The following is a 62,621-nucleotide window of genomic DNA, read 5'->3' as shown; positions in this document are numbered from 1 at the left end:
CAAATGGTGATGGAGGACTTGCCTTCCAGATATTACAACATACCGAATTATGGCCATGTAACTATGATACTGGTGAGAAATGACAAAAAAAACCCCAATGTACCAGACTTGGGAATCCAAAAATAGATTCTGGTTTATATGAGATTTTAGTAAGTGACAAATATGGTAGGTTAATAAATGAAGCTTATAGAATTTTAGTATTTAGCAAACCAAAAGAAAACAAAACTAGATCTCTATCTTAACCCTTATTAAGAAATAATGCCAGGGGCGCCTGGGTGGCTTAGTGGTTTAAGCCGCTGCCTTCGGCTCAGGTCATGATCTCAGGGTCCTGGGATCGGGTCCCGCATCAGGCTCTCTGCTCCCTCTCTCTCTCTCTGCCTGCCTCTCCGTCTACTTGTGATTTCTCTCTGCCAAATAAATAAATAAAATCTTAAAAAAAAAAAAGAAAGAATGCCAGTTGCATTAAACCCTTACATGTAAAAACAGAACAAAAATCTTACAAGAAAAAAAAATCTTGCAAGAAAATCCAAGAAAGTACATATATAATTTAACAGTGAGAGAAATGCTTTTAACCAAGTCTGGGAAACTAACTAACGTGCTTGACTGTATACAAATTAAAAATCTTTGTAAGCAAAAGATGTCTGAAACAGTCAATATGACATGAAATACATGTGTAATCCAGATGACGGACAAAACAGGTATTTGATTGACTCTAAAATACCATTTATGGTAAAATACACCATTATGTATGTAGCACTAATGCAAAAAATCCTGCAATTAAATTAATGCACAATGCTTTCCTTTGCTTAGAATTTTATGTTACACTTAATGATAGAGCTCTTTAGATTTTTTTACACTTCAATTTTTTCTTAAAGATTTTATTTATTTATTTGATGGACAGAGATGACAAGTAGGCAGAAAGACAGGCAGAGAAAGAGGGAGGAAGCAGGCTCCCCTCTGAGCAGGTAGCCCGATGCGGGACTCGATGCGGGGCTCGATGCGGGGCTCGATGCGGGGCTCGATGCGGGGCTCGATGCGGGGCTCGATGCGGGGCTCGATGCGGGGCTCGATCCCCGGACCCTGAGATCATGACCTGAGCCGAAGGCAGAGGCTTTAACCCACTGAGCCACCCAGGCGCCCCATTTTACACATCAATTTTTATCACATCTCATGTTGCTGGGCTTCTGTTTCTTTCTGAACATAGCAGTTTTTTCATTGTAATGCCAAATCACTAACTATTAAGATATTTAAAATAGCAATTAAACTCAACACATCTAGAACCAACAGTGCACATAACTGATGCCTGGGCAATCACGGTCGATAACAATATTTCAACTACTGATTTCAGATTAGCTTCAGCCCCGTAAAAGGGGGTGGGAGCAGAGGGAGAAAAAATAACTCCACAGTACAATGGGCAAAGGATATAATTAGATAAACCACAGAAGAGAAATCCAAATAGCAAGCATATGAAAAATAGCCAAACATGGAAATTAAAAGTAACAATGAGATACTGCTTTCTACCCAAATTGGTCAAAAATAAGAAGTATAACAGCTATTGCAAATGGGAATGCAGAGAGAGATGATTCCCATACATTGCTAATAGAAGTTGCACCAGGGTGCCTGAGTGGCTCAGTTGATTAAATGCTGGATTCTTGATTTTGGCTCAGGTCATGATCTCAGGGTCCTGGGATCAAGCCCCACATGGGAATCTGCTTGAAGAGTCTTTCTTTCTCCCTCTTCCTTTCCCTCTACCCCTTCCCTTGCTCATGCATGCTCTCTCTCTCTCTCTCTCTCTCTCTCAAATAAATATATCTTTAAAAAGAGATAGAGAGAGAGAGAGAGAGACAGAGAGATGGGGCGCCTGGGTGGCTCAATGGGTTAAAGCCTCTGCCTTCGGCTCAGGTCAGGATCCCAGGGTCCTGGGATCAAGCCCCGCATGAGGCTCTCTGCTGAGCAGGGAGCCTGCTTCCCTTCCTCTCTCTCTGCCTGCCTCTCTGCCTACTTGTGATCTCTGTCTGTCAAATAAATAAATAAAATCTTAAAAAATTAAAATTAAAATTAAAAAAGAGAGAAAGTATGCACCAGCCTTTTGGAAATCAATCTGGCAATAGCTCTTAAAATAAAAAATATATACTTCTTTGACAAAGCATTCACGCTCCCTTGGAAACAAAAACACTGTTACAAAGGACAAATGTAGGAGGATGGTTACTGCAGAACATTTCTGCCAGCGGAAAATGTGAAGGTAAATACCCAAGAGTACAGAAACTGCTGAATAAATCATGATATACCCACACACCAAGGCCTTGTAAAAGAATTAGAGCTATATATCACTTGGCAGGATTTCCATGGGATTTTTAAAAAGATTTATTTATTTATTTGGGAGACAGATCACACGTGAAGAGGAGGGTAGACAGAGGAAGAGGTAGAGAGAGACTCTCAAGCAGACTCCCTGCTGAATGCAGAAGCCCCTACAGCGCTGGATTCCAGGACCCTGAGATCATGACCTAAGCCAAAATCAAGAGTTGGCCACTTTACTGACAGAGCCACCCAGGCACCCCTCCATGAGATATTTTTAAGTGAGAAAATATTAGATTAAACCATATGAGCTTCCTGGTATGTAATCAATTTCAACATACAAAAAAGGCAATTTCGTATGATTAAGCCTAATAATTATCCCATCAATATGTAATTGTGTGTGTGTATATGCACACATATATATGCATACACAATAGTGAGGATTATGTGAATATAGGGTATGAAGAAAAATACATACTAGGTTGTTGACATGTACAACGAAACAAAAAGAATATAACATGATCTAAAAGCAGGCTATTATAACTGTAAGCTCGAATTGGGGATTTATCCCAAATGATGTCAGCTGTATCCCACTGAAGTTCTCAAATCCCTTTTTTATTTCAACAAATGTACTCAACAAGAGAATGATTTGTCTACTGTAAATAGGAAAGCAACAATGCCATAAAATATGATACAAATATTAAATCCAAGAAATTAAACTTTTAAATATTTTTGTTTTAAGATTTTGTTTGTTTATTTGAGAGAGAGAGAGCACGAATGGAGGGGTAGGGGCGGAGAGAGAGGGAGAGAGAAGAGAGGGCAGAGAGAGAGGGAGAAGCTTCCTGCTCAGCAGGGAGCCCAATGCCCGGTGCTCAATCCCAGGATGCAGGGATCACAGCCTGAGCCAAAGGCAGATGCCCAGCTGACTGAGCCACCCAGAAGAAATTAAACTTTTCAGTAAATAAAACAATTACTAAATCCAGTCAATTTTTAAAAAGATTTTATTTCATTTTTATAAGATTTTTCTTAATTATTAGAGAGAAAGAGCACAAGCAAGGAGAGATGTAGGGAAAGGGAGAAGCAGCAGACTCCCCGCTGAGCAGGGAGCCTGATGCAGGACTTGATCCCAAGGCCCCAGGATCATGACCTGAGCTAAAGGCAAATGCTTAACTGACTGAGCCACCCAGGTGTCCCCTAAACCCAGTCAATTTTTAAAGTATATATCTGAAAATAAATTTCTCAATACAAAGAATAGAATTGTTTATCAACTCAAAGGGGATGAGAGATTTAGGTTCATGTCCCTTACTTTAAAAAAAAAAAGAAAGAAAGAAAGAAAGAAAAAGAAATGAGCTTCTATATTAATAAGTTTCTGTTTTTCCGTTTTGATATGAGCCAGCGCTGGAAATCCATGCATAGTGTATTATGGCAAGATACTTAACTGTATTCTCTCATGGAGCTAGAAACACACCAAAATTATCCCAATAGGACATCTAATTCAATATCTAGAATACATTCTTCAAAATATTTGCTTATGTCTACAAAGATGTTGGGGAAAATCTCCTCACCTAGTCCATTAGATCAGAAAACCCTTATGAAGACATTTTATCAAGTCTTTCATATGTCCCTTCATAATCTTCAAAATATAGACCCAGGGACTAGTTCAGTTGAGTTATTAACCATATCATCCAAAGAAAAGGTCCCAGCTCACTCTTAAAGAGGCATGGCCCCAGCTCCAGTTACACAATATTGAATTTAATGCACTCCATCCTTAAAGTGGAAAACAGGTATAAACCTTGCCTTGCAGGCCTGAATTTAGATTGTTCAAGTTGTCAACATTTTGAAAGAGAAAACTAAGTAATTCAGCTGGCAAAATCGATTTTATTCAGAAGAACAGAGAAATTGCAATTCAGGATAAGCAAAGAAGAACAGGTCCGAAGAACAGGCAGGTCCAAAGAACAAAGGAGGAGAGCATCCTTTTATAGAGGAAAGAAGGAAGTTGGGAGGGGCTGTTTTGAACCAAAATGCATTGAAGGAAAGTGAGAGTTCAGGTGGTGGTAGCTTCTCACTGGCTTGCAGGAGGTGGAAGTGGTGGCGACCTCTCACGGGCTGTTGCCAGGCTCCTCGTCTTCCTGTTGGACATCTCCCTTCTTCCTGTTGGACTAGGCAAGCTGTGACTAGTGATGCTAGTGAGAGCCCCCCCTTCATGGCTTCCCAAATCCATTTTGAGTTAGGTTTCCTTCACACATTTTCACAAAGTGATAACTATATCCTGAGCCAGTGCCTCTTAGGCACATGCTCCCACAAAGTACATGTGTTCCAGAAACAGGAAGTCATTTTATCATCTTGAAGAGACAAATGGGGGTTCTTCTGTGGGAGAACCAATGAGCTTCTGAATGAAACAGAAGCTGTTTCGAAATCATTGTCCATCTCTTACGGAACTGAGAGAAAGTGAGACTTCAGGGAGGCACTCTCAGATGACTGACGATCTTAACAGTTTCAGTAGTTACTTGTCATATACATTCATTCCCAGGTTCCCCTTGGGCATAAACACTGTATTTCATTCAAGACACCAAAACTGTTCATATTTTCATTATAATTTTTAGTCTTATCTCTTAGAAATGCCATTTTTTTAAACCACTGATTTATGATTGGGTTAAAAGGAAATTAATGTTATCAATAGAGAGTCAGGCCCAATTCCAATTTACAATGATACAGCCTTCCACACATTTTCTCTAACAAGTGATTGTCAACTTCTAGCAGATGAATGCTGAAGAGAACACAGAAGAAATCCAGGCTAGCACTCAGGATCATCTATATTATCCATGTTTCCAAGCATTTTGGATGGAAAATGTAGTTACGGTAGCTAATGCTATCTGTGTCCTGTGCCATATCCTTCAGACCTTCCAGTTTGCTCCAGTGGATGTCAGTTGCCAGTGTCTGCACCTCTCTGCCTGAAGTTGGGCTGTCTCCAACGTCTAGGAATTAACACTGACTACCCTCCCACCACCACAACCACCAGCCCTCCTACACCAACGACTCTTGGCTTTGGTAAGAGAATGCCCAGTCTGGTCACCACTAGGTGGCATAATTCTGAGGTCTGTATTTTGCAGTTTCCCAGAGTTTTGGTGAGACTAATCTGTCTCCCACAGTGGCAACTAGTTTAACAGTACGCGCTTTACTGGCTGTCTATCTTTGCCTGTCTTATTTCCCCCACTTCCTGATTGGTATTTCCTTTGTTTCCCAAATCCACTACTTGCACTCCATCCTTGACTCAGAATCTGCTTCAAAGAGAACCCAGATCAGGCACTGAAAGCATAAACAATGATCCTGTAAGTTACACATTCCTTGTAGGGTGAGCTATCATGCCTTACCAGGCGGCATTACCCTCATCCCGAGCAATAACCTTGAAATTACAATTTTAATGTACCAGTTCTAATTCTTCTAGTACATACTAAAATGAATACATAGACCATTTATCAAGCTATACAATTATAATTTGTGTACTTTCCTATATGTAGGGTACACTTTAATTAAACAATTAAAAAGACAAATATGTAACAAAGTTGTCTTTCACAGTCACCCTTGGTTCTGAACTTCCTCCAGTGAATTCATTCAGCTTATAAATCATCTTGCCGCTTCACTTAAATAATCCAGAATTTTGCTAGAGTCCTCCTTTCTTTTCAGGGGACAACTTCACTAATACATGAGAGTAAACAGAAGTTATTCTCTCTTCTCTGATCTTCTCTGGAACAATCTTCAGACTTTTATGTTTGCAGCTACTCATTTCACTAGAGGTAGGTCCTCAAAGCTAATGCCCTTCTCCATCCTTGGACACAATGGGACAGAACAAAACCATCTTCATCTTGCTTTGCTTAAGTCCCCACAAAATGAATAAACCAGACACTATAGTTTTGTGACACATTTTATGGAACAGTCAGGGAAATTCAGAACTCAATTTGTAAATAACTTTCTCTCCCTCTCTCTTTTTTAAAGATTTTATCCATCCACTTGACAGAGAGAGAGAGATAGAGAGATCACAAGTAGACAGAGAGGCAGGCAGAGAGTGGGGAGGGAAGGACCTTGAGATCATGACCTGAGCTGAAGGCAGAGGCTTAACCCACTGAGCCACCCAGACGCCCCTATCTTGAACTCTCTTAAAAAGAAAGTACTGGACAACATGGACTGTGGTCAACTTCTCAAGGACTGTGATCACAACCCCCATTCCATAGGTACACTTTGCTTTGAGGCTCTAAGTCTGCAATTCCCTCCTATGGGAAAACAACACGCCCTCACAAAAAAGGGTCTCATCCCGTGGCCTTTCTGCCTTCCCAGTCTTTATCTTGTGATCTTACAGTCTAACCAACAGAAACAGATGCAATGCATGTATTTGGCTCCACTCCCTCACAAGATCCCATAATAACACAGAGAAAGGGATTTGAAACCAAAGCCATAAACTCACAGGGACAAACTGAATGGAGAAGAGGAAAAAAAAAAAAAACCCAAAACTTTGGAAACTAGAAAATGGATGGATGAATGATGACAGACTTATGAGTTCTGAAAAGGTTGGATCTGAGGCAAGCAGTGGAGAAAGCCAAGCAGCAATCCAATTTGCATTGTAGAATCCCCAAAAGCAAAGCAATGAGTTGCCTTGGGTATCTCTGAAAATGGGGAAAGTGATGTTAAAAAAAGAATATTGATTACAAATTTGTTGCAGAAGCAGTTAGATTTCCAACACCTCTACACTATGTAGTCAAAATGACTATCCTTTTACTTCTCTGCAGGAGACTGGAAGAGTAGTCTCAGGGGAGGATAAAATAGAAGAGTCTCTGAACCGAAGGATACCAGGCGCACTTGAAGTAGTGGAAGAGACAATGGGGCAAGATTAAAGGAAAATGTACACATTGAACTCAAGATTCCCAACCTTCTTTCTAGAATGCTTCCACTCAGGTCTATCTATATTCCCTGGGCAACAAATTAGAAAAAAATTCTCCAATGACTCCAATTGGCCTATGAGAAAAAGATCTAAGTATTTTTGATACTGGGTGTTCCCCAAGGATATGGCCCAGGCAGACCACCGCCCAGTTCATGATGGGCAGCCTTGGTCTCAAGGCACCTAAGTCTCATGATCTGGGATTCAATCCCCACCAGGGCCAAGTGGGGAAATAGTTACTTGCCAAAGAGGGCATAGCTTCAAAATCCATAGTTGCCTCCTTGCTGGTTCTTTAATTGGGGCTGTAAGAGTCTCCATTCAGTATCCTGATCTGCTACTAATGTAAGAAGTCATAAGGGCTGAGGGCAGAGCTGCCCGTAGCCTGAACTAGAAGAAACCTTTTTCTGGGCTCTACTTGAAGTAGACTGCCTTTCAGGTCAGTGCAATAATTGGCTGGACCAACACACCCATCAACAATACATGTTCTTAACAAATCCAAAGAGACTACAAGTACTGTACTTCTCTTTTAATACAGAGGGTATAGAGTTCAGGGCTTTTAAGGGCTTATTCCAACATGCCTAAAATAATTCATTGATGTGGCTGGATTCCCTATAGATTGGATTATGGTACAGATTGCCTATTACTTCCTGCTTAAAACAACAAGTCATTTACAATCTTTCATAGATTCCATGAATCAAGACTTTAGACAGGGCACAGAGCAGACAGTTTGCCTTTGCTCTATGACATTGGGAGCCTAACTGAAAAACTCAAAGGCAAAAAGCTGGCATCATCTGAAGGTTTATTCATCACCAAATGTGGTAGCTGAGTTTGAAGGGCAAGAAACCCGAGGTGGATGAGGAATGGTAAACCATATTTCCCTTTCATAACCTACCCTTGGAGGTCACACTGGGTCGTATCTGCTGCATTCTATTGGTCAAGGCAGTTATGAAGTTCTACTTATTCAAGGGGAGAGAAAATGATCCCACCTTTCAATGGAAGAATGCCAATGTCATCTTATAAAATGAACATGTGTGATGGGATATACATCGGTGAGCCACCTCTGGAAAATAAAATCTACCATAGTGATGAAGTCAAGGCCTCTATAGACTAAGTGTGAGAGCTGGCAAATTCTCCAGAAGGAAGGGTAAACTCATACTGCTGTTCTATCAGGTGGGGCCAAACGGCTTCTGATATTTTTGTCAAAATATATACAAAAGGGATAGATGCCCCTTCACAAAATTATCATAGTATTGGTTGACTATCAAGTGTCATGCACTATCCTGGTTTGATTCAATAAGGAAATGAGTTCTGAAATAGCAGCTGCAGTGGGTATCACTCAGTCTGGAGCTCTTATTATGACTAAGTTAATGATAATCTGTCTTCTCCCAAACCCATCCATCTGCTGCACCAGCTAGACAGACAAGTTAAATGGACATGTGATGGGAATCATCACAATGCACCTGTTATGTCTCTCTGGTCACAGTAATCTCTACAATTTCCCCAGAGAAGTAGTACTGTTACTGACTCATTAGTTTGGCATGGAAGAGCTCTAGGAGCTTCCTCTTCTCCATTCATTTCTTAGGAGTTCTTACTTCACAGGTCAACAAACCAATGTGGGAATTCCATCAGTTGCTAAAGACAGATTTCCCAACTAAACACGCAGGAACTTAAGGGCTTAAGATTCTACCAGGCCTATGGTGAGGCTGAATTGGGTCAAAACCCCATTACCGATTTCCACAAGCTCCCAACCAAGCTTATGGACAGTAACATTTTGGGTACTAAGGAATTAGTGATATCTAACAGCTAGTATCAAAATGTTGCCCAACTGGTCGCATAGTTGCCCTGGTGTAGTTACCCAGATAAAATGGTAATGGGTCCCTTTGGGGAGAGCTAGGAGTATGTGCTTTTACAGGGGTCTTACTAAGCTCCCCCTTCAAGGATACCTGGCCTCCACATTATTCAGTCAGCTTTAGATCTGTGAACTAGTGCTGGTCTAACAACAGAATGCAAGGCTGCATTTCTATCTTGATGACATCTCTCTCTAGGCCTGGAGAAATTTTTGCTATACAGTCAAATAAGACTTTAGTGTACAGCCATTTATCTGGGACTCTATCCCAATTAATCACCTCTAAAGATCTTAGTATCCAATCTGATTATCATAAATTGCACGCAGGTCACTGTTAAAGACTTCTATTTTGGAATATCCCAACTTTCCCGAAAATAGGAAGTACATGTCACTAGCATTCTTGACCTACAGGGAACACCTGCTAAGTCAAGTTTTAATTATTCTAGTACTTCTATAACAAAAGATCCCTCAAGCCTTTGGTAAAGGTAATATCTACAGGGTTCTTCTAGGGATAGGTTGGAAAAAGGGGTGACATATTTGGTAATTCATTCCAGAATTCCCTGAGTCTTGGATAAATTTTCTCCACACTAGACAAAGGACTTCCATCATCTCAGGTTCCTGGATTGGTCAATATTATGTTTAGTTTTGTCTGTAAAGCACGCCCAGATGCTAGATCCATAACATTAAATCTAAACTCTGTGGTAGGTGCATCCATATTAATAAATACCATTATACTATAAATTATATCTTTCTCTTCTTGATCGAACACCCTCAATATTTTCATATGAATGCAACTTCTTTTTGCCAGTGATTGTATTAAGCCTCTTCCTCCGGGTATTATTTGCTGTTTGGTGTGATATGATGTACCCAAAATAAACTATGAGATATTCCTGCCAACATATTTAACCTGAATCTAATTGGGTCTCTAGGCCTAATTTTCAGTTTCCAGGTAGATCAAAAATGTAGAACTTTCTACCAGTTGGCTTGAGCCCTTCAAAAAGCCAATGGCATGAGGAAAGAAGATGGCACTGTTCCAAACAAAAAGAAATCAAGTAGACATAGCAACCAACTATAGCGCCTAAACCAAGATTGAACCTTGGCTTTAAAAAAAAAAAAAAAAAAAAAAAGGCAACAAAAGACATTCTTGGGATAAGCAGCAAAAATTCAAATGGACTGAATTTTGGGTGATATGAAATTATTAACTTACAATAGTATGAAAATGGTATTGTGGTTATATAGGAGACTGTTATCATTCTTAGGAAGGGCATGCTCAAATATTTACGGGTAAAACAATGATACGGTGAAAAATGTGTTCAACATTAAGCTTGTGAGGTTCCTCTGTGTGGTTGTATAGAACTATAGTTTGATCATTTCCATTTCTGTTTAGTATTCTGTTGTATCAATATATCACAGTTTATTCATTTTTCTGCTGATGGACATTTGGGTACTTGCATCTATTTATACCCCCACCAGTTGTGTAGGAGAGTTCCCATTGCTCGTACATTCTTGTCAACACTTGGATCATTTTTTTCCATTCTAGTCATCTGGTAGGTGTTTAGTAATGTCTCGCTGTGGTTTTATTTGTACTTCACTAATTACTAATGAGCTTGGGCATGTCTTCATGTAATTGTTAGTCATTTGGGTCACCCCCTGAAGTGACCAGTCAGGCCTCTATTGCCTACTTTTCACTATGTTGGCTGTCTCTTATTTTGCAGGAGTTCTACATGTATTCTGGATGTAAGCCCTTTATCATGTGTTTCAAATATATTCTCTAATTCTGTGGCAAGCCTTTCCACTGTCTTAACGGAATCTTTTGATAAACAGTTCTTATTTTTAATTTAGCCAACTTTATCAATCTCTTCATGATTAGTGCTTTTTAAGTCCTGTTTCAGTGTTTTTCCTTCTGCCAGGAATGAGATATTCTCTATTATGTCTTAGGAGCTTTACCATTTTGATTTTACATTCACATGTGCAGTCCATCTCGAATTCATTTTCATTATGGTGTGAGGTAGAGAGTCGACTTTCACTTTTTTCCTATCTGTATGTCTAATGTTCCAGCATCCTTTATTTGGATAACTGTTCTTTTTACTGCTCTGCATTGCCACTTTCATAAATCAATGTGTATTGGGTTCTGTATTCTATTCTGTTGGTCTATGTCTATTTTGTACCAGTTTTACAGTCTTACTCTAGTTTCATAACAAATCTTAAAATCTGGTAGTATTGTCTCTCCAAATGTTTGTTTCTTCCAAAATCATCATGCTCTTTTAAGTCCTTTGCATTAGACTCTACTGGGAGTCTACAAAAAAAAAAGCCTGGTGGAGCTTGTTTTATGCACTGATGGTAGATTGTCTCTTTTTCCTTGAAATTCTACAAATTTTTGCTTTTCTTTGAGGCCTTAAAAATGCATACTGGTTTAGAATAATATTTTCCTTTTGAATTGAACCTTTAATTATTACACAGAAATCCTGTTTCTAATAATGCTGTCTTAAAGTCAATAAACTGATCCCTGCTGACTTTTGATTATTTGCCTGCTCTTTCCTTTTCCATTCTTTTATTTTAAACATTTTCCTATTCTTATACTTCAGGCAAGACTCAAAGAGACCTTCACTAAAGGAACTTCAAAGGATATACTTCAGTTGAAGGAAAGTGGTCTTAGAAGAAAGGTCTAGGATGCCAGAGAATGGATTTTAATTATCCAATCTATCTCAATATCTTTAATAGCCCATTTATTGCATTTTTATTTCTATTTGTTCCACTTTGATGTTTACTTTTTAAGAAAGATTTGAGAGTGAGAAAGCATGCATGTGCAAGCGTGTGTGAGTGGGCAGAGGGACAGAGGGAGGAAAGGGAAAGAATCTCAAGCAGACTCCATGCTGAGCACGGAGCCAACCTGGGGCTCAATCTCACGACCCTGAGATCAACACCTGATTTGAAACCAAGGGTTGGATGCTTAACCAACTGAGCCACCCAGGCACCTCTCTATGCTTATTTTTTCTTCTTACTGTCTGAAGCTTGAGGGAGAAGCTTGATATTTTTGTTTATTTGCATTGTCTTATTCTAAGGTTCCCTCTTCATTGATTGGTGATTTACACTCTATTTCTATTCTTAAGAGTAACCCTTAAAACCTAACATGTATATTTAACTGAATACAGCCTTTTTCTCTACTTTTTCAACTCCTTCAATGCACTCTTCAACCTACCATTCCACTAAAACTGCTCCTGCAGAAGTTTTCAAATGCTGAATTCAGTAGTCCTTTTATCAGTCTGTATCTCAATGGATTTTCCTACTAACTTGATATTTGTAATCATCCCTCCCTGATGTTCTAGTCCCTAGGGTTCCTTAACACTGCCCTTTCTTGGGAGTTTTCTGTTTTGCTTTGCTTTCCTTAATTGCTCCTCCTCCTCATTCCCATACCACCTCCTCTCCTTCTTGGGGCTTTCCTCCTTAACCCTGATTAGAAATTAGTACTTTCCCCAAGATTTTAAAAATTCATCCTATATGACCCCCTCCACTCCCATGGCGTCAATTACCACTTCCATGGGGCTGACTCTCAAGTTCATTTCTCCATCTTAGCTTCTTCCTTGAACAAACCTCAGACTCAAATCCATTTCTAGCTGGTCAACCAAACCTGGATATATTACAGGCACTGCAAATTCAACATGCCTAAAACCAAACTTCTAATTTCCTACATCCACCCTCTGAGAGGGGAAAGTCAGCTTCTCCTCCTGTAAATTCTTTCTCACCCACGCTTAGGAACATGGGAGATTTGATTCCTTTCTCTCCTTCCATCCCACATCTCATCCCCATTCTACTTCCTAAAATACTTTTTCTGCTTGTTTTTCCCAAATAATATTCGATGGTTGAGGTATTCCAGAAAAAAATGAATTTCATGGAAAAATAAATCTTGGTAAATGCTAGAAAACCACACACACAAAAAAGGGGTCTTTACTCAAGAGAATGAGAAGGCAAGCCACAGTCTGGGAGAAACTATTTCAAAACAAAACACACCTCTGAAAAAGGACTGTTAAACTTTTATAACTCAACACTAAGAAAACAACCTGATTTTTAAAATAAGCAAAGACCTCAACAGACACCTCACTAAGGAAGGTATACAGATGCAAAGAAAGCATCTGAAAATATGTTCAACATATTGAACTAGGGGACTGCACACTAAAACAATGACATACCACTATGCACTTATTAGAATGGCCAAAATTAAAAATACTGACAGCACTAGATGCTGACGAGACTGCAGAGCAATAGGAACTCTCATTCATTGCTGATAGGAATGCAACATAGTTCAGCCACTTTGGAAGAGAGGTTGGCAGCTTCTTACAAAAGTAATCATACTCTTGATATATGATCCAGTGATCATACTCCATACTACTTACCCGAATGACTGGGAAAGTTGTGCCCACACAAAAACCTGCACTTGAATGTTTACACCAACTTTACAATTGCCAAAACTTGGAAGCAACCAAGATGTCTGTCAGTAATTGATAAAACATGGTATATCCAGACAATGAAATACTATTCATTGCTCCAAAGAAATGAGCTCTCAAACCACAAAGAAACATGGAAGAATCTTAAATGCATATTTCTAAGTGAAATTAGCCAATCTGAAAACGCTACATATTCCATGACTCCAATTACATGACATTCTGAAAAAACTATGGAGACAGTTAAAAAAACAAAACAAAACAAAGTATATATGTGTGTGTGTGTGTGTAACTCGGTGGTTGCCAGGGGCTAGAGAAGAGGGAGGGATGAATAGGCAGAGCACAGAGGATTTGTACCACTGTGGCACAGAATACCAGTAGTGAAGGAAGCTGTGGGAATGGGGAACGGGGGGCATATGGGAACTCTCTGTACTTTCCACTCCATTTTGCTGTGAGCCTAAAACTGCCTTAAATAAAATCTATTGTTGGTTTTGTTTTTTGGTTTTTTTTTTTTTTTGAAGTCTTTACCACGGGACTTTCCAGAGCCATTACTATGTGGATATTATATTCGAGATGCACAAGAGGTGATAGAACATGCAGTCTTTCCCAGACTTATTTCAACATTTTTGTGGAACACCTTTTAGCATCTCCCATGCCTCATAAGCAGCTCAAAAACCTACTTTGAGCCACTCCACCCCTCCTCCCCCCACCTGCCATGGCCCTAGTTCAGCTTTTGCCATCTCTCTGCTCCCCTAAGTCTGGTCTTGATCCCTCAAACACACTGTTCGCTGCAATGCAAGGGTGAGCTGCCTAAAACTCAACTCTGACCATGTCCCTCCACCATTCATAACACTAAGGCCAAACTCCCTCCGAGGGTATAGGACGCGCCCATGGTCTGGGCTGGCCACACCTCAGTCTCATCTCTCCCCATACCATCTCACGCCAGACCTTACAAACATTGCATTGCTTGTACTTCCCCAAATGAGCTGTGCTCTTGTAGGTGTCTCGGTTTTTGTTCACAGGGTACTACTGCCTGAGATGTTCTTCTCTCTATTCCCATCCAACCTGGTGGTTAACTACTACCTCTCCTTTGGGACTCAACTCAATGCCCTCATCCTTAGAGAGGTTCCCTGACTCGGCTAGAGGCCCCTTGGCTCCCATAACAGGCCATCTAAGCAATTCTACGTCTGTTGCCCCATGAGACTGTGAGCTTCTTAAGAGCAGGAACTATGTCAGATCCATTTTTCCTCAACTGTTCTTCCCAAATTCTAAAAGCTGATGGGTCCCCAAGGCAGAGTCCTCTTCTCCCTATGCTTTCTCCTTAGGTATTTCATCTGATCTCATGGCTTTATATAGCATCCACACCCTGATGACTCCCAGACTGATTCCTCCAGCCAAACAATTTCCAGAGAAAACATTTACACTTGCTCTATTCTTTTTCCAGATCTCCACACAAGTGGCTGCTTAGTCAGGTCTCAGTTCAAATGTAACTTCCTGACTACTCCATCTTAGAGGTCCCACACCCATACTCTCCCCTTTACTCATCTTATCTTGTATCTGAAATTAAAGTTTATTTACTTGTTTATTGTCTGTCCTACCCATACATCCCATGAAATTGCTAAGTATTGATTCACCGCTTTATTCCAGAGCCTGTGACAGTGTTTGGCAGACTGTAAAAACACTTATTAAATATTTGTTGAATGAATGCCCAACACAGGTCTCGCACATGATACTTGTTAACAGTCAAATGCTAAGGGTCTGATACTGTGCAGAATGTACCACAGGAATTGCTTCATTTGACCATAAATATGACCATTAGGCTCCATTTTACACTGAAACCCAAGGGTTCAGTAGCTTGCACAGAAAGGGACATGAATTTTGGCAGCCAGATCTAGAGCTTACTTCCTTTGTCACTGAGCTATCCTCTCATTTACCTCTGAAATATTGAAAAGGTGTACTCAAAGGAAAGAAGGGAGGGAGGGAGGAAAGGAGGTGGGTCTCAGCTTCTCTATCTGGTGGGGGAGAAAAGGACTTCTAGTTCCGATGTTCTGAGGCTCTAGCAGGAGCAGATATCCATAGTTTCCTCAGCTCACAACTCCAGACACCACTGGGCAAAGGACAAAGGTCCCTTCTCTGACTGCTTGAGCCTGGGCCTGGTCCTTGGGCATTCCCAATATAAAATTTTTTAAAATCTAGGAAGTGGGGGGAACTACGACTGGAAAGCAGGAAACCAAGATGCAACTCACCCTCCTCCATGAGTGACACACATTAACAGCCAAGCAAAGGGTCCTTCCCTGCAATATTTATTAAGGAATTTACACATACACAGGAGAAAGGCAACCAGGAATTGTGGTTCCCACAGGTGAAATCTCTTAAGCAAAGTTTTCTTGTTTTAATTTTCAAGTAGGGTGAACAATGACTGACAGGAAAGCTGTCCAGGCTCTCTGCTTCACACACCTGGAGGAGGTGGGGAAACAGAGAGGCCTGGGATACACAGGCATGAAAGGGTGATTGGCAGATCAGGAGGGTGGGGGAGGAGGAAGGGAGCTGTGTGTGAGATTGCAATTTTTTTTTTTAACCATACGAAATAGTGGCAACAGTTTCAGGCTGTTGATAAATTAACTCCTCTCTGTGTAAACCTCAAACAAAAACAAAAACACCCAGAGCAGATGGGGAAAGAGTGGGAGGTGAAATACACACACACACACACACACACACACACACACACACACACTACACACATTAAGCTCTGCATTCCCACTGGAGGGGCTGGTCCTCCAGCCATAGAGCCAGATCCCACTGCATGTAGGATGGAGGTGGGGCAGGGGTGTGTTCTTGTGTGGGACCTTTGTGAAGTCTTTGGTGCTTATAAAGGCTGACTGAAGCAGTAAGTCCTGAAGCCTCAGATCCAGAAAGCAATTCAGGGCAAAGTAGAGTAATATTTTTGCTCATCCCCACAGGAGGGGGTTTGCCTCAGCCCAGGGCTAGGGCCAACGTGATCTAAGACCCAAGGAGTATTTAATTTGATTTCAGTACTTTCTTCATTCCCATAAATTATGGGAGCATGATATCTCCCTCTTCAACCAAAAATTCAAACATGTAGAAACAGCCTAGCAACACATACAGAAGTACCTCTAAACCCTCCCCTCTTTGCCTAAAAGACAACACCTCCAGACCTTTCTGAGAGTCTGATAGGAGGTTTAACCTCAGGGGAAAGGTACTCAAAGGTGTGCACCTTTCTCCCACAGTTTAAGTGCCTTCTGCCAACAATTCCTAAGGTGCTGGTGCCAGGAGAGGACTGGGGTTGAGGCTGCAGAGGAAGTCAGGATGGCGAGCAGACACATACAACATAAAGCAACAGAGAGGTCTGCGTGTCCAGGAAGTGGCTGGGCTGGGCAGAATGCCAAACCCCAAATGACAGATTGAGCAATTTCTAAACCAAACAGAGAGGTAGGAAAAAGGGATGGGACAGGGGAGTTGGGGAAAGAGGAAAACCGGGAGGGAGAGGGCTGAGGAGAGTGGTAGCCATACAGGTGTTTTGTTTTTATTTCCACATCTGAGGGCTGAGAGTCTGATTTGCTGCCTGTCCGTTTCCGCCGCTCATCGACTGTCCATAGGTCAGCATGCCGTGGGCTCCACAGAAGTTCATCCCAGCCATCTGCTGGGTCATCTGAAAGGGAGAGAGGAGACTTTCAGACCCAGCTGTGGGCATGCAGCCAATTACTGCAAAAAGGCAGGGTAGGAGTCCTTCCGTCTACAGGGAGGAGTTGAATGAGACAAAGGGAAATTGTTATGGTACAGATCTGCCCTGAGCCTTAATAGACCATTTTGAGGGCTCCAGACCACGTAAATAAGGACTTCCCAGAAGGGAGATGCTGACAGAGATTAATGCTCAGAGAGGGAAAGCAGTCCTGGAGCTAGCCAACATAAAAGCAGCATGAGACGTTATTCTCTTTTTCCTTTCTAGTCTCTCATCCTAAAAAGAAGGGGCCTATTGTGAACTTGCCAGCCCCGAGAGTATGCAGCCGAGCCCCCACAGCAGCGCTCCTGTCTTATCTCCAGCAGAGTCATGACTGTCAGTGCCAGGGGAAGTGCTTGTGTGTGCTCAAGCCGAGAGAAAAGGAAAAAAGAACTGGACTGTTTAGAATGAACAAAGGCAGGCAAGAAAAAAGAAAAAGAACGAAAGAAAGAAAGAAAGAAAGAAAGAAAGAAAGAAAGAAAGAAAGAAAGAAAGAAAGAAAGAAAAGAAAAGAAAAGAAAAGAAAAGGCCAATGGGTCTTCAATGTGTGAGGGGGAAGTTGCTGGGAGAAAAGAACCAGTGGAATAAGGTCTGGCCAGGGCTAGGACCTCTTTATGAATAAGACTGAAAGACTGGCCTCTGCAGTAAAGAGAGAAAACTATTTATCGAGGAAACTATTTATCAAGAAAAATGCCTTAAATCTCCCAAGACTGGTACATTTTTGTGTAAGTTCTTTTCTTGAGGAGAAGGGCTATTTTCCTGCCATCAACTTAAAAAAAAAAAAAAACAAGAAAAAAACACCTCAAGTTTATAGAAAAATAGAAAGAATAATATAATGGAACCCACATATCCTTCCTTAAATTCACAATTGTTAACACCTTGTTTTATTTTCTGAGCTCTGCATATCTTGTATAGGACCTTTGTACATATATATATATATGTGTACATTTAAAAAAATTTTTGTTTTAAAAAAATTTTTTTAAGATTTTTATTTATTTATTTGAGAGAGAGAGAGAGAGAGCATGTGAGACGGGAGAAGGTCAAAGGAAGAAGCAGATTCCCCTTGGAGCTGGGAGTCTGATGCAGGACTTGATCCTGAGACTCGGTATCTTGACCTATGCTGAAGGCAGTTGTGTACATTTTTGATGAGCACTGAAAACAGCAGATGTCCTGACATTTCACCAATTAGTAAGTCAGGAGGCAGCTCATAAGAAAGAACACTTTCCTAAACCCACAATACAAAAATTGAATATGATCACAATACTCTAACATAGGTTACATTTCATTTTCATATCTCTGTAGTCTCCTTTAATATAGAACAGTTCCCCCACCACTTTTTCTTTCCTGACGTTGTTTTCGAAATCCAGGCCAGTTACTTTGCAGAAAATCCTTCAACTTGGTTTTACCTCACATTTTCTCAAGATTGGATCCAAGTTAAACATTTTTGGCAAAAAATTCTATGGAAGTGATATCATGTCCTTCTCAGTACAAGACACCAAGAAGCACATGATGTTCATTTGTCCCACTGTTGGTAATCTTAACGTTTGAGCACTCTACTAGGGTACTATCAACCGTGAGGTTTTCAGGGGTTTTTGTTGTTGTTGTAATTAGTAAGTAATCTAAAGGGTATTTCTGTGAGAATATGTGAATATCCCATTCTTTCTACAATTACTAGTTGCCATTCTTCTCTGTAAAGAAGGCTTTCCTTCCCTCTTTCCCACACCCATTTCAAAAAATATATCACTATAGACCCATGGATTTCTTTTCCTTTAGTGTTATAATCCATCAGTGTCATTCATTCCTTTTGATGTTCAAACTGTCCCATATTTGGACAGATGGAACCTCTAGAAGTTGGCTCATGTGTCCTGACATATTCTCAACAGTTTCATAGCACTTCATTACTTATACAAATAAACATGAAGGACTGAAAATAGCGAATTAAAATCCCAACTATGAAAGCTAGAAAAAGAAGATCAGAGTAAGTCAAAAGGCAGCATATAAAAGGAAATAATAAAGATAAACCATAAATTGAAGTCAAAAACAAGCAAAGAAAAAATTTAGACTAAATAAAACAAAATCCTGTGGGGTTTTAAAATATATGTATATGTATAATTAACAAAATAGGCCACTAGTTAGCCTAATAGAAATGGCAAGAGGGAAGGAAACCACAAACATACCAAATAAGACAGGACAAGGGAGAAAGAAATAACCATTTAAAGAGGAAACTTTCAAAAAAAATCATGAAACAGACTGCTTGGCTTAACCTTTGATCAATGAATTTGAAACCCCAGATCTAGGTAATCTAGATAGGTAATTACCCTTAATCTAGGTAAACAGAGTTTTCCAAAACTGACTTTTTTTTTTTTAATAAGACTTTATTTATTTATTTATTTATTTATTTATTTATTTGACAGACAGAGACCACAAGTTCCAAAACTGACTTTTAAAGAACAAAGAGAGAATGCTATTAAATTACTACACAAAGGTCCACACAATTGCATTCTACACAATTGGGGAATTCTACCCAATCTCCAAAGACCTATATAAACGATTCCAGACTACAGAGAAAGGAAAACAAGAAAGTAGTTCTTATACAGCAGGTAAACATTGTCACCCAAACCTGAGAAAGTGTGTGCACTCATACGTGTGGGCACACATGCTGCTCCAATAATACCTCTTTTTGCCCATCTCTTGGTTTTCAGACTTTGAATCACTTTGTTTCAGTGGATATTTTTGTATCCAGTGTAAAATTAGGCATTGCTTTGTAAGCCAAACATCTTTTTCTTTTCATAAAAGAGCTACCTGTTGATATGACTGCCGTTTGGTCTTAATTCTATCATGTTACATTTTTACTGTGTTTTGCTGTACTTCATAGTCTACGTACTCCATTTTGTTGTAGAGTATTCCTCTGGTATTTATAAAGTTTCATTTTTTGTTCTAGTGGTTAATTTTATACAAATAACTTCTATCTTTTGCTTCCTTTATTCTATAATCAAGCTTCTTCCATTTGACACGCCAGCTTATTAAACCCTTCAACTTCCACCTATTTCCTATGCAAAAATCAATTTATCCTACCTTCTCCTTTTTACCTTCTCCTCCTGTTACCATTGTTTGTTCTGAGTAAAACATATATTCACCATCAGTCCTTTTGCCAAAATGTCCCCACTCATCTCTTAGATGGATGAAGCTTATCTTCTGGTACATTCCACAGGGAAGACTTACACGTATGATATTCTCTGATTTCTTGCATATTCAAGATTTTTTTAAAAAGATTTTATTTATTTATTTGACAGAGAGAGATCACAAGCAGGCAGAGAGGCAGGCACAGAGAGAGGAGGAAGCAGGCTCCCTGCTGAGCAGAGAGCCCGATGCAGGGCTCGATCCCAGGACCCTGAGATCATGACCTGAGCTGAAGGCAGCAGCTTACCCCACTGAGCCACCCAGGCGCCCCTCAAGATTTTTTAAAAATAGCTTCAATCCTTGAAGGATTGCTTGTCTGGCTGTGAAATACTTGTCTCACATGTATGCATCTTGAAAATATTACTCCCATTGTTGTCTTTTTTTTATGTTGCAGTTAGAAGTCTAATGTCAAGCTGAGTGTTCTTTTTGTCTTTAAAAAATGGCAGATCTAAGGTCCTGAGTCAGTCTCATAAAAAATGGCAGATCTGGGGGGATGGGAGGTAAAGAGAGTATTGAAGCCCTGAGAATTTTTCTTGTTCCATAAAATCTGAAAGTTTACCAGGATATATGTTATAGTTGACCATTCTGGGTCAACTTTTACACAGTGGGTTCTTTCAATATTGTATTCTTTTATTTATAGGACGTTTTCTTGTATTACAGATTTAAGTATATTAATTCTGCTCCACTATTTAGTTTTTCTTCTTTGGCGTCTCCAAATATATCTATGTTAGGCCTTCTTTGCTTAGTTTCTATTTTACCTTCTCTTAGATTTATTTTCCTGCTTCCTATATTTAGTTTCCATTCTCTGACCTGTGTTATGCCTTTCTTCAATGCCAAGTATATTTTCAGTTGAATCTATTCTCCTTTGGTTAACTTGTAATTCAGACTTTATTTCTAAGATAATTGTGTCTCTTCGATTTCTTTCCTGAATGCTGGAAAGTTTCATTTCATAAATTCCAGTTTTTGTCCATTTTGGTTCTGAGTTTTTATATTTCTAATTCAAGCTGTTTTGTCTTCAAGTGTTAAAGGACATCTCATTCAGGCTGGTGGTTTGTTAACAGTTTTCTTCTGTTCATGGTTGTTTCGGGGGGAGAATTTTCATTTCTTGGTATGTTTCGATTTTCATTTTCTATTTTCTGCTAGTAATAGTTTGTATAAATGTGACCTGCCACTTTCTATTTGTTTTGTAGTGCCTTATTTTTCTGAAATCAGGAATAATAAATGGGTGTGAGAGTTCAGGGAGGCTTACTAGGTTTCTTAGTTCAAGAGTGCCCTCTTCTGTTGGTATAGTGAAATTATTTGGAAGGAAGGGAGAAGATGGTTTATCTTCTCATTTTGTGATTCCCTTTTTCCACTTCTCATTTCTTAGTTTCCCTTCACTACCAGGTCCCCAAAGAGTGCCTCTCCTTTCTAAGTCACCCCCACAGGGGATTCCTGGGTGGCTCAGTCTGTTAAGCATCGAACTCTCAGTTTTGGCTCAGGTCATGATCTGAGGGTTTTAAGATCAAGTCCTGAGTCAGGCTCCACACTGGCTGGGCATGGACCCTGCTTAAGATTCTAAGTCAGGGGAACCTGGGTGGCTCAGTGGGTTAAGCCTCTGCCTTCGCTCAGGTCAGGATTTCAGGGTCCTGGAATCAAGCCCCGCATCGGGCTCTCTCCTCAGCCGGAAGCCTGCTTCCCCTCCCCCTCTCCACCAATCTCTCTCTGCCTGCCTCTCTGACGATTTGTGATCTGTCAAAAAATAAATAAATAAAATCTAAAAAAAAAAAAAAAAGATTCTAAGTCAACCCCATTACTTAGAAGAAATGCTTTTCCAGAGCTACCACCTTTAACCTTATATATTTCAAGACCCACATAACCAGAGTTCTAACTGGCAAGTCTCAGACCTCCTCTCATCATCCCTCTAATCTCATAAGTCTTCCTTCCAGGGGGTGATTTGTCTATGTTCTGTCACCTCCAGCCCTCTGCTCCCTCCCCTCTTTCCACATAGCCTCTCTGATGCTGGCTCTGCTGGATTTGGGTGTTTATTGCCATGTAATGTGAAGTTTGCAGTATACCATCTACTAGATGTGGCAGTCATAAGTTATGAGTGGTTTTATTTGCATTCCTTATTTACCTATACAGGTTTTTTTAAAATTCTTGTTTTGAGGAGTTGTGTGGAGAAATTTAGACTGAGGCAATTATCCTCATTCTACAATAACCCAGAACTCCTCAGAAAGTCTGATGTTAGGTAGACCTTCTAGGAATAAAAAGGGTGGGGGAGGGTGGCAAACCTAAGAATGTCTCGCATTATCTCGTTCACGTTATAAGGGTTCAAAGGGTTCATAAGGGAGAGGTGACGTGAGACAGCCCTGAGGGAGGCTCCAAACTCTTGTCCCAAGGAAAATGGGGTAGCTTACCTGAGTTAGGTTCCACTGCAACTGCTGAGCGGGCTGAACCCCATACATAGTCTGGGGCACAGCTGCCATGCCTGCCATGTAGCCAGCCTGCTGGGGGGTCATCATTCCATTTGGCACGCCCATCATTGAAGCCTGCATGCCACCCATATAGCCTGCAGGCACGGCCATGGGGGCAACCATCCCAGAAGCTCCTGGCTGCGCTACCATGCCTACTGGTGGAGGCATCATGCTCCCCATGATGCTGCTGGGAGGGGTGACCCCAGGGAAGCTGGGGTAGGCTGTGGGATATGCCATCTGAGCCGGGGCCATGAACATTGCTGCCAAGAAAACATAAACAGAGAACCATTTAAGAGCAAAGTACACCAAGTCAGTCCAAGCTCACTGGCTACTTCCTCCTTGCCAGCTAAAATTTCTGAGTAGCATTTCTACTCAACCTAGAATGCTCTTTTACACAGCAGAACAGTGAGATTCCCTACAAGACTTGAGATGGCTTACCAGCGGACTGCTGACCTAGCCACTTTCCTTTCAGGGTCCAGGTCCAGACCCTGAGTCAGACTTTACAGCAGTGGGACTCCAGACCCCACAAAAGTATAGTTCTAAGTTACATTAATATCTACCTGCTGACACTTCATAACCTCACAAGGAATGTCATGTTCAGGCCTGTTTAGGGTATAATGTCCTGTGCCCCCAAGGCAACTACACCCTATTACAACAAATAATTTCTGTGTGTAAGTCCCCATGTCTCTGTCTGGCATAATGCCATCATCCCCGTGACATCTACCTTGGGCAGGCAGCTGAGGTGTCTGGGATCCATACAGTGAAAGGATGGAGTCTTTAGAGAGCTGTTTCTTGCCTGTTTCTTCTGATTTGCTCCCTGGCTCTGGAAACAGGTTCAGGTTTTCAGGAACAGAGCCGGCACTCCCTGCAGTTGGCATGGAACCTACAACCTTAGGGCAAAGAGAGGGCAGGGGAAGAGGGGAGAATTGGAATGGTCCTCACAGAAGTCTCGGTAAGGACCGCCCTCATTTCTCTGCTGCTTCTACATCTGCAATAAGAATTCATGGGCAAGTTAATAGCTTCCTAACGTTTCTACCACACAAATATTAAAAACACCTGATAGATAAGCTCTGGTGCAATTCTTTATTCCACAGTTGAACAAGTGATTCAGTGAAAAACAAACAAAAATCAACCTACAAATGATGCAGCCATGGAGAACTGAGTTTAGATCCCAACGCAGCCACTTACTAGTTGCATAACAAGAGGCTAGTCATAAATTTTCTGAATTAATGTTTTCTCATCTATAAAATACCCATTTTGCAGGGCTGTGGTAAATATTTTAAGTTATAAAAGAAATACGCAAACAGGTATACAAAATCACTTAGCACTGTGCCTGGTCATAAGCAGGTAGTCCACCAATGGTAGCCATTAACAGTTTCAAGTCTTTCACACCTACAAATTCTCTGGCAGTAACCTCCATGCTGGGGAGCTGACCTGAAGTATCAGCCTTTACAGTGAGACACACCTTCAACAGAAGCCCACTCAAAGGACCCACTTTTTTTGGGCAGGAGACAAAAGGGAATGAGTAGTAATCCTAGGCTGTAACAGAGATGGCACAAGGTTTAAGGGAAGAATCAAGAATTAAGAAAGCTAATTAAATAATTAATTAATTAAGTCCAACTCCACCACAGAAGTATGACTTGGTTCCATTTTATCAAAATTATCCTTTTCAGAATGTTCCTTAATCCTAAGGCATCCACATGACTCACCTTTCTGGAAACTGAAGAAGAGGGTGATGGAACAGAAGCCAGAAGATCTAAATCCTTCTCTAGGGTATTGCTGGTCTTACTATTTGCCATGGAGCAGGACACAGGAGCATCTGGAAAGAGATAGCAAAGCTCAACCGTAGCACTGCTCATTAAGCCCATGACTTCCTTCTACTCTAGATACAAAGTGCACAGAGAAAACCTATATGCTCCATCAGAGACCTGGAAATCTAGGCTTTGGACACCATCTAGTTTGGATGTAGCATTTCAAAAAAGGCCTCACCTTACCTTCCCCGGAGCATGCTGGAGAAGGCTGGAGCCCAGCTATCTGGGATGGGGCAGCAGAAACCCAGACCTGAAGGCTTTATTAGCCCCCTAGCAAAGGGGCTGGCTGGCTCCCTTCTGGCTATTTGAGGGGAACAGCTGCGTAGCTTTTCTCTCTTTTTCAGAGATAAATGGAAGGTATAGAAATTATAAACCTAAATAGCCCATAACCTAAATTAGCAGAAATGCACTGAAACCAAAGTACAGCCATGAGATCTGTGAAGGGTAAAGAATGGGTTCTATTTCTGAAAGGGGCAGACCACTAGCTCAGGGTTTCAAAGGTTTGGAGAAAAATAACAAGGCTAATAGGCCATCTCAGAAACACACTGCACCTGAAAGTGAGAGGGATGGGGGCATGGCTCATGGGAGCTGGTTTAGTGAAACTTGCTAACGTTTACTGAATACTTAGTTCATGCCAGGCAAGGGGCAAAGAGCTTGAGAGGAACGATCTCATTGAATCCTCCCAACAACACTTCTGAAATAGAGACGGTTATCATCCTTATGACACAGATTAGGAAATTAATGTTCAGAGGTTAAGTAAACTACCCAGGGTCACACATATAGTAAGTTGCAGAGATGGAACTCCGACTCCAAACCACTACACTATACTATTGCTCTGAAAAGTGTAAACACTTCTTAGAATGACTGCTGAGAGGTGAAACAACAGGAAAAACATGAAAGAACCATCTTAGCGATGAAGACACAAAGTAAAGAATCCCATCACTATCTATCTTCCCAGGATGACAGAGAATTCATCATAATATGTAAGAGTATGGGAGTGGGAAAGTCTGGCTCTTACCAAGGCCCAACAAATCCATGACAGGGGCTGAGGATTTCGGGGAGCTTTTCCGAGGTAGCTGTGGATCTTCTTTTTTCTGTGGCTAAGGTGAAAATATGTTAAAGAAAGAAATAAGCAGGTGTTTTTGAACGCTTTTTTCCCTTCGTCACTGTAAAGCCACAGGTGTTCTTGTGGTACGGCTGCCCTTATTCAGAGTTCCAAAGAAAGAAAACTCAGGAAGTGTCAGGTGAAAGAATCAAGTCAGGAAGTGTAGGTGCATAAACCAAACCTAAAGTGAAAAAGATATCATCTGTGCTTGTCTGGCTTTCTGAAACCAAGACAACCACAGATCAGAAGATCCTACAAAAATAGCAGGTTTGGGCCCCAGAAAAAGCCAAGAATAAAGGTAGGTGTCTGAGGGTATAAAAGCCCAGAGCCAACAAATCTCCCAGTGATTAGAAAAACTTTAATACCAAAAGGGAGATCAGTTTAAAGATTACCTAATTCACTCTGCCCGTATCATTAATGACTGTGTTCTGCAGACAGTGCGATTCAGAATGACAATCAAAGACTCTTCCTTAAGCAAACAGTAAAAAGTCCTCTCTCCCAAGATTCCAAGCTCTTACATTAGAGTATCCACTACTATAGCCACAATGTCCTGTGAAAAAAAGAAAGGTGTCTACTTCAAGATGATAGAGCAAGAATACAGGAAGAGGATTAAAATGGATCGGTACAGCCCAGCTTCTGGACTGTTCTTAACCGCAACAGGAAAATGAGGTAGAGAGCGTCTAATGAGAGAGGATGCAGAGAGCATCTGCTCAGGAGGTATCACACATGGAACGTGCCTCTAGCTCAGATGGGGCAGATGCCATCCCAAACCCCTCACTGGCCCCAAAGAGAAAAGTCACAGAGCAGATTAGGCAACAAGGCAATGGGAAAGCATCAGAAATGGCACCAGGCAATCTAATCTAAATGTGGAACCCTCTGGTTCCAAGTAAAATGGTGCAGAATGCTCTTAAGCCCACCCCACCCACCAAAAGGCCTCCTTCCCCTCCCCTCCGCATATACACAAACCCCAGGCCATCCCAGTGCGAAGACTTTCCCACTTACCATTTTAACTTTCTCAAAAACAACAGGTTCCATTTTTTTCTCTGGAGCTGGTTCACTTCCTCGTTTCCACTTGTCATCTTTTTCTTTCTGTAATGATTTAACAAAACAAGACAAAGAACACAGGCCCCACGGTGACCAATAGTTAGACAAATTGTAATTCCAAATGTGCAAAAAGGACAGAAAAATATTCCTGTTGAATCTGAAGCAGGAGTCTGACAAACATGGGGGTTTCTTTGTACCACAGTAGCCTCAATGCTGTAAGAGGCATCTTTCACTAAGTGCCTCCTTGTTCTAACTCACCTATGACTCCTGAAATGCGAGTCCAGGTTACCTACAGAAGTTAAAAATGTTTCACCAGTTTGTTGCCCCTTTGTGACCCAAGTTTAACTTACTCATGCTTTGAGGGGTCCCCCTCATTTTGGTACACCAGTAAATAAATTTGTGTTCATCTTACCTAACATACATCCTTTGTGATTTTTTTTTTAAAGATTTTATGTATTTATTTGACAGAGAGAGACTAAGCAGGAAGAGAGGCAGGCAGAGAGAGAGGAGGGACTCGATCCCAGGACCCTGAGATCATGACCTGAGCCAAAAGCAGAGGCTTAACCCACTGAGCCACCCAGGCACCCCATCCTTTGTGATTCTAATTCAATCATAAATCCTCTCAATGTTAGTCTCCTCTTTTTAAAATCAGAAAACAAAAAATTATGGATATAAGGCCAAAGGGGGAAAAAAAAAAAAAAAGCAAAGGGATTAAAATATCCCTTTTAGGGGGTCCTGAAAGAGTTGCCTGGAAAAAAAAGCACATCAAAAGTAAGAGGTTAGAAAGTCTCTCAGGGCGCCTGGGTGGCTCAGTGGTTAAGCCGCTGCCTTCAGCTCAGGTCATGATCTCAGGGTCCTGGGATCGAGTCCCGCATCGGGCTCTCTGCTCAGCAGGGAGCCTGCTTCCTCCTCTCTCTCTCTCTCTGCCTGCCTCTCTGCCTACTTGTGATCTCTCTCTGTCAAATAAATAAATAAAATCTTTAAAAAAAAAAAAAAAAAAAGAAAGTCTCTCAGTTTTCGTTACTTCCAGAGGCAGTTTCATAATTCTTTCATAGATTATAATGTATTGGTCTCATTTTTAACATCAAATAAATTCCTAAATGCAGAACAGAACCTCAGAGCAAACTTGAGAACACGGACTTAGAAGAGGAAGTGCATTCAAAAAACTCTTCAGTGGGTTAAAGCCTCCGCCTTCAGCTCAGGTCATGATCCCAGGGTCCTGGATCGAGCCCCACATGAGGCTCTCTGCTCAGCAGGGAGCCTGCCTCCACCCCCACCCCACACCCCGCCTGCCTCTCTGCCTACTTGTGATCTCTGTCTATCAAATAAATAAATAAAAGAAATAAAATAAAATACTTTCTTGAGGGGAGAACGATCTCAATAATAATAGGGTTGATAGGGAACAAGTAAAACTAGCACTCTTCTACAATGCCTAGAAGACAGCATAAAACAGTGCAACTTCTGGAAAGTATATTAGCAAAACTAAAAAGAGACAAATACTGAAGCCCTTTGACCTAGATAATACCATATCTTGTAATGTATCTTAAGAAAATAATCCAAAATGTAGAAATATAACCTTATGCACCAAGAAGTTCATCCCAGAATTATTTATGCTGAAGAAACATTTAAACAACCTTTCTTGTCTTCTACATTGTTTGTGATATAGAATATACTGATCTAGTAACTCACTGAAGGATGTAACAATTAAGTTATGAACATTATATAAGAAACATAAAAATACATAATATGCTACACTGAATGAAAATAGTAGACAATTTATATAACTATTATAATTGTGCCTCCTAAAAGTAACTACAAAAAAAGAGGGAACACACCAAGATGATAAAGGTAGGCATGGATTTTCCACTTTAATTTTCTTATTATCTGTAATATGATATTATAACCACAAAGAACACATGTGGCTATGTCTGTTTCATACATGATATAGTGCTTTAATACAGAACACTTTATTTCTTGAAGTGAAAAATACTTTATCTGTCCATTTAAAAATAATACTCTAACAAGGCCACTTTTTTTCAATTTGATTATTACCTGCCTTCACTTAGCAAATATTAATTCTTGGCATATAAATCTTCACAAGAATATTTTCAAAAACTAAGTACATCAAATAAAAATTCTTGGAAGAGCTTTTTGGTAAACAGAAGGTATTTCTTTCCTAAGTGAAAACATTCAGTGAGTAAAACAGGCTGTTTGCATGGGTACGGTACACCAGCAACGTAAGTCTGCATGAACACTATCTTCATATAGCAACTCTTCCCTCCTCCCCTATCATCTGGATTATCTCAGATACTCAGCTCTGACCTCATCTGATTTCATATCTTTCGGTACAATGAACAGCACTGAGCAGACAGACCAGTTTTCTACAAATCAAAGGAAGTGTGTGTCCTTTGGTTCCAAACTCTTTTTGATGATGCCATCCAAGCTGTGGCTCTACACTGGGTTGATTCTTTCACAGAACAGTTATGACAGATTCTGGATGAGTATGAAGTAAGAGTCCCTCATACTAAGTTGAGAAGGAATTATCTTCCCCTAACTAAATATATTACCCTGCACTTACTTGCCTACATTGAAACTCACCTGCTAGTTGATGCCCCTTTTCACAACAAAAGATCAATCTGGGGCAGATTCCAATTAGTTTGACTTTAAATTACCTGGAAGGGCTTAGAATCCTGCATATCCTCCATTAAAATACAAAACTGGAAGATGATAAATTGGACTTACGTTAGAGCTGGAGAATCCCATACTCTATACTTCTGAAGCTAAAGAAATAGTCAATTATTCCTAAGCAAATTTACTATAGAGTTTATTATCAAAGGCTTTTTTAGGTTGTCATACTGGTTCCTCTTTAGTTGTCACTAGTCAGGCACCTTTCCTTCTTCAAGAAACCTTTTGTATTTCACCTGTATGTTATTCTTGTCCTAGTTACACTGTGCTTCAGATTCTAACCAAATGCCTAGTATGGAAAGTGAGCTTGGAAACTGGTAGTCTCCTTCTAAAACCCTTTTCGGGAACAGGGTCCCACCGTGTCCATCAACACACTGGTAATACACACTGGTCACACTGAAGAAAACTTTGGTGATTTAGTTAATTTTGTTGACTTCATTTACAGAAAAAAAATACATATATACACAGACATTTATACACATAGATACACAGACATATTACTAGTATGCCCAACATCTCCATCTGAAGGAATAATTTGGAACTGGGAATCACTGACACCTAAATACAGATCAAGACAAAGAACTCACTGATGGTTTGCCCTGTCTGTCCCTGACATGGAAGTCTGCTCCATGATATCTTGTGGCCTTGATTCAATAATTAGCTTTTTTCTATTTTTTTTTTTTTTTATGATTTTGGAGTATTTCAGTAGCTCTTAAATTCTTCCCCGGCCTGATTTGTAAGCAAATTACTTATTCTGAACAAGGCTTGAAAGATTTATAACCAACCCTAAAAGCATTGATGTCCAAACTTCGGTCCATGTATTTCTTCTTCTCGTATTTATCTCGAATAAATCCCTCGACAGCTCTGCAAAAGCTTATTAAGGTTAAATCAAACAAATCTTTCCCATTGTCTGACTCTAACAGATCGATCTGTATTCAACAGAATGTTGTCCTCCTCTTTCCCTCCTGCCCCGTTTCTCCATATGGCTCCTGTTTCTTCACATGCAGTTTCCCTGACCACAACCTTAAAATGCTTCCTTCATGGTTACTGCAGGGAATCACCATTTCCTATGATTTTCCTTCAGGATAATGATAGCAGCAAATGGGATTAATCTTCATAATGACATCAGAGGAACCTGAGGCTCTTCTAGAATACAGGTAAAGCAGCCAATTATCTATTTTAAAGCCCCTGGGTCAAAGGCCTTATACAAATGCACCTGGAGTGCCCCTTAAAACTATAAGCCCTGTGTGTCACGACCAGATTCGGATTAGTGTCTCTTCTGCAGGGCCCAAATCTGCATTTTAACAGGTTCCACCCACACCCAGCAAAAAGCAAACTCTAAAAAGACAGTCTACAAACCACATTTTGAAAAGCACTGCCTTTATGACATTTGGTTTTGTGAGTGAGTGCTACGCCCTGTTGAGGGGATGGGGGAAGAAAGTTATTGATTAACTGGTTAATAACAGTTCATTCTTTCACAGAGGACACAGCAAAGGCATTAAGAATGAATGGTAGTTTTGCTGATTCAATACAGCACAGTAATCTATTCTTTTTGGCACACAATAGTTTCAAAGATTCAAAAACTATCAGAGATGTCACTTTATGGGAGAATTCACAGTGAGCCACTGCAGTCTTAATTCCCAAATGAGTCTTCTCCATGTGGCAGCACCATTCCAATATTAGAAAGTATAAATATGCTTTTTGTATGTGTTGGTGGCAGGAGAGAAAAAAGCAAGACTTTGACTACACCACATAGAGATGGCCCAGTCAGATCAAGGGGCTTAAGTCTTATGTGACTCTCCCAAAACACCAAAATACCAGTCAGCCTTCTAAGTCACTCCAGAAAAGATACGGGTCTATTTGAGGTCGCCGAAAAGTCTCAGGAAGGTAGGCTTCATAAAGTCGGTTTGCCTTTCCATTTCCCATCTCCTGCATGCACTGCAATCAAAAAGATGTAGAAACATGGAATGTCAGGTGAGGAAAGACTTGAAAAACTTTTTGCCCAACTGCAGCATTTTACAGCTGAAGAATCAACCCGATGGTGGCAGAACAAGATCCATGCTCATACCCTGATTTCCCATCCATGATTCTCTCCACACCAGTGCCGATCATTTGCCTCCATGATTGTCCATCACAAACACACCCTTCGTGTTTTTTATTGAAAAATCTGACAAGATATATTTAATTCAATAATTCAAGACCCCATTTGAAATCTCAAGACACGCAACTACCAATTAAAATGTCTACTTGATAAGCAATAATCAGTATGTAATCAGGCAGGCAATAATTGAGTAATAACTAGAATTCTGAGTTTATACTGTTAATTAACCTATTCAGCTTTATTACCAAGACATGTGCTTCCCATTAGGCCTTTTAAATAGATTCCTTAACACTTGTGAGGGGTAAATCCCTGAATTTTTTATCTTCGAATTCCCAACTACCTCCATGGCATGTAATTTCCTTCATTAGATATAGTAAAGTGTAACTGAAAAATACAAATAATCTTTTAGACTTTGATGACTCTATAAAAGCAGTCTAAAGTAATTTCTAAAGCCTTTTCTGGTTAAGAAAACCTCTTATTTCCACCACCAACTCTAGCAACTATTTTCTTTGGATCTTTCTTCCCACTCCCACCCCCCTAAAAAAAGGAAAAAAGTTTTAATTACTTCTAAAAGTTTTGATGTGGGAAGAGAACAGAGAAGAATGAAGCTACATAGAGCTGCAGATCTTAAGCCAGCGAGACTCACCAACATAAGTGTCTTACTCCCAGCCCACCAACCTAACAGCAAGCAAGATTCACACACATATTTTAGCAATAAAATATGTCTGTAAGTTGGAGTATCTGTGTGTGTGTGCGCGCATGCACATGCGTGCACATGCAGGTGCGCACGACTATCTAAAACTACAAATGTTAGATCTGCACATCCCAGGGGCCTTAAAAAATAATCCAAAGATTGCCCTTTATACCTTGGGGGCATAACCATGGGGTCCTAGACCACAGACTTTGTGTTTTGAAGGAGGTAAAATATGGGTAGAATAACTTATATCTTAAATAGAAAGAGTAAGAATGTTCTCTTAAGGTGTAAGTATCTGACATAAGTGTTTCACAACTAAATTTTTCTTTATCTTCACCCTTGTGCCCCGTATGATAGTAGTTCATGGAAATATGGGAACAGCTGACTCACTGTTGGGCTATGTAAGTACCTGAATCTGTTCTTGAGTCCACTGGTCGAGGTTAACTGATTTTACCCTGGATATGTGCACCCCCAGATTCCTGTGGATTCCAGCACATCGAATGCAGATGAAGACACCAATGTTCCAGGAGGCCCATCGTGGCCCTGTGAAGGTCAGGAACAGGGCAATAAAACATAAATTAAAACAATATTCAAGGCCCAAGTGGGAATACTTAGATTATCAGACAACATTTCTGCTAGAACATAAAGGAGAGAACCGTTACCACATTCACCGTTTTTTAATGGTTTTGTTCACTCCTCCAAGGATCAGTGCCTTTTTTTTTTTTTTAAGTTTAGTTTAAATTTAAAGATACCGTACTGTGGTTTTTTTAGTATATTCACACAGTTATGCAACCATTATCACTATTTAGCTGCAAAACATTTTCATGTCCCCCAAAAGAAATCACAAACCCATTAAAAGGCACCCCTTATTTCCTCTCAATTCCTCCCACCAGACCCTGGGAACCACATATCTCTCTGTCTCATAGATTTGCCAATTCTGGATATTTCATGTGAGTGGAATTATATAGTATGTGGCATGTATGTATGGAGCAGCTTTTTACAGTATTTGAGAATATGATTGCTAAAATGCAGATGTTATAACACTGTTAATCATATAAAAAAGTATCCCAGGAGAACAGTGCAAAGTCACATCACATTCCATTTAGTATCTTGCATGAATTGCCTTCTCTCAAGAAACTTTTCAATGATTGTCAGGCCTGGATTCAGTTTTCCTACCAGGAAAAAAGATACAGACATGCCAAGCCAGCCCAAGTCTCAGCCTGAAATTTAAAACTTTGTTTATCTTCCCCTCCCCACCAGGCCTATAAAATATGCATCTTGATTAACTTAATAGGATCTTCTCCCCTTGAGCTGATGTCCCCACTTTACCTAACTACAGAACTCTCTCGATTCAAGACTGTCAAATAACAAAGATGCTTACTTCAATAAAAAAGAAATCTCAGGTATACATTTTAATAAAAAACTTATATAATCTCCCACCCCTTGCCAACTTTGCTCATTCTATTAATCACTCTGGAAAATCATCAAACTCCTCTTCATAGTTTTTAAGCAGGAAAAAAACAACTTGCTTTTATATGATACCTGCCAAAAAACTACTGAAAAGTCACTAATGTTTCCTTCTCCATCATTCCACTAGGCAGAGGTTTACCATATAAAATAAGCATGATACCAAAGTTAGAGGTTGCAATAAAGAATGAAAAGACACCAAATGATTCTTTACAGAGATAAACAGGATCTGATAGAAGAGCCAAGGGCACTGGACTTCAATTCTGCCAGACAATTACTTGGTTAGTCTGCAGGTTCTGAGAGCCACTTTAATGGAACAATGCTAGAACTGTATGGCAAAAAATTATTCTTAGAAATCTGAATTCACAATTATTATAAAAAAGAATGTAATTTTCTTAATATTCAGATACTATGGCAAATACCATAAATACAGAAAGCTCCAATCCTCACTATAACCACCAGGTGGTGTTCTCTGCCTGAAATTTTATCCCAGTACCTTCTTATTGCAACTATCTTGATAGGCTCAGATTTATCTTCTGAAAAGAACTTCAGCCGCTTGAAATCCCTAAATGGATTTGCACAGAGGGTCTGCCACACAGCTAATACATGCAAATGATGAACACGCATCTTTCACTGGTGGGGAACTATATAAAAACAAAATGAAAGGCCTCAACAGATAGAAATGAGGTTTCTCTGGGTTTGTGTGTCTACACTGGGCTACAGTTTTCATAAAGGAATATAGGTGTATGATTTAAGTTATAGGGGATTAAAAACGGGACCAAAAGCTAATATTTTGTGTTTCTTTACCATTTTCTCTTTGCTCCAGATTCTAGAACGCATAACGAGATAGTTAAAATATATTTGTTTACTAATAACAACCAGAAGCCACTAACTAAAAGTTAGCTGTGGAATGTTACGCTGTTTGCTTCCAGGCCCTAAGTCCACAGATGCTGATCCCCAATCCTCTAAGCCACTGTCACAGCTGTGGAATTTCTCCAGATCCCATTATAGAGTATGTAAAGTCTCTTTGCCTCTGAGGAACACAAGGCCAAGACCTGATACTATGGAGCCACTAACAAGGCCTGAGTACAGAAATGCAGGCAATACTATTTTCATGAAAAGTCAGACAGCCTCCTCTGATCCCCTCCCACATCTGTCCACAACCTTTTCCCAGTGGAACAGTGACAGTTGTAGCTCACTCAGCCTCCTTTAGTTTTAAGCCACTAGATTGATTAGTCAGTAACTACATGCACCATAAAAGATTATGAAACCGGAGAAGAGGAAAACACAAAAGATGAAGGTTACTTTATACATCTGAAAAGGCAGGAAAATGCTGTTATTAAAAGTACAATTTTGGGAGCGCCTGGGTGGCTCAGTGGGTTGGGCCTCTGCCTTCAGCTCAGGTCATGATCTCAGGGACCTGGGATCGAGCCCCGCATCCGGCTCTCTGCTCAGCGAGGAGCCTGCTTCTCCCGTCCCCCACCCTGCTTCCTGCCTCTCTGCACTTGTGATCTCTGTCAAATAAATAAATAAATAAAATCTTTTATTTTAAAGTACAATTTTTGCAGCCAGAAAAAGCTTAGATTTAAATGTTAGCTCCATTAATAATTAGCTGCATGACCTTCAGAGAGATACTTAAACTTGCTAAGCCTCAGTTTCATCATCTATAAAATGCGTACCTCACAGAATACAGAAGGATGATAATATAAGAGAGCTACATGTAATAACATGGTATAGAATGAGATTTCCAGTACCCATTTCCCATTCACCATCTTCCCTGTAAAGGCTGGTTAACTCATTAATATGCATATACCAACACTCTATGCAACACCACAGAACGCTTCTTTTTAGACAGAAATATGAGTTCTGGTCTTAAAATGTCAGAACCAAAACTGACTGACTAAACATCTGAAAGAAAAAATTTACCCTGGATCCAATTTCAAATATTCTACAAAACATGAAATTTTATAAGCAGATTCCTTTATCTCCCTGAAAATATTCCTTGAAAATATACTATCTAAACCTCCACCTATTCCCCTTCTCTGCTGTACTCCCCCACCCTGCCTTTGTGCCCACACATGTATTCACCACACATACATAGGCCCCAAACTGTCAACCTGACAGACTTGGATTCCACAGTACCTGGGGTTGCTGCAACAAGGCCAGCCTACTTAAATCTGGTAAACTTCCAAAGATAAAAACAATTGTTCAGTACACATTGGTCATGGCAACAAAGCAGGAAATAACAAAAGATACCCCTTTCCAAGTTGAAAATGGAAAGGGACTCTGCGAGGCAATACTATCAACCATTTTAAAAACAAACAGGATAGAGAAGCGATATAAACTGGTAGTAGTTAGCACAACACAAGAACAAGGTCATGGCTAAGTGAACATACTCCACAGGCCCCGAAGAGCAGGTTCCAGAAGCATTAAGTAGTATTAAAACTAGGGGCGCCTGGGTGGCTCAGTGGGTTGAGCCGCTGCCTTAGGCTCAGGTCATGATCTCAGGGTCCTGGGATCGAGTTCCGCATTGCGCTCTCTGCTCAGCAGGGAGCCTGCTTCCCTCTCTCTCTCTCTCTGCCTGCCTCTCTGTCTGCTTGTGATCTCTGTCTGTCAAATCAACAAATAAAATCTTAAAAAAAAAAAAAAACTAACACTGATTGCAATAAGCAATCAGTGAAAAATTTAAAAGTATATGGATTTGGTTGATCTGTCAAGAATTTGACTGTGGTAAGCACCACCTCAGGATCAGGGAAATCTGGGCTTACAATGAGTGGTTGCATATGTTCTGACAAGTCTTTTTAGGGCTTATGTTTCCATTTGTAAAATGGAAAGCATGTAAGTAAATCCTATTTACATTCAACTACTGGAAAGCTTCTACATACCAACTACTGCTATAAATTTCCTTTGCTGCTACAACTTCCCCCACCACCAGAGCTGCTAGCTTTTAGAGGGTTCTGGGCTTGAGAAGTTAGCAGAGAGAGAAAAAACTACAGTTACAGATAGCTTGAAGCTAGTATTATAATAATTACAACTTGCTGATCTCTAACCTATGGAGTTCTAAACAAATAAATACTGAGCAAAAGAAAAACACACTGATACGTTGATGGCTACACATACTGAGACTTGCTAGCATCCTGGAGCAACTGAAAAGCTCTTCAACACCAAAGGCCAAGGAAGAAAAAAAATTTTTTCCATCTTTACATCCAAGCCCTGTTGAGTCTATCCTGGAAACTCCCAAGTCTATCAATCTCTACTTAAACCTATCTCACCTATAAGCACTTATTCTTCTAACATTATTTACTGAGTACCTACTATATGCCAACACTCTGCTTCGGTACAGGGATACAAAGGCAGACACAGTACAGGTAAGATTCCCTGACTCAAAAAGCTCACAGACTAACTGGCCTCTTTAGAAAGAATAATCTTTCTAAAACTCAAATCTGTACAGATCAGAACCCTGAATACAAACATGACACAGGTCTCACATAGAACTGTGAAAATGTAAACTGGAGCGAATTTTCTGAATGGCATATTCCAAACTAAGCTCTCAATCCTTTGCCACAAAACCTGTTCTTTCTCCATTCTTCTTAGGATCTTAGTGAATTACAATTCCATCCATTCAACTGTATGAGTCAGAAATGTACACCTTTCTCCCTCAATCCCCCATATCTACGCTATCACCAAGACCACAATATCTCTCAGTTCAGAATCCCTTCTCTCTGTTGGCAATGCTATTTCTCTACTATGAAGTCTCCAGATCTCCTGGACTAGCGCAATAACATCCTGATGTCTCTCCACTTTTATTTTTATGTTCTCTTCCCCTCTAGCCCCAAACCAAAACCATTTTCCACAAAACAGCCAGCTTGAACTCTCAGAGAAGCAAAAGCAACCTTATCTTTCAGCTGTATAAAACTGTGAAAGACTTTCTACTATCACTGTTGGATTAAAAAACAAAATACTTAACATGGTCTCCAAAGTCTATGTGATCTAGCCCATGCCCACTTCCCCGGCTTCCCAACTCCAATACCAGTCTTCTTTCATTTCCTCAAAAAACCAACATGCTCCTTACATAGAGCTTTTGGCCTTTGTACACGTGGACCCTACTGCCTAAAAAGCTCTTTCCCTGACCCCTATCCACCACTTGCAGCCTGGTCGACTCCTATATATATCAAAGGTCATAGCTGTAAAGTTTCTTCCTCAAAGGAACCTTTCGTTGGCCCCTTTCTTCTGGCTTTAGCATTTTACTATAGAAAATTTCAAACACACAAAAGCAGAGTATAATTAACTACCACCTTCTGCAATTACAAACCTCTGGCCAATGGTTTTTCAGCTATACTCCCACCACTTTCTCTTTCTCCCAACCTTGGAACATTTTGAGGCAAATCTCAAATATCATACCATTTGATCTGTACATAATTTGGTGTACATCAGTAAAAGACAGGACTTTTTAAATGTTACAAAATTTTATTTACCTTTTGCTTTTTCCTAAGTCGTACCACACTTTATCATATTTTTATTTGTGTAATGGTTTAACACGTCTTCTCCACTAACCAATGCCACAAGAGCAGACAGCAGACCTGTGATGTTTGCTGTCATGTTCCCAGGACATACATGCCATAGTTCCTCAGAAAGCAAAAATTATTTAAAAGTAAATAAATTCTTTGACTCCCCCTTCCCAACCCATTCAATTCATCAGGAAAAGAACAGGTAAGAATTCATCAAGGAAACAATAGGTCAAGAACACATATATTAAGAACGTTCATTAATATATTTAGAATTATTTAATAAAAGTTAGAAATAACAGATTACATAAATGTTGTAACTCTCTAATATATAAATATTTCCATGTTACACTAATTTTTAAACAGACTTTGTTTTTAAGTAATCTCTACATCCAACATGAGGCTCGAACCCACAACCCCAGATCAAGGGTTGCATGCTCCATTGACTTAGCCAGCCAGATGCCCCCACAGTATACTAATCTTAAAACTGAGTTTCAAAACAGTATATGCAGAACAATTTTTATATGCATCCATTTTTAAAAGTATGAATAAATATATGCATATGCACAGAAAAAAATGTCTAGAAGAACATATGTAAAATATTAAAAGCTATTATTTCTGGGTAGTAGGGCTGTGAAACACCTATTTTCTTCTCTATATTTTTATGTACTCACTGAATTGTTTGCAATGAACTTCTATTACTTTGTAATCAGAAAAAAACAGTACAGATATTTGGAAAACAACACAGCCATCCATGACTCCTTATTGGCTGCAGGAGAGGCTGAAACACCTTAACATGACATATAAAACCCTCTAGGAGCTTGTGCTTTACACATGCTGGGCAAATCATCATTCTGAAACTTGCCATGTACTCATACCTGTTTACCTATACTATTCTTCCTACCTGGAATGGCTTTCTCCCCATTTCCTGCTTCACAAACTTCAAAACCCAGTCCAACGTCACCTCCTCTCTGAGGCCCTCTAATGGAATAAACCTTGATCTTCTTCATGGTTAGTAGTCAGTGTATGCTTTGCTCTTCTAATACTTAATATCTTACTATACTTAGTTACTTACAAGTCTTTCTTGCCCTAAATAGACTGGGAGCTCTAGAAGGCAAAGACCACACCATTTATCTCAAATATTTAGCCCAATGCTTGCAAACAACCAAAATTAATATTTGTTAAGTGAAGTCATCAATAAAAGTATATATGATTTTTTTCCCATTTTGCAAAATGAATGTTTTAAAACACCTTAAAGGTGAAGCTACCACAAAGAAAAGGGATTGGTTACTTTGGTGAAGCTCCAAAGGCAGAACTAGCACCAGTGAGTAGAAGTTAATTTTAGCACACTCTAGGGAAGAAATTTGTAACAATTAAGGCTGTGTGAAAACAAATGCAGCCTATCCAGAAATGGTAGAATCCAGTTAAGTGCAGGTGTTTAAGCAGAGGCTGGATGAACATCTCTCAGGGACAGCAGAGAAACCTGCACAGTGGATGGGCAAACCACCAGCCCCAAGGTGACTTCTACACCGCAGTTCTACTAGCTGATCTGTAGGTAATTTGGGAGTCCCTTTCTGTTGACCTTCAATGGCTCTGAGAATGCAGCATGAGATAATCAATTTATGAAGATGTTAGGTCTTGATGAATCTAAGGAACTGAATCAAATTCAGTGTGTGGAGCCTGTGACTGGCACTGAAAAATGGCCTGAATGTGACAGACACATGAGTAAGAAGCTAAATCAACAAACTCTGGTTTGAAAACAGGGGTTACTTGACTTGGTCCGTCATTAAATCCCAACACAAAATTTAGGAGTCAAAGTGATAAAGAAGCAGTGATTATTTAAAGAACAATTCTAATGTTACCTCAGTTCCACTCATCATGTCCCTTCACCCCCCGATTTACCTACAAAGAATGTGCAGAAACACCATAGTCATCTTGGAGAAATTAAGGAAGGCTGCTGAGAGGTATGTTTACCAGCCAATTTTCATCTACACAAAAGAAAACTCACTTAGTTCCCTCTTCTAAAATAACAATAAGCAGTAACTTTGAATGTCTGTATGCATGAACATTTTAAGGAACCACCAGATCAAAATAAGGGCTTACTCAATCAACCTCTGCTCTCAAAATGTTCTGCAAGAGAAGTTCCTTTCCATCCGGTCTGTCTTACAAAAATGCTGTTTCCTTTTACAAAAAAGAGACACTGTCCATGTTCACGTATTTGAGAAAAACAGAAGTTAAGCTTTTTGAATCTTTGAGACAAAGCAAACTGAAACTTTTCTGAGACTGATTAGAGAATAAAGGTAAATACTACATGAAGGAATTTTAAATTGGGAAATCAGAGATAGAAAGAACTTTAGCAGTCACTGAGTCTAATCCCTCACTGAATGCGGGCTATCCTTCTACAGGAGACCATCTGGGTCTTCCTTGAATAGCTCCAGTACTAAGTGAGTTATGTACCATTTCAAAAGGTGGTTACACTCACTGTTAGATGACAATCACTATTAGAGATGTCTTCCTAATACTGAATCCCATTATTCTGCATTTTTATCTCCTGATGCTTCTTCTAGACTCCTCCCATATTTATATAAAATAACAAGGTATGCAAGATAAAGATGGAACTTAAGATAGTGTCTACTCAGGGCCGCTTGGGTAGTTCAGTCGGTTAAGCATCCAACTCTTGGTTTCAGCTTAGGTCATGATTTCGGGGTACTGAGATAGAGCCCCACACGGGGCTGCACACTTGGTGCAGAGTCTGCTTGTCCCTCATCCTCCCCCTCTTCTTCTCCCCACTTTCTCTCCCTCTCCAACAAGTAAATAAAGTCTTAAAAAAAAAAAAAAAAGAAAAAAGAAAAAAAAAAGATAGCAGCTACCCATACACACAACCGAGTATGAAACAGATGAGCCAACTCAATCCAGGAGGTCAGTGATAGAACAGAGACAGCAACCAGATTGCTATGACATCAGTGGAGATGAAGCGAAGAAACATATCCTCCTACCAGGTAACCCAAAAAAAGGTTAGTGAAGTACAATGCTGCCGAGCACTCACTGATGAAATGATTAGTCAATCTACATCTAAACCTATTCCAGCAGTTAACTTAAAATGTCTTTTCTCTGAAGACATTAAAGCTCAGAAATCAACAGGGAAGCAGACATGTTTCATCTTTCTATAGGTGTTAGCAGGGCTTACAGACCTGGATTTGCCTTGACTTTGCTCAGCCCTTGGGTAAGGGAGAACCAAAATATTAAATACAACTGAAAAGGGGCCTAAAGGAATCACTCCAAAATAGTAACATAGCCAAAAGGCCAGGCGCCAAAACAAGGCACATGTCTACAGCTGCATGGAGCAGCTTTGCTCAGCAACTTTACATGGTGGCTATTGACCTCGATATCCTAGCAAAAGCAGTGCTTGCTTTGAACTAGTCAGAAACATGCCTGTACAGACCTCCTGGTATTTACTTAGCCCCCACTGCCACACCGTTAAGGACAGGGGTTATCTAAGCTGTGCCACTCATCAGCTGTTTGACTTCAGGCAAGCCAATTCACTTCTCCAAGAGTCAATTTCCTTACCTAGATAAGATGATCTCTGAAACCTAACTTTTCTCAAAGGTAGTAACATTATCTCTAAAATTCATTGAGCTACTCTGAAAAGACTCAAGCGCAGTTAACTTTTAGTAAATTTAGGGCCTCACCAGTCTTACTTTCCTGGTTAGTAGTAGGTGAGGATTCACTGTAGGTTAGGCTGTAACTATTCCTTCCCGTCTGTCCCAGCAGTGGATAACTAGTGCATACTTAGGTGATGTTTCTAGTAATAATAAAAAAAAAAACTACCCAATCAACCAACCTGTACCATTATTACTCAACTCTTCGGAACACTTCAGAAGGGGAAGAACAGGTCCAGTATGTCCTTTTGTTTTTTTTTCCCCCCGGCTCTGAAAAGGTCGTTCTAGCAAGGTATGCTCTGATGATGTTATCACCCCATTCAAAGACATGTAACTGGACCCCCATGGTCTAGTGACTTCAAACTCCTAAGTGTGGCTTAAATTCTTGCCTGATCCAGGCCCTTCTAGAATTAATTCTTATTACTCCTCTCTTTACCTCTATATACCAATAAAGACATCAATTCCCCCCTTAAAACTGTGTGTATAATACCAGCTGCTATGCTCCAGCTACAGAGAAATGTCTGAAGGTAAATCCTCCCCACAGACACCCAGAGGTCTTTTTCACATTCAGGAAAGGGGCACAGACAGAGGGACTCTTAGGCGAGGTAAGTCCCTGATTCCAACCACAGAGCCTCCAGCAAGTCCTGGAATGGCTGTGCAGTATTCTTGGTGGTGCTGTCTGAAAGCCTGAGACAAGGTCCAAATCTCTTGGGGTTTCCCTGGGAAGTTCTGGTATGTGCTGCTATGATTGTTTTTACAGTAAAGAGCCAACATATTTTAAGGAGGGAAAAAGAGCTAGTCAAAAGATTTTCTGGCCAGGGTTGAAGAATCTCATAAAGTCAGTAAGAAGATGCAGCTGATTACACAAGCTGATGCCTCCAATGGAGGCCAGTCCTCTGAAATTATGAACATAGAATACCGCAAAAAATACAAATCTGAACATGGCCACCTGTTCGTTTGAAGACACAATAGGCTTTCTTGAAAAAGTACAGAAAAGTAAGGCCCCTAAGCTTTCCTTTCATGCAGTGATGATGGCTTGTCTTCAAGGACGCACACATGGCCACTCAAAGAGACATCAAAATCTCTCCTATTCCTACTGACTGGCGCCAAAAACACTAAAAGCATCTCGGAAGAATGTAGAGCAACTTCGGAGGAAAAGAATGGATGGTATGGTTGAAAATACTTACCTTCAGGAAAGCCTAGAGCTGCTTTCCCAAGAAGCCGCAGGGTGGAAGCAAAGAGTGTGGGAACTGGAGGGAAAAAACCGCTTGAAAATTCTATGACACACATGAAATAGGCTGTAAATGATAAACGGACAGCCAGCTAAAAATCTCCGACTGAGACTGTGCTGGCGATGACATGCCTGCCTGCTCTCTTTAGAGAAACATGACTGATGGCAGTTGGGATTATACAAAAAGAGTGGATCAGAAAATGGAGACCACCTAGACTATGAGTCCAAAGTCGATTGAAGAAACTCATCCATGACTTAAGCATCTCCTCAAAAAGTCCTGAAGGGAAAAAGCTAGGAACATTTTAAAAATTATGTAAAGAAAATCTAATGAAAAAATAGCTTACAGGTCCAATGAGAAATTTCCAAACTGAGCAAGTATCGTTGCAGTTTGAAGATTCACAGCTTACAAGTGACATTCAAGAGCTTTAGCTGAAACTTCTAACACTGACCCAGCTGAAGCAAGAACATATAAAGAAACGTGCAGAAAGCTAATCAACAAGGTAACGTACTGCTTAGAAATGAAGAAACTTCCCAAAGTATACAAAAGCATCAGTGGTATACACCAGCAGTGCAGCTTCTATGGAGAGAGGGCCAAAGACCTAGAGAGAGAACTGGAAAGAAACACTTCCTCTGCAAAAGATGGATTATGTCCCATGAGAAAAAAGCTCAACAAAGTTGGTTGGCTTCCCTGTCGACTGAGAGGAAAGCTCAATGAGCTAAGAAAAGAAACTGGTCATAGCAGACAAAAATTGGCTAAAAAGAGAGTTTAAATTCCAACTTCCCCCCATTGGCTATTCAACAAGCGGAGGCTTGAAAGGGCCAGGGCATCCCTCTCCTTCTTCCCCAGGAAGGAGGAGGGTTAAACCATGAGGCTCGAGGGACCCAGGGGCACATGTAGGTTTGATTTAGCTTCTACAGCAGCTGCGCTCTGAACATCCACATCCAACCAGGGGACATTTGCCTATTTCTCTCTTTAAAAGTAATTTTGCTTTATCTCCTTTTAGGAAATGGCTGTTATTTAATGGATGCTGCATTTGCTTTCATTGTAATCCCTCAGAAATTGCTTATGTCATTCTTAGGAACATGTTATTTCCAGTTCATTGGACTCTCCAGAATTGGACCGTACAATTATTGCACTTTGATGTAAATAAAATATTCACTATTACTTAAACCATTAATTGAAGTCTGACATGATTACATAGAGATATTTAAAACAATACAGGAAATGCTATGAGCTGTTAATTCAAAATTTACAAAGGTAACTTAACGTTTATCTCAATAAATTTTTATTAGTTTTAAAAACAATGCAACACGGGCACCCGGGTGGCTCAGTCAGTTAAGCATCTGACTCCTGATTTCGGCTCTGGTCATGATCTCAGGGTCATGAGATCGAGCCCCATCTGCTGGAGATTCTTTCTCCCTTTCCCTCTGACAAATATACAAAACAAAATATACAAACAAATATACAAACAAAAAGCAAATGACACCCCTAGATAAACTTAGTAATATTTATATTCATTTAGCCCTAAATTGATAGATAAATTTAGCAGAATTAACATTTTGCAATTATCTCTTAATTTTTAAATTTCCTTTTAACCATTGTTACTTCATTTAGAATGTGCTTTGCTATTTAAAAAATGTGCTTTGCTGTTTAACTGTTTTTAAATTTTAAGGCAGTCAAAATAAAAGTCTTCCCCTCTTAAAAAAAAAAACAAAAACAGTTCTTGTTAAATAAATGCTCCCATGAGAGAGCAGTATACAAGTTGTAGTACATGCACTGGGCCTCCAAGTGGAAAGCCCCACTCTTTCTGGAGAACTTTCATGTCCACCTGGAGGATGAGGTCTCTTATTGTGTCAACCACCTCAGGAAGAAACCTGGATGCCTAACTACAGAGAAATGAGTAAAAGAGCCCTATGTGAGCAGCAGCACTAAAAGGCGAATTTGGATTTTACCTCAGGTCAAGTTCTCTGGAGAGTAAACTTCTGGATGGTGGATCCTTAGATAGTACCTTTCTCATGGAAGACAGCATGGTGCTCAGCAAAAAAAAATCAAGCCAAGTAAGCAGGAAGCTACACTGGTCCCATAAAGCTAAGGCATGGAGACCTCAGGATCAGGAAGTAGAACAGGGACTAGGAACAAACCAAGGGAGGATCAGCAATTAAATTTTGAAAGGGTGATTATTTTTGAGTCCAAAAATAGTGGATTATTTTTTAGGGGTGTATATTTCGTAATAAATTCCCTTTTTTGTTTTCCCTTTGTACTCAAGAGTTCTAAACAGTCTTAACAAGACTAAGGGGGAAAGAATCAAAGGAAGTGATTTGTGTCTCTATACGAGCCAGAGCTTTGGAAACAGAGATGGCAATATGAGGAAAGCATTGATAATCCAGGAGAAGCAACCCCAAGTGAGAAAGGAAAGCAGGCAGGACACACTGGAGCTTCCTGGGCACCTATTATTTCTACTTTGGGTACTCCTTCCTGAATTCATATTTTGGAGGCTCTAAATTTTGGTCAGTAAGGAAAACTGGACTACTTATACTTTCCTGATTAACTCTGGATTTCTCACAAATAGCTGTACCTGGGCTATTACTTCTATTTGCAAAACATCATTTTGTTAAAATCTTGCTCTATCCACTTTCCCAATCACGCCTCTTCTCCTTCCTGCCCTGATTCCCAGAGCATCTTGTTGTTGTCCTGTGGCACTCATCTATGGCTATTTTGTTGTTGGGTTTTATTTTTATCTTTGTTTATTTCTGTAAGCTCCTTTATGTAACAACTAATTTAGTATACTTTTTTAAAAACCTAGTATCTTTCTTATGTGGACTTGAGGTTTAAACTGTTTATTTACTCAGAAAATCACACAAAGATACATATCATGCTACATATAAAGTTACATATAAAGTTAGGGAAAGGGTATCCTTAAGGATGCCCTTAATGCTCTTTGTCTCCTGGGTAGCCCATGATATTTTAGCTCCAGCCAATTTCCTCTGAACAAAGACTCTGCTTAAAGCATTTATGAATAAGATAGAAGAGTGTCGGGTGAGACATGGCATCTCCAAAAAGGGAGGGAGGAAATAAAAAAATAGCTGCTTTCATTGGGGGCAGGAAGGAGATTGTTTCATTAGGAGCTAAACAGTGAGACTATCTCAGTACGAACAATTGTTTGGCTTGAAGGCTTTATGTGGGCAATTACTCCAGCAAAGGCTCAGCTGGGATGGAACACAGAGCCTGCAAGGATGGAGGGATAGGGACTGACACAGGCTTAAGTGTCTCGGTCATGGCTTTGGAATCCCAAAGCATCCCAGCAAGGATGCTCACAAAACGTATTCTACCCAGTTGATAAACAGTACCTAACCCAGTCAAGACTATGGATTTGCAAAAAATGAGGAAAAGATGGCATGGGGTGAAAAGTCATTCAACCTAAAATCAACATATTACAGCAAAAGTAACAAGTATTAAAAATAGATCTCATAAGAGAACTAGTACATTTCAATCACTACCTCAATGGCTAACAGCAGGCTGTGGGGAGGAGGTGTACAGGGAGGGATCACTGAGCTAAAAGCTGGGCAATCTTTTTTTAAAAAAGATTTTATTTATTTGACAGAGAGAGACACAGTGAGAGAGGGAACAGAAGCAGAGGGAGCGGGAGAGGGAGAAGCAGGCTTCACGCTGAGGAGGCAGCCCGTTATGGGGCTCGATTCCAGGACCCTGGGATCATGACCTGAGCGGAAGACAGACGCTTAACAACTGAGCCACCCAGGTGCCCCTAGGCAATCATTTCAAAGTTGGCCAAGTGGACCTGATGTTTCAAAACTTGGTATTATAATTGAAAGAATTTCCTATCACTCATGACCTCATTTCAGGTAACAAAAGCTCATCTAATTCACCTGAAGTCATTGTCTTCACCCTCTAAGGACATTTACTTCTGTACATTTTTTAGGTTCTTTCACCTTAAAGCCTTAATTTTCTCTTGGCAACAACCAGCATCTACTCATATTGTGAAAAAATACTGAAGATGCAAAGAGAGCCCACCCCGTTAGGAAAGGCAAATCTTGAAAAGAAGCCACTAAAGAAGAGTGATACAGCCCTTGACCAATGAGGTTGCTCTTCATTCTCCATCCCCAGGATCAGTAATAAGCAAAAGAGGAACAATATGAAAACACATATTAAAAATAGCCCACCTTCAAACAGTATCCCTCTTCTCTTCCTGGAGCAATGCAACTGAATCAATTTCCCCCAAGGGGCAATGTCAATGTCTGGAGACATTTTTAGTTGTCACAACTGGCTGGGGGGCAGGAGCAGGGGCAAAGAATGCTACTGGCATCTGGTAAACATCCTACCAGGCACAGGACAACCTCTCAACAAAGAAGCATCCAAAATATCAACAGTGCTGAGGTTCAGAAGTCCTTCTCTACAGGCATCATTCCTAGGCCATTTAGTTTGAAGCGTGTGAGATGAAGAACTACCAATTCTGTGAAGAGTCTCTTCTCTTGTTCTGTAACATACAGATAAATATTTAGACACAGAATTCCCAAACTGGCAAGAACCTTAAGGATTATCTAGTCAAGCACAGTTGGAGAAACTAAGGTCCAGAGTGGTCAAGTCATTTACCCAAGTTCATAGAAGAAATCAGCAGCTGGGCTGGAATTAGAATCATCTTTATACACCCAACTATGGGTTATACACGGATGCTCAATAATGATCGCTAAACTGATACCCTGTTCTTTAGGTGGTCTTTTCTATTGTGATATGCAATTCACTCTCTACCACTGGGAAGCCCAACATCTAAGATTGTGTATGAAGGTTCGTTTACACCCCTTCCTACCCACATTCTTCTTCCTCAAAGGAAGCCCAGAAGTGGAGAAGATACTAGAGCTCAAGAACAAGTGGCCAGGGGGTGCCTGGGTGGCTCAGTGGGTTAAAAGCCTCTGCCTTGGGCTCAGGTCATGATCCCAGGGTCCTGGGATTGAGCCCCACATCGGGCTCTCTGCTCACCGGGGAGCCTGCTTCCCCCTGTCTCTCTGCCTGCCTCTCTGCCTACTTGTGATCTCTGTCAAATAAATAAAATCTTAAAAAAAAAAAAAAAAAGAACAAGTGCGCAGGCAGAATATGCTTTTCAATTATTTGAAGGGAGGTTCATGCCCTTCCAGCAAAAGGAAGCTTTACACAAAACCTGAGTCCACAAACAAAGCCTTGTGCAAGACCACGGACACATGACGTTCTCTCCCCAATGGTGTGCAGCAGCTTTCCTAACACATCAGAGGAGCGTCAACCAATGGCAAACAGATGGAAAATCAGTGCCAGTTAACTGAATCACAACTGTATTCAAACAAGCTAGAGAACTTTCATTTCCAAACAAACAGCAGACAAGAAATTAATTCTGGGATCAAAGTACAAATGGTCAGTCCAGTGGCAAGCTAAATGTTAGTCATCAAAACAGCCCTGGTTTAAGGGAGGAGAACAAAGGGTGAAGATTTGGCCCTTTCAAAAAGAAAACACTACCACCTTTCAAAACTAGATGTTTCAGAATTGGGTATAATGAGATTCAGGTCAGGTGTGGTACAAGGGGGTGGGGCAGATGTCAGCCGTGTGTGGATAGAAAGGTCCTGCAAAAAGAACATTGTGTAGAAGAACCCAGGGCAGGTCTCTAGGAAAAAAAATCACAGCCTCAAAAGAGCTAAAGCAAGGTTCTTCAAATTAAACAAACCTGCTCCAGGGGATACAAGAAGAGCTTTTAAAACTGCTGCAAGGTTATTATTAATTTCTGCAGCACCTGAGAACAGTGTCTAAATATTTACTCCCATCCCACAAAAAGGCTAAAAGAGTGCTTTTCCAGCCTCCTGTTTCACACCCCATGCTACCGTTCTCCCAAGATGCAAGATGATGCATCACACCAAAACCTCCCACTGAGAGGGCAGAGTACTAGCTTCGTGACTGGCTCCAGCTTTCAATGCAGCACGGATGCCAAAAGCACAAAAAAGAAATGGCACAAAGAAGTAACTACAACAAAGCAGCCATGATATTCACCTGCTCAGATTCCTGGAATGTCACAGATCTTCAAATATCTGAGTTAACAGCATGAGGCTGACTTTCAGAAGACAAAAGAGAAAAAGAATATGATCCAAACACACCTTAATAGAATAAGAGAGCTCACAATGGAGGCACAGACCCTGTGTGTCTGATGTTGCATCAGACATACATGTATACAGGGAACACAGTCCCTGTCCTGAAGGAATTTCTAGTCCTAGGAAAGCTCTGATTTAAAAAAACAAAAACAAAAAACAAAAAACCAGAGGGGCCTGGCTGGCTTAGTCGGTTAAATGCCCGATTCCTGGTGATCTCAGCGTCCTGAGACTGAGCCCCACACTGGGCTCCGCACTCAAGTGCTGAATCTGCTTAAGACTTCCTCTCCTTCTCCCTCTTTCCCTGCTCTCTCTCTCTCAAATAAATAATCTTTAAAAAAAAAAAAAAGAAAAGAAAAGAAAAGAAAGAACAAAAAAACAAACAAACAAAAACGTGGTAGTGTTAACCCCTTTCTACCAATGTAGGACCTCTACTCCACCTTCCCTGTGCCCTGGTTAAGTGAAGGAGGACTGTATGAACAATACAAGATGCTGATCAAAACCCAACAATAGCTCCATGTATTAAGCATATAATGTGGAAGATGGTGCATGAGATAAGAATATATCTTGGCGGGGGGGGGGGGGGGCCTGGGTGGCTCAGTGGGTTGGTTAAGCCTCTGCCTTCAGCTCAGGTCATGATCCCAGGGTCCTGGGATAGAGCCCCACATCAGGCTCTCTGCTCAGCAGGGAGCCTGCTTCCCCTGCACTCTCTGTGTGCTGCTCTGCCTACTTGTGATCTCTCTCTCTCTGTGTCAAAGACATAAATAAAATCTTAAAAAAAAAAAAAAGAATATATCTTGGCCCATCTCTCTGTGATCATGTTCCATAAATCTGTTCCTTATGGTCAAGTCAGGATTCTCTGCAGCTCTCCACTCCTTGCCACAACAGATGTCCACTACAGTGAAGCAGTTTAGAATGACGACCCCACAGCAGGGCTGTCTCTGCATGGGCTCAGCCCAGGGGACATCCTGAAACTTTTTTTAAATTAGAGGGCCCCCGTGACCACTCACCTCTGAACACATAAATAATCCATTAGTCTAACAGAAAAATTTACATTGTAGCAACATTTATAATACTGAAAATCTAAAAATTCAAATGTCTAAGAATTGGGCAGGAGTTAAGTAAGTAATGACATATTCAAATGATGGAATATAATAAAGGTATTTAAATGTTTTTAATGTCATGAAAAATGCTTATGATAAATGTTAAGCAAAACAATAATGATAAAAAATTATTATGGAATAAGTACAAGTAAAAAAAAAATGGATGATAGGGATTATGTGAAATATCTTCTCCAACATTGTATTTTTTCACATCCCAAAGATTTTCTCCCCAAATCTTTTCACAAAGATTGTTTTCACAAAAAGCGTGCACTTTTTTTTAAGATTTTATTTATCTATTTATTTATGAGAGAGAGGTCGGGGGTGGGGGGAGGGGATAGGGACAAGCAGATTCTGCTGAGCACCGTGCATAGGGCCCGAAGGGGTGACGGGGTGGGGTCAGGGGGTGAGGGGTGTTTGATCCCACACCTGAGATCATGACCTGAGCCAAAATTAAGAGTCAGCTGCCCAACCTACCGAGCCACCCAAGCACCACAAAGTACTTTTTTTTTTTTTTTTTAAGATTTTATTTATTTATTTGACACAGAGAGAGAACACAAGCAGGGGGAGCGAGAGAGGGAGAAGCAGGCTTCCGGCCAAGTAGGGAGCCCGATGCAGGGCTCGATGTGGGACTCGATCCCAGGACACTGGGATCCTAGGACACTGAGCTAAAGGCAGACGCTTAACTGACTGAGCCACCTGGGTGCACCCCGAAGTGTTTTTTAAAGAAATAGCATTTAATAACGTTTAGCTAATAAGCGTATGGGCGCTCACACCTCCCCACTCACCAATATCCCACAAGACAAAAAAAATAACTGGCCTATGGTAATGAATCTTTTCTCTTCCTCCAATGTATTAAGAAGCCTAATGAAACTGAGCCCTATTTTTACTCTGCCCACAGCATGGTCCCTTGATCTGAGTCACTTGTGTCAGACTTCTGTGCAGAAACTAGGCTCAGAACAAAGTCAGAAAGCTCAGGGGAACTGCTTTGAAATCTTCCTTCCAGTGCTACTTTAATAATTCTTCCCTTCTCTCACCTACAAGCTGGATGTTAACACAGCACTCGCACTTCAGGAAAGAGTTTTTCCCACAGTTTTCCTCACTCTGAAACAGTTCCTCTAACCAAACTTCTCAGGCCTACCTTCAGAGAGACAGGGTCTCCGGTTCCAAATAGCTGTTCTTTCAACAAATATGTTTTCAACATAGCAGAAGTGCCTGAATCTTTTCACTTTTTCCTTCTCAAACAGCTGTCACACTTAAATTTGTTTCCGTTAACTGTGCTGTTTATTGCTATTTTGAATAAAAGCATCATGGTAAGAACAGGGGATTTCCTTCCTATTTCTCACTGAAGGGCTTGTGCTGGTTATGACCCAAGTGGTAAAGTATCCATAAGAAGAAGACAGCACCCTCTCCTCTCTGAGCTTCAGAATACAGCCTAAGATGTTACCAGCTCACACAGGAAATTCTGTAAGAAATTATTTTTTGAAAGCATAAGAAGGAAAGCAACCATCTAAACAATATTAATATAAAATGTTTAACTCAAGGCTTGAAACACCAGAGAACTCATTTCTAACTCTACACATGGGGGGACTTCCAGTAAGGCAAGGAAAGAGGAAGAAGTTGAATAACAAAATGTACTTTCAGTGCACTTCAGGAAGTAACGCTGTAGGATTAATAGCAATAAACCCCAGTCTAAAGATGTAAGCTCTGTGGTAGAGGGGGATTTTACGGTCTTACCAACACTAGCTGGGAAAGACAGCATGTTAGTTTGGAAAAAAAAGAAAAGGTGCTCTATTTCCTCAAATCACGCTAGGCCAGGCTTATCGACTATAGCTGAGAAGAGGTTTGCGTTACTTCTGTATCTGCCTTATTATTTTCGACACATCATAAAAAGAGAACATTACACATTTATTTTTTGGGTGAGGAGAAAGGACATGGAGCCGGAGGGATCCAATTCTCATTGTTTCAGATTAAGAAATTTCTTTTTGAAAGTCCTGACTTGAAATTTTTGAAAAATCAGCATTCTCCAGTTGGGCTTATGAAATCCAAAACTTCCTAAATAAACTGTATCCTACATGCATTTAAAAGCACCAGAACACACAGAGGAAATATGCAGACTTGGAGGGGGGCAGGGCTATGGTCGACAAAAATGGTCGGAGAACTACTTAACATTACTTGAAGATGAAAAGCAGCAGCAATATTAAAATCTTATTACTACCCACTGGTACGTTACAAAGGTGGGATTCCAGAGCAAGTTTCGGCCACACATGAGGGAGGGTGAGGGGAAGGCGTGGAGCAGAGGAATGTTGGACAAACTAAAGACAACCGCCTGGGCAGCCTTACACTGATGGATGGCCACAGCTGAAGGCAGATTTGGCTCATCTCTGGGGTTTTCCACTGGGAAGTGGCCTGCAGTTCAGCCATCAATGGACCAGCATCCACAACGCCTGTGGGGAAATACAGGAGCCAGAAAAGTGGGGTAGGGAAGGAGAAAGTTTGGAAAACGGAAGAGTCAAATACGGTAGCAAAATGTTGTAATTATTAAACATGAAGCTTCAAAAATGCAGATGTACCTCTTAAATTGAAATGAACTGGCTGAAAAGAACTGGTACTCTGGGAAGCAGTCTGATATGTTTTTTAGAACCAAATTACTTTTTAATTATATCTGTGAATTATACCTGCCAAGAAGAAATTAATTTTTGGAGGAAAGAGGAAAAACAATGAAACCTATGCAATTTTTACAGACGGTAAATTTACTCAGAGTCCCCTACCCATGGCCTCTGTGGAAAATAACAGCCTAAGAAGAAACATACTCACACTCCACTGAAAACCTTCGCTGGCCTACTTCCACCAATTCCATTAATGTAGCAGGGGCCCAAAGGCAGGTGACCTGATTGACAAAAAAAATGCCCTTCGAGAAAGTGCCAAACTTCTATCATGTAACTCATTAAACACTTTATAATGAAAAAGAAAACTACCAGCAATAACTTGGGAAGCTTGGCCTTTAAATGAAGCAGCAGCAACCTTCCTTATAAAACAAAAAATACTTTTCAGGTCCAGAAGAAAGTTATCAGTGGTCTCAACTCCCTCCCCTAGTGCTAACCTCTCTGAAGCCATGGGGGGAAAACCCCAGACAAACCAATAAGACCAGTTAAAATGATATGTGGCATAAGAAAAATTAGCTCTACTATATTTTCTGTAACTGTCAAGGCAAGTCTAATCTGTACCATGAGGCTACCATCCTCAAAACTCTCTTTGTACATCTTACATGTTGATTCAAGTCTTTCAGTTGTAGATGGGACAAGCTCAATGTATGTGTGTACATACACATATGTACACATGTACACACACACACACACACACACACACACAATCATGCCCAAGGCATCCCAGGATCAATAGGGTGGGAAACTTATTTCCTGAGTAACCAAATTGATAAACTGCTCCTGGAAGATTCAACAGAAGCCAATTTTCCTAGACACACATCCTAATTATTTAGGCAATGACTGAGTCGTTACATTACTTCCTCGGACTAATTATTACTTCAGCAACAGTTAAGATTCCTTAGAAGCACAAAGGTTGTATCTGCCTAAAAACCCTTATCTCTCATTCAAAATAACTCAACTATTTACCTACAAGGAAGAAGAATTACATCTTGGGAGATTTTTTTAAGTGCCTTTGTGCCTCAGCCTGTCTCTACTTGGATCCTACCTTGTTCCATTCCATCAGTGGGAGCTACAGCTCCCAGGCTCTCTTGCCAACCAATTTTTGGGTAAGTTCCATCAACAGGAGGTAACAGATAAGGGTAAGATAGAGGAGGAGGAGGAGAAGGGAAGCCAGGGTAATGCTCTCTTAATAGAGTCACAGCTCCTGCTGCCACCAAACAGCTTTTCTTTCCATGCTTCTAGCTCATACCAGATAGCTCAGACTTCTAGCCTTTGGTGACATCAACACCTTCTAATTTCCTTAAAAGCACACTAGCTCCCAGGTGTTGCTAATCTCTGGGTTGCCTCACCAGGCCATTTACCTTCTAAGTTCTTACATCATCCATGTAACCTAGTCTGTATATTAAATCCCTCTGTTTGGGGCACCTGGATGGTTCAGTCAGTTAAGCATCTGCCTTCAGCTCAGGTCATGATCCCAGGTTCTGGGAAGGAGCCCCACATCAGGCTCCCTGTTCAGTGGGGAGCCTGCTTCTCCCTCTCCTCCCCACTCCTGCTCACTCTCTCTCTCTCTTTCAAATAAACAAAATCTTTTTTTTAAAAAACTCCCTCTGCTTGTACTATCTACAGTGGGGTTTGTTTCTCGGCTAAGTCCCTAACTTGAAAATATGTTTAAAAACTTGGGTTTCGGGGCGCCTGGGTGGCTCAGTGGGTTAAGCCGCTGCCTTCGGCTCAGGTCATGATCTCAGGGTCCTGGGATCGAGTCCCGCATTGGGCTCTCTGCTCAGCGGGGAGCCTGCTTCTCTCTCTCTCTCTCTCTCTCTCTCTGCCAGCCTTTCTACCTACCTGTGATCCCTCTGTCAAATAAATAAATAAAATCTTTAAAAAAAAAAAAAACTTGGGTTTCTTAAGAATTAAACAAATATTCAGATAACCTGTTTAAGATTTCTTATAAAAAAACAAACGATTTATAGATGGCAAGATCAATTCATTCATTCAAACACATACTTACTAAGAGCTCCATCTATACCAAGCACTACTCTTAAGTGTTGGGAATACTTTGGTGAACAGGCACAATCACCCTATCCTCATGGAGCTTACATTCTAGTAGACACGTTAACAGTGGCACAGTATAATTTTTCAAAAATTTATCAATATAGGAATATTTCTTTAACAATAGAGGAATTTGGTAAAAAGTGAATTAACCTTAAGGTGTTCTACTCTACATAGATTTGGTTCCTACCTTTTCAGTGTGGTAAGCTGAACTGTCACATTCCAGAGGCCAATACAGAACTTCTTCAAAATTAGTATCTACTTAAACTGGCCACTTGCTCAAACAGAAGTACAACTGTGATAAGGATTTAAGCAGACACAATAACAGAAGTTAGGCACTGTATGCTTAGAATGTAAAACATATGTGTGTTCTATGCAGATTACTGCTTGGCATCTTTTCTACAGGGGATATTTGGAGGAGTTGAGTCTGAGTCCATTTAACAAGTCAGTTTGTCCCTTGGCTGTGGCATAGGTGGCATCCATCAACATAACATACAGAGCCAGCTGCAATGTGCATCATGAGTAAAGTGCAGCAGTCACTAATTGCATGACATCATTTTTAAGACAGAATTTTCAGGCAGAAGAATAGAAACAGACAATGACTCATATGGTGAACAGTTAGTTATATAGACAACTGTGCCCAAGAAAGCTGCCACCTACATGTCATAATGACATCAGATGAAAAATGCAGAAAGTACTTTTCTGATTTATTGGAAAGCAATAGGTTTGCTGAAAAGGATACCGAGAGATCAGGCTGCAGCTACCTGCTTACACTTCCTGAGCACCAAGCAACCGAGAGCACACATCAAATATTCAGCACTCTTAGACCACTAGAGTATATAAGCGCGCTCAGCCTCAAAAAACTCAGTGTCAACTCAGAAATAACATAATAGCTACTGCTGGCATTTCACTAGACTTTTGTAAGTTAATTTAATGTACTCGTGTACATTTCCATGTTGGTCTTGTGGGCACAATACTGAGATCTTTCTTCTACTCATCAGTTAGGAAACATTTTATGTCTGCAATGGTTGTAATTTCATTTGAGTAACAGGTAGACTTCGAATAGTATGGGGTTCTTACACAACATAGAGTCTAAAGCATATTCATAATCTCAGTAATACATAGGAAATGAACGACAGGGCTAGGATTTTAACCTTATAGGTCCCTGCCTAACTTTATCCCTTGCCGTGCCCCAAGATGTAGTTAAAATACACGAGAGAATCCCACCCCCCAACACACACATTCAATACCTTAGAGGCTTTGCACATTCTGTTTCCTCTGCTTAGAAAGCCAAGTTCCCTAAAATCACCTGGCAAAGTCATGCTTATCATTCAAGACAGCCTACTTGTCTCTTTGAAGCCATAACTTCCTGAGGCAGACTTGTTTGCTTTCTCCAGAGCTTTCAATTCTCCCTGCACACAAGGCCATCATGATAATACCACATTGCATCATTTATCAGTTTACACATCTGCTTCCCCATTCAATTGTATGATCCTTTGGACCAAAGACAGGATCTCTGAATCTACTACATATCCTCATACGGTGTCTGACACAAAGTAAGTGCTTAATATTTTCAGAATGAATATATATAGTGTGGGATTGCAGGCTTGCAGAGTTCCCCCTAGATGATAAGGCATTTTTTATTCTCTATTCCACTGCCACAGAATGATATTTAAAGGACAAGGAGAACAAACAGGAAGGTATCTCCCAGGGAACAGGCTTAACAACTTGATATTAAAAGACAATCTAATGAGGACTTTGATAAATTACTTTCAGTGTAACTGTGTCAGCCTAACCATGACTGTTTGAGTTAAGGTGCATTAGCTGTAAAAACCCAGAAAAGCTATTTAATCTTCACTGGAGAAGGCTGTTTACAACTAGAGATGGACACAAAACTTCTGTTGTCCAAATCTGATGGAATTTTTTATTTAATCTCTCAAGAGGTGCCACAGATAGAGGTAAAATAATTAAAAATTGACAGGAAAGTTCATGTTCTAAGGAATACTATTTAACAAGCAATGACTTAGCTATCTATCAACACGAAACAAATATAAAGCAAAGCTAGAGATTAATTTACTGGAGTTAAAATTTAGGACTACTGTAGAAAATTTCTACACAAAGATTCCCTGGTCTAATCTTTCATACAAGTTTAAAGAGTGAGGAAGCATCCAGAGTCCATCCTCAAGGGTACTATAAAGTCCATTTGCAAAAATGCCAGAACCCCCATATGTAGGAGATGGTTTTGGCTTAAAAACTAGGGAATTATTGGGTGAGTCATTCTAACCATGGCTTCCAGTAACCAGAGTATTTAAGGGAAGAGTCAGAAAGTGAAACAAATAAAACCAAGACAGAATAAATAAGACCAGCAATGGTGGTAATAAGCAATGCTTACATGTGTGTAACACTTTAGTTCCCAGGCACTTTCATTTTTCAAATGAGGAAAATTTAACTGAGAAAGTTCAGTGCAGTGCTGAAGGTCACAAAGCTAAAATAAACAGAGTGAAGGAGTTTAACTGGATGTTTCAACATCAAGTCGAAGGCCCCTTCCATTATTTTGCTTCTTTGCCACCTCAAAGGTGGGTTCATATGAGTTATGGATGAGCCTAGGACACTAAGATTCCTTCAACAAGAGCAGATGTTTCCAAATCACTTAGGCATATTTTTCAACTTAATCAAGATAACCTAGATAGAGCCTTAGAAAATCCCTTGAAAGAATGAAGAAAGCTCAACATGCATGGGGAGAGCACTTTCATGCTTTCCATGTTTCCATGCTTTCCACTGCTGATTGAAAAATTCAAGGTGCCACGGACTGTGAATAATACACTACGTCTTGCATAAAAGCACTGCAAAAGAATATATTTAAATGTAGTTGTTTGCCTGCACATATATTCTTTCTTAAAAGTCCCCTAAGAAATTATCAAAAGTGGTTACTTCTAGGAAGGGAAAATGGTGGCTGGTGGCTAAGGGATCAGGAATAAGAACACAACTCTTCATTGTACAATATTTACCTCGGGACCTTTTATATATTTTTTTAAGATTTTATTTATTCATCTGACAGAGAAAGAGATCACAAGTAGGCAGATAGGCAGGCAGAGAGAGAGGGGGAAGCAGGCTCCCTGCCAAGCAGCCAGCCTGATGTGGGGCTCCTTCCCAGGACCCTGAGATCATGATCTGAGCTGAAGGCAGAGGTTTAACCCACTGATCCAGCCAGGTGCCCCAACCTTTTATATTTTGAACACATGAAAGTGTTACCTTTTCCAAAAAGCAAATTTAAATCTTAGAGTATATGATGGAAATTGGAACAGAGGCAATGGTTTGGTAATTCAAGGTAAAACATTTCAGAGATAGGATGCAGCAGAAGGGAAAAGTACAAAATATTACAAAACTTCTGCCAAGCTCCAGAATTCCAGGTGGGGTTTCACAGACCAAAGTAAATATTCCACAAGACCATCAAATCTCTTCTATTTTAATGCTTTGCTCGTTAAAAAGCTCTCAATTTTTTTTTAATTTTTTATTTATTTAATTTTTTTTAACCAACTTTGGTACTGAGAAAGTAATATCCCAGTAGTGGACACTGGTATTCGGGTCATCAGAAAGATAGATCCTTACATGGTAAATAAGAGTGCCTAGTTTAAACCGGTCTCTGAAGAGGTTGATTAGGAGTTATTCCAGGCACACTGACAGAATATGCAATTGCAGAGCTGATGATTAAACCTTGAACTAGTACAGCCTCACAAGGGTCTATCCAAAAATGAGACCCAGTCTAAACTAGGTAGAGTTACCACTTGACGTATCTGGAATTTTTAGTATGTTTGTCCTTTGTTCTATCACTACTTAAGTCAGTCCAAAAATTTACTCTAAAGGTCACAGTGTCTTTGGGTGATGAGGAAACCGTATCTTTGGGCCTAAAACTAAATCAAAGCACTTTTTCAAGGCAGTATCTAAGCAGCTTTCTTTGCCACACAGGAGTTATTTCAGTGCCTTAGGGGTCCCAGAAACTGGTGTGTCTTACACTCCAAAGAGTAAAAAATCCCAGAACCAACAAAACTCATACTACGTAAAGACACGTGCTTGTTCTCTACTCTTGATGTTCACATTACATATTCAAAGATAGTAAGATCTTTAAACAAGTATAAGATTTTAAAAGAAGAGCCACTGCCAAAGGGTTATTTTAGAACATCAGAAAAATACTGCTCATATAGTCTATGGTCCAGGGCCTTATCATCTGATTTAATATTAATAGATTAGCAATCACTCATCACGTCCTGTACGATTAGCTCTCAATTTTCAAAGAAACAACATGAGACACAGAGATAAACTCAGATCCAAATCTCATTTTCCAAACCCAATAGTTTTTAAATACATTCTCCCAGTACATGTATTTTTTACCAGAGCTAATAGATAACAATCTGATAAGAGTGTCTTTTCCTTCTGTATGATCCAGTAGTTGTCTGTGTGATCATCACGACGACCAAAATTAGGGAAGAGGAGGAGGAAAATTAGTGAGAAGGGCTGAAAGTGTGGAAGGAGCTAGATAATATACAAACTGGATAAACTAAGGCCTAAACAACATGCTATTTAACTGAACTGAAAGATGACTGACACCTTAACATTTCGTGTTTAATACAATGGCCGATTCACTGAAGCCACCAAGCCAAAATGTAAAACTAATTTTTGAAAAATCGTTTCAATAACCAGGATTCTACCATTGACAGGGGTTAACAAAGTTTACAACCCAACAGTTACTAGTTCTCATCAAGAACTAACTAATATTTCATTATCTGATCCCCACTAATGCTATTGATAAAGAGCAATGGAAAATTTGGGGGAAGAAGTGATGAATCAAGCTCTCTCTTCCATATGCTGTATTTCACTGAAATATGAGTAAGTATGAGTGGTAGGAGAAACAGAGAGTTGGGGGTAGTACTAATCATCAAAATGGCATCTGACTCCCCAAATGTAGCAATGTTCACTCTAGTGGGATGCTTCACTGTGACTCAAGATCTGTCAACTGAGGTCAAAGGGAATTTGAGTAAAGCCAGGAAATATACTCCTAAACTTTAAACTGAATCTTCCAAAAAGTCTAGGACGATATTTAACAAGACTCAACTATAAGAAATTAAACCTACTCAACATAAATGATTCTAAAATATTTTTAAAGCAATTTCTCACTAAGCAAAAATGCAGGAAAGAAGTCTGGAGACATGCTTTCCTAAAAGTACATGCCATTTATTTATTGGCAGAGGACATTAAAACTACTAGATGTTTAAACCAATGTATCATTCCCCTGTTCTCCTTACATAATCTTTTTTCTTTCCAAAATAAAAGGTAATTACCCAAAGGCATCAATTAGACATGTACTTCCTTTCCCAATATTGATAAACACAAATACATTTGAATCTTTGGTGTATACTATGCACCCAACATGCTGCATGGCAAATGACTGTGGCAAATCCACTGCATTATGAACAGAAGCAAACTAACAATAGCTCCCAAAATATAACTATCCCCTTCTCTCCAAAGCGAAAAGAATTTTCCCAACTTCTCCAATTACATTCCAAAGAATTCAGAAAGAAAATAAGGAGACAAAATATTTACAGAAGTTTGTATCTATAAATTTTGAGTGCTAATAACCAAGCTTTCACTTATAACCCAGCTTTCTTATACTACTGATTTTTAATCAGATCAAATCCTGCATCTTGGAGGGCACAGCAAACAAAGACTAAATGGTTCTAACAATATACAGTGATCATTTTTCACCTTTGGAAGGGTAATGACCACGGAAGCAACAAATTTGATGCATCCCCTGCTTCCTTCTCTCCCCTGATTAAACGAATCCTGTACTACAGCCACAATCTGCTAATTTCTGCCACCGCACAAGCGCGCGCGTGCGCGCGCGCGCACACACACACACACACACACACACACACACATATATACGCGCGCGCGCGCACACACACACACACGGCCTCCAACGCACTCCACGGCCCGGGCTAGGCTGTCTAGAAATCCGCACTGTGTCACTGCATAAGGCAGGTTCCCACTTCACACATCCAGGAAGAAGAAAGCCACCTATGCACTCTGTCAGATCTCAGCAAGACTGTAAAATGACAGAGGGAGCTGTTAAGCAGATAGCGGGCAGCAACAATCACCACCTCAAAAAATTATTTAAGCGGTTTTCCTGCCGTCATCTCACTTCCCTCCTCCTCCTCCCTCCTTCTCTTCCTCCCCCTCTCTCAGCCTCTTCCCGCGCCCCCCCCCACCCGCCTACACACACACACACACACACACACACACACACTGCAGTTCATCCCCCCGTTTTGCAAGTGTAAGTCGGTGAGCTCTGGGCTGCCTCGGGAAAGACAATCGGCCCGGAACCCATTCGGAGCCCTAACATACAGACCTCACCTGCACACACCACGCCAATGCCACCCCCACCTCCACCGCTCTCCCGCCCCCCACCCCTCCCGCCAAGCACTCACACTCTCCCTCGCAGCCTCTCCCCACGCCGACCCCGGCGCCGCAGAACACCCTGCAGCCTCCTCAGTCAGAGGAGCACGCCTTACCATTTACCAGGATTCGGGAGGCCTAAGCTCCAGAAACCCCCTTCCCACCCAGGTCACCTCCCAGGCGCGGCGGGAGGCTGGACCCCTCGCCCGCCGGAAGGGATGCGCTACCTTTGGACTGGCAGTCCGCGCAGAACTTGTTATCCTCCTCCAGCAGCAGGTTGGCCAGGACCGCCTGGTACCGATCCACGTCCTTCACCGACTTGCCCGTCATGGCCAGGGTGCCGGCGGGGGCAGAGGGCGAAGCGCCCTGCCCGCCCCTAGGAACCTCTGCCTCAGTCGGGAGGTGAGGACTCCCGGTCCCCCGCCCAGGGGCACCTCCTGAGCGGGGCGGGAGGGGGGCAACCCCTCCTCTCGGGCCCGGCCCCGCGCCCCTTCTCTCGTCAGCCGCGCTCGCCCCCCACCCTGCAGCCCCTCAGTGCGGCGCCCCCTGGCGGGCTTAGGGAAAGGCCCGAGTCCAGAGGAGGGTGCCGGACTAGAGACCCTTAGCCCAGGCAAACGGAGCGCGCAGGGACGACCCCCCCCCCCCGCCGGCCTGTCTGCGGGCCGTGAGTCCCGCGCCTCGGTTTCCCAGGCAGCTGCCGCCTGCTCAGCCACCACCTCGGCCGCCTACTTCCGGCAGCTCTTCCTCTCCACCTCCACCCAGCCCAGCCCGCGCATGCGCCCCGCCCCTACCGCGTCGCACAGGGCTCTTCCCTCGGTTCCGCCTCTCAGGAGCCAATCCAGGCAGAAGTGAGGGGCGGAGCTTGCGGTGGGCGGAGGGAGGAGTGGGCACGCCTCCTGTGTGTCCTTGGAAAAGAATGAATGGAGTGGGGGAAAGTGAAGGAAAACAACAATTAACATTCGCTGAGTTCTTACTAGGTGCCAGGCTCTGTGTTAAGCGCTTTATTAGAATTATCCCAATATAATCCTCAAAATGTCTCTATGAGTTAA

At 40.8% G+C, this 62,621-nt stretch overlaps 1 protein-coding gene across 2 annotated transcripts; it reads right to left on the bottom strand.

Annotated features, from left to right (window-relative positions):
• Nucleotides 1–15,797: 15,797 nt before the first annotated feature.
• On the bottom strand, nt 15,798–62,385 carry SMAP2 (small ArfGAP2). Of its 2 annotated transcripts, none has more exons than XM_082687077.1 (10): nt 61,800–62,385; nt 32,735–32,868; nt 31,383–31,468; nt 30,316–30,394; nt 26,804–26,890; nt 25,715–25,796; nt 24,595–24,704; nt 23,610–23,775; nt 22,829–23,145; nt 15,798–17,180 (listed from the first exon to the last, which is right to left on the bottom strand). In XM_082687077.1, the coding sequence occupies exons 1-10, from the start codon at nt 61,900–61,902 to the stop codon at nt 17,055–17,057; spliced, it is 1,290 nt and encodes a 429-aa protein (XP_082543203.1). In that variant the 5' UTR covers nt 61,903–62,385; the 3' UTR covers nt 15,798–17,054. The 2 variants fall into 2 exon arrangements, 1 of the variants encoding a protein (XP_082543203.1); XR_014299708.1 differs by lacking the exon at nt 15,798–17,180 and adding an exon at nt 18,254–22,001 and having other exon boundaries at nt 22,218–23,145; nt 61,800–62,341.
• Between the last annotated feature and the right edge of the window lie 236 nt (nt 62,386–62,621).

The sequence above is a fragment of the Mustela nivalis genome (genome assembly GCF_964662115.1).
Source record: "Mustela nivalis genome assembly, chromosome: 10".
In the NCBI taxonomy this organism is placed as follows: Eukaryota; Metazoa; Chordata; class Mammalia; order Carnivora; family Mustelidae; genus Mustela; species Mustela nivalis.
This window is presented reverse-complemented; position numbering and strand designations above follow the sequence as displayed.

Bases quoted from the DNA above. Each gene is read 5' to 3' on its own strand.
- SMAP2 (XM_082687077.1), bottom strand. From the start codon at position 61,902: ATGACGGGCAAGTCGGTGAAGGACGTGGATCGGTACCAGGCGGTCCTG. The intron at 32,869-61,799 runs GTAGCGCATCCC...TGACCTTCACAG, and splicing joins CGCGGACTGCCAGTCCAAAG to GGCCACGATGGGCCTCCTGG. The intron at 23,146-23,609 runs GTAGATGTCACG...TTTTCTTGGCAG, and splicing joins ACCTCAGCTGCCTGCCCAAG to CAATGTTCATGGCCCCGGCT.